This window comes from Saccopteryx bilineata, chromosome 6 (assembly GCF_036850765.1).
Source record: "Saccopteryx bilineata isolate mSacBil1 chromosome 6, mSacBil1_pri_phased_curated, whole genome shotgun sequence".
Classification (NCBI taxonomy): domain Eukaryota; kingdom Metazoa; phylum Chordata; class Mammalia; order Chiroptera; family Emballonuridae; genus Saccopteryx; species Saccopteryx bilineata.
This window is the reverse complement of record NC_089495.1, coordinates 134,088,574-134,159,644: the sequence shown is the minus strand read 5'-3', so window position 1 is coordinate 134,159,644 and position 71,071 is coordinate 134,088,574. Positions and strand designations below refer to the sequence as shown.

Sequence of the window (71,071 nt, the reverse complement as noted above, 5' to 3'; positions counted from 1 at the left end):
AGAAAACGCATATTGCTGAAACTGGCCAGAGTCCTGGGATTGCAATTTCCCCAACTTAAATCAGCCCTTTGTGTGGCTTGGTCTTCAAATCCTCTTCCTTTATACACACATGGTTTCCCTTATGCATTAAAGAAATCTGTTGGGGAAATCGCAATGATTCTAATAAATCAGCAGTTTCCCAAGTGATAGCTTTGCTCCATTGACAATCCCCAAACACACATTAACCATCCACACAGGTTTTCTCTTTAAGATCAGCGGTCAATTCACCGGTTGGCATAACCGCTATGAGTCCTGGCACTTGTGCTGAGTTATGTTTGGGATAATAAAAGCCCCTGAAACCTTGTGAAGACTGACTCTGCACAATACCTGTGCACCTCCCATGCATGCGCCACCAGCGAACAGTGCCAAGTCAGCACAGGGACTGAAGCAGCCAGAGCAGGATGCATCCCCTCTGGGGCTGTGCATGGTCAGGACCCGGCAGCTGGGCTCACATGGGTCTGGCAGTGTGCGGTGTCTAACAACAGCAGCCCCTGTGGCTTGTGCAAGTTACACTCCCCAGACTCTTTGTGGTCAGAGGGGCACTGCCTACATCCATGTGCACCCAGCAGGACCTCCTCTCGAAGCTGTCAGCTCACACCACTGTCACCCCTGCACTGCACACCCACCAGCACCTTCTCTTCCTCCTCATGTCAAAGACAGTGCACTGGATCAGGGTGAGGCAGCCCAGTACACAGGAAATAATGGCTACTTTAAGAGTTTGAAAGGCTTCTGCTTATTTTAGCCACAATTAGAAGCCCTTTGGAAGAATCATGTAACATTTCAGAGGCTTAGCTGTTACAGTAAACCAACCCCAACTTGACAGGTATTTGCTTATTTGTTTGTTTGTTTTGCAGAAGGTTGCTTTGTTTATAAACCCAGCTGACCTTGTTTTAAGGTCTCCTCTGATCTTGCCCCCATTTACTGTTCTGAACTATTTATTCCCGCCTTCTGGCCCCTGACAACCACATCAGAATAGTTTCTGTGCTGGTGTTCTTAGCTCTCCACCTTCATTAGACTGCACAGCAGCCTGGAATGCCTCTCATCTTCTCAAAGAAAAAGACCCTTCTTAAAAATCTGACTAAAATCCTACCGTCTTCCCAATTATCCATTCATTAGTTCATCTATCTATTCATTAACTTATTCAATTATTCACGAAATATTTATTGAGTGTTTAGTACAAGCCTGGATTTGTACTCCAATGTTATTTTTTTTCATTCTCTGGATCACATGTTTATCTACACTGAATATTAAGAACTTTAAAGAGAAATGTCCATTAAATCTAAGTTCCTATTTCTTAAATGTATCAAAAAGATCTGATGTTAAACTGCACGTGAAATAACATCAAGAAAAATATTTTATATCTAGTTATCATTAAGGAAATATAAGATATTATTATTTTATTATTTTTATGACTCAGGTCTTGTGGGAGTTGTTGCAAAGTTATCTTTTTACACTGTTGTCAGTTGCTACGACTCATACTGGTGTGCATGGTTGTCATTAGGTGTCATTAAATGAAATCCCCCAAAGACCAAGACAGGTCATATAATGTGTAAGTTGGCCAAGAATATAAGAGGAAAGGATCTCTGGCAAAGGATATAGGATAGTGCACACCATGTTTAAAAAGATTCCAAATTCTAAAGTTGCATATGCATGGTATGTTGGCCATAACAAGCACATCAGCTTTCAGGCTTCTAGTTTGTACCCTTGATCAATATCATTCAAATTTCTTCCACTTCTCAAAACCAACATTCTGAATCAAGACAAATATGTTTGGTCAACCCTCCGGTTTTAGGCCAGGCTGATTCCAACTCTTGCCTATCAGCCCAGAGAGCGTTCCCTTCTGCTTTCTGGTCTAAATGCTGCACGTGGTCAAAGTGTAGCCTAATCCTCCTCTGTGGAGTCCTGATGAACCAATGTACTCCCATCTTGTCTGCTGCCTCAGAATAAAATGTCATTGATTCTTACATTACCACCCATTATTTAACATTTTGAGCGTGTTTATCTATGTCCTTCCAAGGTATTTAAGACTTCACAAGGGAGAACACTGTGTCACATATTGTTTGTGTCTCTGGCCTTAACAGTCTTGGGAGTCAGACAGTCTGGAAAGGCATCCCGACACCAACTGCTACATGGCCTTGAGAAAAGCCTGGCAATCGTCGAAGCCTCAATTTCCCCAATAACAAAATGGAAATAAGTAGTATACTGATGTCTTAGTATTATTGTGAAATATACACAAGGTAATAAAGATAAAAGTACCTAACACGTTATTTGACATATATTAAATTTTCAACTACTGGTAGCTATTGGTATAGCAGAATAAATTAGTGAAAGTTAGACTTAACAATTCAGTTCCACCGAATCAAGATTATGAGGATCTTTTGCAGACACAATTGAAATTTAAATCTCACTGATAGCCCTAGCCAGGTAGCTCAGGGGGTTGCAGCATCATCCCAATGCACCAAACTTGTGGGTTTGATCCCTGGTCAGGGTATATGCAAGAATCAACCAATGAATGCATAAAGTAGAACAACAACAACAACAGAATTTTTCAGAGACAGTGAGAGACAGGATGGGAGAGAGAGAAGGAGAAAGATAAGAAGCATCAACTCATAGTTGCTTTACTTTAATTGTTCATTGATTTCTTCTCATACATGCCTTGATCGAGAGGCTCCAGCCGAGCCAGTGACCCCTTACTCAAGCCAGTGACTTGGGCTCAAGCTGGCTAGCCCATGCTCAAACCAGCAACCTAGGGGTTTTGAGCCCAGGATCTCAGCATCCCAGTGACACCCTATCCACTGCGTGACCACTGGTCAGGCCTAAATTTTTTTTAATATTTTAAACATTGTATCAAGATTTCTTTTTAAAATCTGTTACAAAGTAATGTTTTAAATGTGAGAACTTACACACACAAACATGCACATAAAGTAAATGAAGTTGTCAAGGACTTTTGGTGCAAAATTCTAAACATTGAATTTATAAGCCGCACTATTTTATATGCTTTCCTTCTGTACTTCAGTCTATTTACTATGAACAAAAATGGAATAACAATGTTTCAGGAAATCTAGTAGAGGCAGTTATGGAGTAAGCTTGCTGTGCAGTGAGTATAAAATGGTGTTTGTCTTTAAGAAAGATTTCTCCCTGGATGATAAGGACACCCCTGCTTTTGGATTTATGTCCAACAACAGAAATGATATAAGAACTGGATAGCACTAAAAATGCAGCTCACATGACTATGTACATAATATTAAAATTCTGGTTATATTCAGAAGAGGAATTCTGTAAAATCAGAAAGCCATAAAAAAAACAAAACTTTTTATTCAACATCGTGCAGAAGAAGCAAGTCCACAGAAAAGCACAGGACACCTTGTGTTTCAGAACTGCTGACTCAGTTGCCCGATGTTCCAACACCGAGGTCAACATTCTTTTCAAAGCCTTCTGACCCATTTTAGTAGGTATTCCTTGAAAATCATCAGCCAAATAATTCTAAAAAATCTAAGTAGGAAGAAATTGTGAAGAAAATCTGATTCAACTTTCTCTAATGGATGAGAGCCAAAGGATTTTCCAAAATCCTTAGATTATTTAGAGACTAAACTTCCTCTAGAATCCAGGTGAGTGTGCCCCTTGCCAACTGTTTTTTGAGAGGCAATGTCTCTTGCACACACTCCATAACAGAGATCTCTTTACTCCTCACTTTCTAAGTTCTAGGCTACTAACAAAAGTCAGGTAGAAGGAACCTTTTATTGACATGAAGAGTGAAGCATAAGTAAATACTTTCCTCTCTTGCTAGAAGAGGCTATCGCTAGGAACTTGGCACAGCTGTTTTTCAATTAATAAATCTTTTATAAGTAGCAATAAAGTCATCGATGTAAAGTACAGCCTTCCAGTTACATTCCGTTGACAGCCGAGGCACAGCAGCCTGTGGTTGCTGAGGTCTTCCTGCCCTCACTGACCGTGGGCACAGGCTAAGTGAACAGGTCTATGGCTGGGAAGCCCTCCCAGGGCAATGTCAGTTTTCCTATCTATGTCCCATAACACCTGCCTCAACGCCCAACACATGATAAGCTACAATTCATCACCTCTCTGTGCCTGATTCTCTGGTGAGTTTTCAGGTCACAAACACAAAGCAGACATAGTCCCTGACCTCAGAAAGTTTAGAGTCTAATGCATTCAATGAACTATTATTGACTTCAAGTGATTTAATTTCACCTTCTAAAATGTTCGTATAGTAGAGTGGCTGAAGGGGAGTTCTCTGAGGACTGCCTAGGGTTTAAATTTTTGCATTTCTACTTCCTATCCACATTGCCTTGAGCAAGGTCTTCAGTGGTTTCAGCTTCAGTTTTCCCAATAGCTAATGGACATTTTCCAAGTATTTTACTTCTTTCACTCACTTATTCTGTGAGGTCAAAATGGTTATTAGCCCTACCTTACTGAGGCTCTAAGACTTTAAGTGGAAGACACATTGAACGCTCTGTGCTTCTATGCTAGTAACCACAACTGTCCTGACTCGAGCTGGGTCTACTCAGAAAGCAAAAAGTGGAACTAAATAACTTTTATCAGATGCTGAGCAGGGTGCCTAGTCTTTAGTAAGCACTCGATAATATGCATATAATGACAATGATCATTATGGAAGGCTTTGGTTTTAATCGAATATTTTAGAAATAAGAGGATCTTCCTCATTCTAGAAACCCAGAACTGGGTATAAAATTTGAATTTTTAAAATGTGCTTGGCTGAACTTATTTTTTGTTGTAATTGACAACTGCCAATTGCCAATGCACATTATGCTTCTCAGTCACTAGAATTTTTCTATAAAATCTAATGTTTTCTATCATGCAGGAAACTTAGGTCCAAAGAGTTCATCCTTGCTTTTGACTCATCAGAATACCTCCTCCTCTCTTGTTGCCTAATCACCTGGGGCCTATTTCAGTCATGGTGCAAAACGGCATAAAAAGTTCCAGGACATTCTTCAAAGGGAAGTGTCAAATTTGACACTTGCTAAATTATATCTGCTCAAAACAAAATAAGGGAGTTGAGATATGGGCTGAACTCCTTACTCACAGTGCATTGCCCAACAGAGGGAGGGAGGGGATCAGGGTGCTCACAAAGGCACATTTCTCTGACTCATTCTAAAATCATACCTCATTTCATACGAAAATTACCTGTTCTCCAAAGGTGCTCACACAGATTTTTTTTCTAACTCCAGGAAACACTTCTTACACTTTCTAGGGCCTGTGGCCAAATCCCTGTGTACTTTGATCACCTGCCCTTGGGCAGCCCTTGAGCTTACACTGTGTCTTCATAGGTGGGTGTAACTCCTCCTGCCCTTTGCCCTAAGTCAAACCTGGAAACTAAAGGCAGAACAAGGCACTGTGCCTGCCCTGCAGCAATTTCTGTTTTTAAGCTGTTTATGAGAATGGGAATAGCAATAAAGTATTTTTGTGGGCTAATGTAGTCATTATGGAACAACTTGTACAGAAGAGGTATTCAAAACTACGAAATATCTTTTTTTTACTTCAGCTCTTCTCATTCTAATGATTGTTGTAACTAATGTGCCCTTTGTAGAAATTTACATGCTCAATTCAATCAACAGTCTATGCATTTTATTCCTCTTCCTGTTCCTGCAGCACAGCTTGTGGCATCAGTGAGGCTCTCAAACATTTGTAGAATTAATAACATATATGCTGCTGATATTCAAGATGCTGCAAACCTTAAGAAATATATTTATTAACTTTAATTAAAGTCTCAGAACATGCCATTAACTCTGAAAGCCTTAGGCCTCACAACTTTGCAACTGAAATAGTGAGGTAAAAGTTTTTGGATTCATCTGTTAAAGAAACAATACACCCAAAATAGAGTCACTTTTCCTAAGTTCCACCAAGAATAATAACTGAACTAATTGCAGCTTCAAACTCTCCCAGGAGTGGAGTTTTAAACCAATGTTGAACTAACTCAAAGAGACTGGAGGCTTTGCTAGAAATAAATGATAACAATTTATTCAAGTGTCTTAGAGTTTGCAAACTGGGGACATAGCTAGGCAAAAACCTGGAAGTGTTCTAAAGAAGACAGAAAAATTAAGAATTCTTACAGTAAAAGGTAGATTCTTGAGAATAATCAGTCCTGCAATGGATGTCAGGGGTCTGGAAGGTGGATGCCAGGATGTCTGGTCACATCCTGTAGCCTGGATGATGGCTATCCGGTGGGGGTCACGTGGTCTGGATATGTGAGTCTTCCAGTGGTCAGCAGATGGTTATCTGGAGGTCTGACACACATCCAGATATATATCCAGGCATTGACACAGGACTGGAAAGTTCAAAAAGTTACATACCCCAGGCTGGTTACAATAGGAATAGAGTCTGTCTCATGGCAGTCCTTACAATGTTAATAGTTTTAGCAGCTTGGTTAAAGTGGCTCCTTACACATTCTCTCTTCACTCTTTCTTACCAGTTTGGAATGTGCTGGTCAGCCCCAGGGAGGCAATCCGACTCATAAGACTCCTCACTCACCTAAGTAAAGGCCACATTGTCTGAAAACATTCTCTTTTAACATCCTTGTCTCACTCTCTCTGTGCCTATAAATCCTTCCATTTGTCCCACTCCTTGGAGTGACCACCCAGTTGCCTGATGGGATGCTTACTGACTCATGAGTCGTTTAGTAAAGCCCATTAGATCTTCACATGTACTTGGTTGGATTTTGTTCTTTAACAGACTTCATCTGAGTATTTAAGTTACCATCTTGGTGACAAATGTCTGTAATTTGTATGCGTTTTCTATAACTATGTACAAATTTTAATTCTGAACATAAAAAGTTATTGTGTGAGGATCACTCATTTCTAGAATGACCTGGTTCTTCTCTCCTATCATCACCACATTTTTCTACACAAATGAGGCAGAAAATATCTCAATAAAGCCCATGGGCCAAAAGCTACTGAATTTCCCAGAGCCAATTCATAATTTCTACATTACTAAAAATATGCTAACATTGTTTGTTTTCCACTTAGTTAGTGGGGTTGTTAGTGTAAATTCCCTCCCTGAGAAAACAGATGGGGTTATGTGGTCTTCTGCCGGTGCTCCAGGGTATGACAGCTTTGTTTTAAAACACCCCTAATTATCCTGAGAAAATACTAAGTTTATATTTTCCATATTTATTTATTTGTTTATTTAGCGAGAGACACAGAGAAAGATAGATAGACAGGAAGGGAGATGAGAAGCATCAACTCAGTTGTGTCATTTTAATTGTTCATTAATTGCTTCTCATATGTGCCTTGGCCAAGGGGCTCCCACTGAGCCAGTGACCCCTTGCTCAAGCCAGTGACCTTGGGCTTCAAGCCAGTGACCTTGGGCTCAAGCCAGCGACCTTGGCATCATGTCTATGAGCACATGCTCAAGCTGGCAAACTCAGGGTTTCGAACCTGAGACCTCAGCATCCCAGGTCAACGCTCTATCCACTGCACCACCACCTGGTCAGGCAACATATTTTCAATATTTAAATTCATTCAACACTTAGATTTATTTTGAATGTATTGGAATTAAGTCAGAGGGTCAAGATACTGCTGATGCTTCTCCATTAAAGAAAGTGGGGGCAGAAAGGAGAAAGTAAAGAAATGTAAATGCCTTCTTCCCCAAACAGCAACTATACAGATAAATCACTGACGCACAGTCAAACTCTCAGAGAGTTAAGACAGCAAGTTGCTGAAGAGAGACTGAGGACCAGGACCACTGTCAGGTATTCTGTCTCTGAAATAATGCAATAAAAACAAAAACGTTGAGAGCAGAGTTTATACTTACTGACAGTTAAAGCTAAAAAAAATCCCTCCTATGTGCACTGAGCAGTTTTCATCCCAGACCTTATTAAATCTGAACAGGAATCCAAACTGTCATTTTACCAGCGAGAACTACAGGCTGAGAGAGAATTAAGAACTCGCCCAGGTTCCCACAGTGAGGGATTGAATCATGTGCAAAGTCCCCATTGCCCACTCCTGGACTTGGGAAGGCCAATGCAGAGCCAGGAGGAAGCCTGTGAGGTTTTAGGAGTGCAGAATGTGGAGGAAAAAAATATTTCTCTCTCCTCATTCTGGAATTCTGTATCACCAGGTATTTTAGAGGAGTTTTGATAAAACTGGCAGAGGTCTGGAGGAATAATTTTAAAAAACGCAACCTCACTCCAACAGGCTGCTGACCCTGCAGATTCTTCTGAGTTATTTTTCCTGGCCTACGTTTTATTTCGTTGTTGTTGTTTTTAACTTTATGCCTTTCACTTTTAGAGGCTCATGAACTCAAAGTCTGAACACTAGTTCTTTTGTGTGTGTGTGTGTGTGTGTGTGTGTGTGTGTGTGTGTGTGTGTCAGAGACAGAGAGAGACAGAGAGAGGGACAGACATACAGGAAGAGAGAGATGAGAAGCATCAATTCTTCGTTGAGGCACCTTAGTTGTTCATTGACTGCTTTCTCATATGTGCCTTGACCAGGGGGCTCAAGCTAAGTCGGTGACCCCTTGTTCAAGCCAGCGACCTTAGGTTCAAGCTGGTAAGCTTTGCTCAAACCAGATGAGCCCCTGCTCAAGCAGGTGACCTTGGGGTTTCAAACCTGGGTCCTTTGCATCGAGTCCAATGCTCTATCCACTGTGCTACTGCCTGGTCAGGCTGAACACTAGGTCTGACACAGTATTCAATTATGCATTATATTATTCGTGAAATGCTAGCATGCGTGTGGCTGTCACCACCACAGGCATGCCTTATACCCCCTCCTGCGTGTCCCCGTCTGCTGTACCTGCCGGTCCTGCACAGCCTGCCACCAGCAACCCCCAACATTCCTGGTCCTCTGATGTCTCTAGACTTTGGTGGTCCTTTTTTCTGTTGCTTTCTTCCTCCTTCTGCTGGATAATTTCTACTTAACGATTCTCCTGCCCAGATGGGGATTGCCTTGAGAACCGCCTGTGCTGATTCTCACTGCCACTTCAGCACACGTGTGTCCTTCCCTGATGCTCACTGTCACCCCAGCAACCCCCCAAACAGGCTGCAAACTGAACCCAAGAACCCAGCAGAGCTTCCATAATGTAGAGGAAGCCAACCAAGTACATGTTCACTAATAAATGTTGAGATTCCCTTCTATGCCTTGATTACTGTCCTTCATAAAGCTGCTTGTTCCTCTCTAATTTCTGTGAGCTATCCAATTTCCCTCCAATCAATCTCTTGCTGTCTCTCTCGCTCTCTCCAAACCCTGACTTTACCCTTTGCTAGCTCTGTAACATCAGGCAGGCTGCTTCTCTGGGCCTCACCTTCTCATATGCGAGGTGGGAATTGCAAAGGCACCGCCCTCACAGCCTGGTCAGTGTTAAATACGGTCATAACGTGGAGCGCTCAACCAGCAGCCAAGAACAACGTTGTGGAGCCTTAGCTCCTGAGGCCAGGCCATTTCCTCAAGGAGACACAGCTCAGGAACTTCCTGGGAGTCTCGCTGGGAAATGTTGTTCTAGTGAACTACATTCATTTTCCTACTGAAAAGCAGTCCTGCCCATGTAAGAAACTGTCTTTTCCCCCCAAGCACAATAGTCCAGGGGAATTTCATGAGCGGGCAGCACAGCGCAGCCCTCACCCCACACAGTCCAGTTGTGGGGATGAATCTCGGGGTCAGCCAGGCTCACCGCGTTTCTGTTACCCCGCATCTGAGCCTTTACAGCCAGGCTTGTCAAGGGCCCCGAATCCTTTGCAATATACAAAATATCCTAAAAATAGTGTGATCAAATGCTTTATTCTTTGGAGAGTGAAAGGGGGCTACTGATACTTGCGCTTTGACCACAGATGTAAACTGGGATTGCTGATCAACCAGGACATGCGGGCATCTTACCTCCAGCTACCGGGTCTCTGGATTGCCCAGGACTGATTTCTCCTCAAGTGAACTACAGTTTAGATGTTCAAGACTTCCTCTGATGTCCCTAGCCTTCCAGCTTATAAGTCTCACCACTAGGACTACCGAATTTAATTATGGGGATTCATAAAGGGGCGGTACTGTTCATCTTTTCAAACACGTTAATGATCTATTCAAGGAGCCTGAACAAGACTAATTCTTGTCATGAGGTAGCAAACAAGCAACGGAACTCTTTGTGGAAAGTGGAAACTCTATATGGAAAGGAAGGTCTGGCTGCTAGTTCAGTTCTGCTACTGCTTAGCTGCAAAATGTGAGTGTGTTTGAAATTTTTAATGACCCTGGGAAGTAATCATAAGGAGAAGAGGTGCTATCCGTAAGGAGTGGGAGAGCATGCTGGAACTGTGGCCGGAAGCAGTACGTGGCTGTCACAGGGAGCTGTCTGATGGAGAATTATTCAAAGGGAAAGTCTGGTGGGTCATTCACTTTCAAGTAGTGCCATGCATGGCTGGGCTAACTTAAGGATTAAGAACAAAAAGTAGGATAATATCTAACTGATGAACCTGTAGCCAGCTGAGCAGTCTGGGGAAAGCCGAGAGGATGCCACAGAATTCCTTCATGCTTGTGACACGAGACAAGTGAGCCAGAGAGATAAAGAGAAGATAGTTCTAGAGGTTCTGATGGGAAAGTCCTCAGCATATGTGTTTTGAACTAGTGTCACATGTAGCTGCAGAGCAGACATTTATCCTCTGAAGTTTGGGAGAAGTCACTGGCAGGTAGATGGACAATATCTTGCCTTATGTGCCCGAGTGTTTGACTTAAAGTTCCCCAGAGTGTTGACCTGACGCTGACCTCACTCAGTATTTGGAAACCACATTGTTACATGTTGTCTGACCAATAGAATCCCTTCAAAGAAAAATACCAGTTAGAAATTATTTTCATGAAAATTACACTTTCTGGCTTATAAGTGCAAATATCTTAAATGATAGGTCTTATGACTGACTGCAAATTGTAGGTCTTATGTATACTCATGGGGGAAATGTGCTCTAGGAATTGAAAACTTTACAAGCTGATTTTAAAAAGGTTGGCATCTGACATATAATTTTAAACTATGTACTAACAAATTGTCAGGGAAACTTAAAGTGAATAAATGATCAGACATGACAGTCTGACCACAGGCCTTCAGCTCCTGTTGGTGGAGCTCTGAAGGCCAACTGTTCGAAAACTTAGCTCCTCTGAAAGGAACAAGCATCAGCTTCCAGGGAGTCAATCCGACCGTCTGCCGGACTAGGAGGTGGCGCCGTTCATGACGCCTCATTAGTTTGGCTTTCCCAACACACCCACCTGGTGATCTGAAGCCTTTCTATGCACTGTTTTGTGTTTAGTGGAATGGAAATTTCCTATGGTTTTGTACCATGTTTTTGTTTACATATCACATTTTTAAGGAGGGCCCATCATATCTCTGACTCAAGAGTTACTGGCCCAGAGACTCCACCTACCTGGAAATGAGTTCACCCTTCTGGGAACTCCATACTTCCCAGAGCTGCAATTACACAGCTGAGAGGCGTGCTCAGTCTCGGGTCTGCAGGGATGATCTGTGGGCTCTGGCTCACTGCAGCTTGTCACAGATGCAGAAGGTGAGGCCCCAGAGAAGTTCAGCGTGTGCTCAGAGTTCCAAAGCCAAATCAGTAGAAGAGGGAAGTCTGGGACACAGTGTCATCAGCTGGCAGTTTTGTTTGTTGTTCTTGTCCTTGTTAGAGCTTGTTTTGAGGGTTTTTGTTTCTTCCTTTCACCCAGTGCAGAAAGATACTGTTTAAAACAGACCCGTATTGCCTGACCAGGTGGTGACTCAGCGAATAGAGCGTCGGACTGGGATGCAGAGGACCCAGGTTCAAGACTCCGAGGTTGCCAGCTTGAGGGCGGGCTCATCTGGTTTGAGCAAAGCTCACCAGCTTGGACCAAGGTCGCTGGCTCAAGCAAGGGGTACTTGGTCTGCTGAAGGCCCATGGTCAAGGCACATATGAGAAAGTAATCAATGAACAACTAAGGTGATGCAACGAAAAACTAATGATTGATGCTTCTCATCTCTCTCTGTTCCTGTCTGTCTGTCCCTATCTATTACTCTCTCTGTCTCTGTAGAAAAAACAACAACAACAAAAAAAAAAAAACAGACCCATATTAAAGGGCAGAAAAACAATGTCACGTGAGTTGTGAGAGCTAATGTAGAATTATGGAGACACGTGTGCACCTCATTAAAGTGTCAGGTCAAGAAACCTTCTCCTATAATGACATTTGAAGTATTACTCTTTGCTTTTCCTCTCTATTTCTATCCACCTTATTTGTCCATCAGAGACGTAGTCATGGGCCCAACAGTCCCAGCTGCGTTTGCACCAGCTCTGTGCTCACACCGACCATGGGTCAGTGTGCAGAAAGATGCATGTGTTGCATGTCTGTGTTTACTCCTCCGAGTTGACAACCACATGACGACAACCCTTCACACCAGATGGTTTATAGCCATTGCCATCAGCAGACCCAAGTGAAGATTGGAGGACCAGACTCTAATTTTAAACTCAGTTGGTAGTAAATAGCCCATTTCTCTGTCCAAAAAGATGTATTTTAATAATGAGAGTAAAGGTGCAAATAATTTCAGATACCTTTCAGTGACTAAATCACACTGGCCTCTGTTAAAATGAATATGAGCATTCTTTTGTCTGTGAATAAGCCCCTATGCTTGTGCGTTAGGTGTAGAGCCAGGAAAATTAAAAGCAGTGAAAAGGTATAACTACTCTAATACTGGAAAGTGGCTCATAGTTCAAATCCTGGAAGTATTTTCTTCAACTCAGGGTTGGTCACCCTCAGAAACAAAACACTGAGCTCAGAGTGTATCTGTCTCTGACTGACTCACCCTCAGCCGTGTACAGGAGGCTGGGTGTTCTTGTGGCCACTTTTAAACCTTCCAATGGTGTACAGTCCTACAGTCTCCACATCCAACTCTCCAGTAACATGAGAGGACAACAAAGTCTGTGAGTTTAAGGCAGTGGTTCTCAAAGTGTGCGCCAGGGCGTCCTAGAAGATTTCCAGGTGTGCCCTGTGGTATTCCAGAGAAATATGTGCCTGTTGGGGACCAAAAAACCAACAGGGGTTTTGGAGTTTAGATTCTTGGGGGACAGAGGTGTGGGGAATTGGCTGTAAACTGACAGTCTGCCCAACCCCCCACTTCACTTGCCTGATTAGGTTGCAAAAGGCTGTTAAGCTGAGGTGCTGGATTATTTACACTACCCCCATGTTCCCCGGAAAGACTGGAGACAAGTTTCTTCTATCCTTTGTTTGGTGTCAAGTTAAGATGATATGTATGGTGGGGTTTTCTACACTTGGTAAAATTCTTGGGTTGCCTTGGAAACAGGATCAAAGATCTTATTGATTTGCTAATGGCCCACTTTGCCCTATAAATAAAGCAAGATGGGGTTTGGGGGCACGCTTTGTTCTTGCCAGCAGCAATTACAGGGCCCTCCCGACCCATATTTTCTTAATTCCACACTGTTCCCACTAGGGGCCTGGAATTACGAGCTGTGCTGGTTCACGGCATGTGCCCAGATATAAAAATAAATATAGTTACTCTATTATACCATTTCATTATGGAAATATTGCCCTTTTTCTTAACACATCATTATTATATTTATTATTAACACACCTTTATATTATTTTTAGATAAGTACACCCAAATAAAATGGATAGATTTTCTCAAAAAGAAGCATGATATTGAAGAATCCGATTCTGGAAGTGAGCAAAAATTAAGTGTAAATAAAATAGTACTTGAAGGCTGACGGGCAGAATTTAATTTATAGCATTTTCCATCACTTAACACTGAACAATATGATTGGATTAGAAACCCATTCATGAAGCTTCAAGTGATTTTGGTTTAACATTAACAGAGAAGAAGAACTGGCAGCTATATCCACTGATCATGGATTGATGATTAAACATAAGGAATTGTCTCTTGAAGACTTTTGGATTTCTATAAAAGAAGAATATGTGGCAATATCTGTAAAAGCTTTGAACATTTTACTACAATTTTCAACATCTTATTTATGTGAATTAGGATTTTCTACCCTCAACACAATTAAGAGTAAAAAGAGAGGAATTCTTCAATGTATTGACGAGGAAATGAGTTTGCCTTTCAAATACATGCCCAAACATTGAAGAAATCGCTAAGACACATCAGGCTTATGTTTCTCATAAACACAAAAATGAAAAAACTTAACACATTTGCACTAGGACCTGCCAAATTTACTAAATCTTACTAACAATATATCTATATATATAAAAAGATAAATTTTTTGGTTTTTTAATATTTTTAACCCTCTTTTTTTAAGAATTCTAAAAAGCATACCTCAAAAAGTGTAACATAAAAATGTTTTTTAGCCTGACCTGTGGTGGCGCAGTGGATAAAGCGTAGACCTGGAACGCTGAGGTCGCCGGTTCAAAACCCTGGGCTTGCCTGGTCAAGGCACATATGGGAGTTGATGCTTCCTGCTCCTCCCTCCCCCTTCTCTCTCTCTCTCTCCTAAAAATTAATAAAAGAAAAATTAAAAAAAAAAAAAAGAAACAAAAAATGTTTTTTAATGTCAGAATAAATTTAATTTTGTTGTGTTTATTTTGTTTAATTACCATAAAAACACGCTTGGACTTTATATTTTTTCTTTAATATTTGACTTAATTATTATAACATATTTCTCAGAAACTTGTATATAGTGCACCTACAATTATTTGTAAGATTTTAAGTGCGCCCCGACTTCAAAAAGTTTGAGAACCACTGGTTTATGGGCTCATTAAGGTCCTTCTCCCTAAAGAAGTTGGATCATAACTCCCCGCTCCTTAGATGTGGGTACATGTGATGACTATCTGCAGATAATATTATGGGAAAGGGGCCTGGCAGCTCAATGGGTTAGAGCATCATCCCAATACACCAAGGTTGCAGGCTCAATCCCCGGTCAGGGCACATACAAGAATCAACCAATGAATGCATAAATAAGTGGAAAACAAATTAATGATTCTCTCTCTCTCTGTCCCTTCAGCTCTCTCTAAAATCAATCAATCAATCAATAAAAAATTAAAAAGAAAAAGAAAGAAAGGGGGGGAAAGCTGAACTCTACAATGAAGAAACCTGATAACTGTGAACCTCAGCCAGGTCCTGCAGGTTTACATCAACATATGTGGTGCTCATCACTCCTGATCTGTTATGACAAAAACAGAACTCTACCTCTGGGTCTTCCTCCCAAAACCATAGAAGTCCAGCCTCATCATGAAGAAAAAAAGATATAAAGATTCTTATTGAGGCCCTGGCCGGTTGGCTCAGCGGTAGAGTGTCAGCCTGGCGTGCGGGGGACCCGGGTTCGATTCCCGGCCAGGGCACATAGGAGAGGCGCCCATTTGCTTTTCCACCCCCACCCCCTCCTTCCTCTCTGTCTCTTTCTTCCCCTCCCACAGCCGAGGCTCCATTGGAGCAAAGATGGCCCGGGCGCTGGGCATGGCTCCTTGGCCTCTGCCCCAGGCGCTAGAGTGGCTCTGGTCGCAGCAGAGCGTCGCCCCCGGTGGGCAGAGCATTGCCCCTGGTGGGCGTGCCAGGTGGATCCCGGTCGGGCGCATGCGGGAGTCTGTCTGACTGTCTCTCCCCGTTTCCAGCTTCAGAAAAAGAAAAAAAAAAAAAAAGATTCTTATTGAGGGACATTATGCAAAATACTTGACTGTTGCTCCCCAGAGCTCTTTAAGATCAAGAAAAGGCCTTGCCCGATGGCTACGTTGGTTAGAGCAGTGGTCCTCAACCTTTTTTGGGCCACGGACCGGTTTAACGGTTTAACGTCAGTAAATATTTTCACAGACCGGCCTTTAGGGTGGGACGGATAAATGTATCACGTGACTGAGACAAGCATCAAGAGTGAGTCTTAGACAGATGTAACAGAGGGAATCTGGTCATTTTTTAAAAATAAAACATCGTTCAGACTTAAATATAAATAAAATGAAAATAATGTAAGTTATTTCTTCTTTCTCTGTGGACCGGTATCAAATGGCCTACGGACTGGTACCAGTCTGCAGCCTGGGGGTTGGGGACCACTGGGTTAGAGCATTGTCCTCATATGCAAAGGTTGTAGGTTCAATCCTTGGTCAGGGCACATACCGGAACAGATTAATGTCTCTCTCTCACTCTATCTCCCTCCCTTCCTCTCTCTAGAAATTCAATAAATAAATTTAAGAAAATAAATAAAAACAAGAAAAGTCTGAGACACTGTCACAGCCAAGAAGATCCTAACAAGACAAGATGAAACATGGTATTGTGGTGAGATCTTCTAAGCAAACTCATTCCCAATGAACACAGTGGTTTTACTAAGGAATGCAATGGGGACTTTGTTTTAGAAGAGGAAATAACCGAACATACATGCATGTTTCACGGTTACTGTGAAGTCAGACTCTGTAAACATGTTTAAATTCTTCTTTTTCATACATGTGGGAAATGATCTGAAGAATTTGTTTCCTTCTCTATAATTAAGAAAAGTATAAAATAAATCAGTTGGCTTCCTGAAGAAGCTGTTATTAACACTAATAAAGGGGATATGCCTTTTCTAAGAAGTAGCAGGTGTCAACAGTATCGAACAACATGAGAACTTTTGAATTGTTTTGATATCAGATAAAGAATGTTAATTGCTATTTTCTGGTTTCAGGTTCCCTGGGTTCCATCATATTTGATTGCAATTATGTTTAGTTTTTGCTTTGCTATTCCCTCCTAACTAGCATCCTGCCCAGATGACCACATCCTTGCCACACCCTCTGATTGGGCATGCTCATGACCCCAACATGGCCCCCAGCCCTGCTTCCTGCACACACAACTTTTGACCAGGTGGCTGACAGTAAACAATGTGTGGCTGCAAATTGCCAATAAGCTTTCTTGGAGCTGGACTCCCTGAACCTCAATATTATATTTCACCTCACATATCTGCTTCTTTGGGACTTGTTCTTGTTGACTTGGGTTTTCCCACAATTTCATTCTGCTTACCTCTGGCTTTGGCAACCCAGCACAGTTCTGGCTTGATTCTTCACCAGTGACTGTCCCAGCTGCACTTTGCATGTGCACTGCCCTGTACCTCAAGCGGAGCTCTTCATGAGCTTCATCATTCGCCTCAACGGCATGTCTGCTCCAATCACCCAGGCTCTTCCTTGTGCATCCAAACCCTCAAGGCTATGTATAGCAAGAACCCTGCAACATTTTTTCTCTGCTGCTCACTGAACAATCTTTCTTGCCTCAAGTCATAACTTCAAGTTCAACTTTAGTTCATCAGTGCTTGAAATGCCTTCTATCACTGTGATCAATAACTGTATTTGAAGAGTATTGCATTTTGCAAAACACTTCCACATGCCTTTTTAAGGCAAGCATGCAGTGGTTCATGTCTGTTTTGAAGACAGAACCAAAATTCCAAGAAGTTAAATGATTTTTTTCAATGGCAAACATCTAGCAATGAATAGTACTGCTTACGGCCCTGATTTTTTACTTCAGAAGGAAGGGTCAGAGAAGAAAAAAGACACTATTCTGTGGCTTTAATGATAGAGGAAGGGATCAAAAGCCAAGGACTGTGGGCAACTTTTAGAATATAGAAAAGGCCCAAGAGCCTTCAAAATGAACACAGCTCTATAGACTCATTTTAGACTTCTAACCACCATAAGTGTGAGATCATTCATTTGTGTTGTCTCTTTTTTTTTCTCTCTCTATCTCTTTATTTTTATTTATTTACTGATTTTATTTTATTTTTTTGAGAGAGGCAGGGAGAGAGAGACAGGAACATTGAGCTGCTCCTGTATGTGCCCTGACCAGAAAATTTATCGGCCAGGGTTTAATTTTTTTATTTTTTTATTTTTTTATTTTTTTAGAGACAGAGAGAAGAAGTGAGAGAGAGGGGAGGAGGAAAGGAAGCATTCATTTGTTGTTCCACTCAGTCCTGCATTCATTGGTTGCTTCCCATGTGTTCCCTGACCGGGTATCAAACCCACAACCTTATTGTTTCCCCATGATGCTCTTAATCAATGGAGCTAACTGGCCAGGGCCTTAGGTGGTTTCAAGTCAGAAAGTTTGTGGTAATTTGTTATAGCAACAATAAGAAACCAATACAACCACACATACCTATTTACTGGTGTTTGTAATATGAACTTTGAACTCATACATGGCACAGAGGACATGCCCCAACACTGAGTTAGGAGACGTGGTCGCACTTCAGCCTAGACCCCCAAACTAGGCCAATCCTTGAGTACAACCTCCTGGTTTCCCCACCTGAGCTGATCATCAGAACCTGTTGTGGGGCCAGAAACTGGAGCCAACAAGTTCACGCTCCTGTAGTCTATCAGTAGCTAGGTCTATCTGGCCTGACCTGTGGTGGTGCAGTGGATAAAGCGCTGACCTGAAAGCGCTGAGGTCGCAGGCTGTAACTCCAGGCTTGCCTGCTCAAGGCACATACGAGAATCAACTACAAGTTGATGCTTCCTGTTCCTTCCCCCATCTCTCTCTCTATCTCTGTATCTCTTTCTCTCTCTAAAAATCAATCAATAAATAACAGAATCTAAAAAAAAAACCTATCTCAAAATCAATGAACTTCCTCTTAAAGTACAAAATAAATTATTAAACTTTGCAATTATCTCTAAATGTGTATCTTTGTACAAGTAATTTATCATTTGCCTTCTTGTATAATTAATACCCAGTTCTTAGTAATTGGTTTTAGGAACTTCCTCGTCCCTTTGATTCAGAGAGTGACATAATGTCACTTAACTGTGACACTATTAAACATCCACTATATCACAGACGGTTGCCTATCATTTGGCCACCAGGGTATGTGTGCCAATCATTGTCTGTCCTCAGTCACTCCTTCATTTATTGGCACACCCACAGACAAAATAATCATGTTTCATTAGGTTCTATAAACCTCGTCTGCCTTCTCAGAACAAGTTCAGTAACGTGTAAAATGCCAATAAGTGACGTAAAACTATGTTTATTGAAGATTAACATGGGCACGATGCCTGTGAAACTTTATGGAGAAACTGTAAACATGTGACTGCAATTTGACCGTTTTCTTTCATTCAGGTTAAAATATCAGTATCTGAAGTGTTACGCTCAAGGTTAATCAGGCTGAGTTCTTGTTAAGAACAATTGTGTCACTCGGTCATTTAACTGGCTTCCCCATAATATTCCTGAGGAGTCTTGTGTTGGCTTTAGTGCCCATCAGGTTGTGTGATGTCTTATTGCAGCTCGGGAACTTCAAGGGGTGAGGGGGATAAGGGGGTTGGCTTCACTAAGGGCCTTGCTCCCTGGCTGTTCAGGTTGGCATTTTCCTGGCCCTTCCCTCTGGCCGCAAACACCCTGAGTCCTCACTCCCAACCACCTGGCTGTATCTGCTCCAGGAACACTGACTCAGCGCCCCTTGAACCAGGAAGGCTCTATTCATTTTGTTTCTTGTTTTCTGAGGTTCAAAGCTGCCTTACTGTGATCATAAGACGAGAATGAAAAACTGGTGAAAGTTCAAAGAAAGGTGACCAAAGTGATTAAAAGTAATGATTGAATAGTAAGAGAAAACTTGAAAGGAAGTAAATACTCAAAACACTTTCTTATCATTATTGAAATGGGTTTTTATAAAGAGATAGTGATCAGTTTTTCCAAAAGTTTATAAAAATCAGCAAGAAGAAATAGGTTTATATTAAAACAGAGGCACTTTGGTAGGCTAGAGAAAAGAATGATGATTTTTCAATAATAATATGAGTTACAATGGGGTCTCACTCTGGTGAGTGAGGAGATGACACAGGAAAATACATATACTAGGAATCAAACACATACATTGTGTCTCTTCCACTTTCTTCAATATTGAAAAGGCATTTATATGAATTATCTTGTTCTTTCTAAGCAAGGCCTGGCACCAGGTGCTAACTGGAACTCTGTGACACACTCACTCAAGCATATTTTGTTCTCCAGTGAGTGTGAGAAGTTATGAAGCAAACAAACTACATGGATTTCTTTAGTGCTGAAATTCTCAGATACCTTAAAATGCTGTTGTGCAAACTTAGTTACAGAAAGGACAATTTAAGAGGCAATTTCCCAGATTTTTCTCATGATAGGACCAGTATCGCAAGGCATTCTCATAAATATCTCCTACAACAGTTCTGTAGGTCAGTGGTTTTCAACATTTTTACACTTAGGAACCAGTGAAAGAAGAAGAATTATTCTGGGGACCACTAAGGCAGAAATAAAAACCATTAGTACTTTGTGCATTATCTTTTAACCATAATACTATAAAATGAAAAGTATCCAAAATGACCAAACAGTAAAACAAATACAGTATTTTTTTATAAAATACAACTGAAATTTTTAGAGAACACTATTTCATTCAAGTACAGCTAATGCAAAATCTGCTGTTGCTTCTTTGCAAGAACACTTGATACCCAAGCTGTAGTTTAGTTTCCAAGAAGAAGCGCTGCATTGACATTCATTTGGTTTCTCTGTTTGTTTATTATTAGTGATGGGTAGGGCTGGAAAAGTCTTTTCACACACGCAGGTAGTAGAAAATGCGATTAAAAATTTAATAACTCTGTAACTAAGAGATGGATATTCTTCCAATGACATCCAACATTGTGACACACACACACAGGGGCCATGGTGATAACTCAGTGCCAGGTGCTGCAGTAAAACCAAGTTTTTTTTTGTTTGTTTGTTTGTTTTTTTTTTTCAACTGGGATTTTTTTTAATTCATTTTAGAGAGGAGAGGGAGAAACAGAGAGAGAGAGAGAGAGAGAGGAGAAACAGAGAGAGAGAAGGGAGGGAGGAGCTGGAAGCATCAACTCCCATATGTGCCTTGACCAGGCAAGCCTGACCTGTGGTGGCGCAGTGGATAAAGCGTCTACCTGGAAATGCTGAGGTTGCCGGTTCGAAAACCAAGTTTTTTTGTTTGTTTGTTTTTCTTTTCTGAAGCTGGAAACGGGGAGAGACAGTCAGACAGATTCCCACATGCGCCCAACCGGGATCCACCCGGCACGCCCACCTGGGGGTGACGCTCTGCCCCTCCCGGGCGTCGCTCTGTTGTGATCAGAGCCACTCTAGCGCCTGGGGCAGAGGTCAAGGAGCCATCCCCAGCGCCCGGGCCATCTTCGATCCAATGGAGCCTCGGCTGTGGGAGGGGAAGAGAGGGACAGAGAGGAAGGAGAGGGGGAGGGGTGGAGAAGCAGATAGGCGCTTCTCCTGTGTGCCCTGGCCGGGAATCGAACCTGGTACTTCCGCACGCCAGGCCGACGCTCTACCACTGAGCCAACTGGCCAGGGCAAAATCAAGTTTTAAAGTCTTATCATACCATCTAACAAAGTTTCCTTTTCTTTTTCTGGCTTCTGTTTTACCTTCCAAATTATCAGCACTTTTCTTTTTCACTGTTTCTTTTAAACTTGAAGCTCTAGTACCTGGTTCACTGTTGGTGTCCTCGCGACTGTTCTTTTGACCATTGTTTTTGATTTTGAAGAAAACTACAATGTTTTGTTGCTCTTTTCTTTCCATTTTTTAGGGTTTAAAATTTACAGCACAGGCCCTGGCTGGTTGGCTCAGTGGCCGAGCACCGGCCCGGCATGTGGAAGTTCTGGGATTGATTCCCTGCCAGGGCACACAGGAGAAGTGCCCATCTGCTTCTCCACCCTTCCCCATTCCTTTCTCTCTATCTCTCTCTTCATCTCCTGCACCCAAGGCTCCACTGGAGCAAAAGTTGGCCCGGGCGCTGAGGATGGCTCCATGGCCTCCGCCTCAGGCGCTAGAATGGCTCCAGTTGCAGTGGAGCAACACCCCAGAGGGGCCGAGCATTGCCCCCTGGTGGGCATGTCTAGTAGATCCCAGTTGGGCACATGTGAGAGTCTGACTTTCTGCCTCTCTGCTTCTCACTTGAGAAAAATTTAAAAAATAAAAATAAATTTACAGCACAACACTACAACACGTAATCTTTTATTTCCAAACAATATGGACATGTTCTGAACAGGTGAGTATATACACGACTATTTGAGCAAGCATTAAAAATATATATACTACTAAGAGAAAGAGGGAGCCAGAAATGGTAACATGTAACAGATAAAGTGTTACCATACTGCATTACAGTACAAGCTGGTGTTTGATTACCGAACTCCACACGTACAATGCATTGAATACTACATAAGTTTGTCCAAATGCTTTTTTGTCTATTGTGCATGACTTATAAATGCTCTGCACATTACAGAAGTTTGTACAAATAAGAGTACAAGTTACAAAGATCTCTAAGACAACCTCAATAGTACTTTCATCAATGATACGGGCTGATAAGTGGCAATCACCCTGAGCATTACTGAATTCAACTAAGAACATCAGGTCTCTCATCTTCATACTTCAGTATGGTTAACTCTTTCACAGTGGGGGGAGGTGTTGAAAAACAATGCTGGGGACCACTTGGAAAACCACTCCCCTTCCTGGAGTTAGGGGGTTAAAAAAAGACTCTTTCTAAACATGACTTTAACTTAGGGCACAAGAAAATCGGAGTAGTCTTACTTATTTAGGACCTACTTATTTTGTCTCCTAACCTAAAACATTGATAAATGCTCTCTGGCTTTGCCTCCAGGGCTCTCTCTAATCTCTCTAAACTGATCCGGCCATAGGTAGCCCTCATTCTTTCCCCCAGTCTTCGCAGGGCCTCCTTCTGCTCAGTCAGGTTGAACCTGAGAGGACTCTTGTACCCAGAAGAACAGAAGAGCAGAGCTTGTGAATGGCAGACCCAGGCTCAGACACATTCCACAGCTTAGCAGTTCTCTCCACCAAAACGGTTGCAATTGTACACACTTGGGGTTAAACAATTAAAAAGAGGTTTTTGTGGGGTTTTTTGTTTATTTTGTTTTTAATTTTAATTCATTCACACCAGATGTAGTGATTTTAGAGACAGAGGAAGGGGACAGATAGAGAGAGAGAGAGACGGAAAGAAAGAGAGAGACAGAGTCAGGAACAATGACCTGTTCCTGTATGTGCCCTGACCAGTAATTGAACTGGCAACTTTTATGCATGGGCCCACACTCTTAACAATCGAGTTATCCAGCCAGAGCAGGAAAAGAGTTTTTATTCCCCTCTGACTGACAGGAGACCAGGCTGGGTGAGCAGAGACAAGGTTGGACTTTGGGACCCATCAGGCCTCTCCAGGAGAAGTACCCTATTATGGGAAACAATCAGTCCAACTCAGAAGTGTTTCCTTCCTTCCCCCCTCCCTGTCTCTCTCTCTCTCCCTCCTTGTGTGTATATATAGGTGTGTGTAAGTTTACAGTTGTGACTACACACAGCACAGTTTCTTCTTGTATTATTTTCCATACAAACAACTGTAAACCTACTTTTGCCCACCTCTATGTGTATATGTCCTTCGTCATTTACCTAAAGACCACAGTCTTCTTTCCGGTGAGCCCCAGTAAGAGGACATGGCCAGTCTGGTTCTCAGGAGACCTGGCTTCTTGTACTTCTCTCCCTGACTACGGGATTTGGCCTCACAGGGACTAACGTCTCAAGGCCCACTTAGCACAACCCTGCTGCTGTTTGATAGCCAGTGGTTGGTGGTGGATTGGTACAGATGTGCCAAACCTTGGCTGAGTTCATTCAGCTGCTGCACCTGCTGACTCACCACCACCTTTTGGTACCCACTGGCACTCAGATGTTTTTCTGTAAACAATCAGCACCGGACCCAAGGCACCCTCCTGCCTGCTCCCCACAAACACACACACACTGCCTTATTGTGGCAGGAGTTAACAGCAGCCACAACTATGAAAGGTCAGCGGGTCTTGGACTGGCCGTAGGTAACACAAGAGATAAGGTAGACGTTGCATCCTGGCAATATTTTTAGTCCCGTGTCCGGCTTTTGGAAATTATGGAATTTTGGAAATACTTTATCTTATACTTTTAGCATTCCTAGGCTGATCCACTGCCTTGTGAACCTTGGTTTCCTCATTGTCTTGGTTACATGAAAACAGCAATTACTCTGGGCATTTGGTCAGGCTTTATCCAAATCACCGAGCCTCGGCCCTTCCTGTCCTCACAGTCCCTGGACCTTGCTCAGGTCTGGGTCAGGGACATGGCTGGCCAGTAACTGAGTCTGGACCTGTAGGTTCCTGGGTCCTTTCCACTTAGCACATAGATTGAGTCTCTCCTACCATGTTTCCTTTATTTGATATCGGTTTCCGTTACAATAATAAGATCTGTGCTCAGGTAGAGACTTTGGAAACTGAAGTTAGGTTTTCAAACACGCTGAGGTCCCTTTAACAAGTCAAAGAACGTGAGACACCTGCCTCGGGTGGGGGTGAGGGTGAGGAGCCCTTCCTCCTTTCCTTCCCTACTCCGGAAGTGGCAGCCTCCAGCGGTGACCGATGGCTCTACCCGGGCAGGGCTGAATGAACGGGGTCCCTTCCCCTCTGGGGGCGGGGTTGAACGGGGACGCGGCAGCCTGGCTCTCCCAGCCCCCGGAACACAGGGCGGGCCGAAGGTGAGGTGAGGGGCGGGGCGCTGAGCCAGTCTAGAAGCGGGCGGTCCTGGGGCGACTCTCCAATCGGTGCGGACCCGTGCTCCCTAGAGTTCGGACCTGAGCAGGCCAGCACGGGGCGCCGGTCCCCGCCCTACGCGGACTTCGGAATTGGTCCCGGACAGACAGGCGCCGCAGCCAGAGCGTTTCAGAGGGATCAGAGCCCCAGCGTCTCTGCCAGTGAGGATGCGCGCGCTGCCAGGCCTGGACGCGCCCACGATGGAGCGGTTCCTGACCCGGGACCCGGACAGTGCGCGGCCGGCACGCAAGAGCGCTGTGGAGAGGCTGGCGGCTGACCGCGCCAAGTACGTGCGAGGCCGGCCAGGGGCAGCCCGGGGTCCACCTTCCGAGGGCAGCAGCTCCGAGGCGGGCGATGGGCAGGCGGGTGACGCTCAGCCCCCGGCCTGCGCCACCGGGGTCGTGGTGCGCAGGGCAATCGTGCGGAAGCCGCTGAGGCCGGACTCGCTGATCATGTACCGGCAGAAGTGCGAGTTCGTGCGCGGGCCGGGCGCCCACAGCACCAGGGGCAGCCTGGTGAGGAAGCTATTCCCGGGGCCCGGCAAAGACAAGATGCCGGCGCCCTCCGAGACGTCCCCGACGGGAGAGGAGGAAAGGACCAGAAACGAGGAGGCGGCACCAACCAAGCCTGGCCTTGGAGCGGCCTCCGCGCCCCCCACGCCTGTCGTTGTCCCCACTGCACCCCTCGCGCGCTCCAGCGTCCTGGCCGCGACCCCCTGCGTCCTGGCCGCGCCCCCCGCGCGCCCCATCGTCCGGGCTGCGACATCCAGAGTTCCGGCCGCGCCCCCCGCGCGCCCTAGCGTCCCGGCCGCGACGCCCAGAGTTCTGGCCGCGCCCCCCATGTGCCCCAGCATCCCGGCCGCACCCCCCGCGCGCCCAGGCGTCCCGGCCGCACCCCGGAGCCCGGAGCGGCGAGCGGCCAGGCGCGGGGGACTGCAGCGCTCTCAGTCAGACCTCAGTTCCCGCTACTCCATGTCCGCGGCCGAATTCGACACCTTTTTCCAGTTCTGCGGCCTGGAGCCCGAGGTGGTGGAGGCGCTCGGGAGGCAGAACTTCTCCGCGGGCTCGGACTGCCTCGCCCTGAAGGTCCGCAGCGTGAGCGTCGCCACCTCCGGTAGCGGCTTCTCCAGGCACAGCGGTGGCGACGAGGGGCTGCAGGAGGAGGAGCTGACGGAGCAGGTGCCTAGCACTACCTCGGTCATCGAAAGGAACGCCCGCATCATCAAGTGGCTGTACACCTGTAAGAAGGCCAAGGAGACCCCAGGGCCGCGGCTGCAAGATCCGGCGTGACCGCTGCGCCCGGAGGCAGGGACCCGAGGGTGAGCGCAGTGTCTGTGCGCATGTCTGTGAGGGCTCCGTGAGTGTGACCGAGCTGGATGGTCAGGCCTGTAGAATAGGAAGGGAACCTAGAGATTGAGACGCAGAGTCCCGTGCGTGACAGTGCAGGTCCCCGCGGGTCTAGGGCGCTTTCTTTTGAATGCGTCGCTTCTGACTGCCTGGAAACGTCATTCTGTATACCTCAGCACCATCCCAGCAGGCTTCTGACTATGGCAAGAAGAAATGTTGGAATTACAAAATGCTGTCAGAAAGCAGTTTTACACCTCTGCTAGTTTCCTGCTCTGAAAACAGCTTGGGAGCCCTAGTTCCTGCATGAATTCAACTATGGGCCTCCCGAGGTTAGGTCAGAACTGTCTGCTCCCTGCAGTCCAGGGCGCTGCCATTTCCCTCCAGGAGGACAGTGAGCTATGCCCACTTCCCGGAGGCCTTTGCCAGCGTGCTGGAGCAGGGGCCTCTATGGGTTTGTCAGCAGTCGAGCATTCCTTTATCTGGAAAGGTCTCTGTTGGGCTAAATTTATTTGAATTGTTTTGCGAGTTCTAAGGACGTCACTGGAGCAGCGCGTAGTTCACAAGCTGAATTGGGCGCAGGAGTAGATTCTCTAGTGTCCTTGGTCCCGAATGGCTGTGGCTCTAGCCAATTGCCTCTGATGACGGGGCAGGAGGTAGGTTTCCTGCCCTTGAACACCAGTAGCACAGGGTTGACCTCCAGTTCTTACTCACTGGAGAGCTAAGTCCTCACTGTCACCTATGTGCCTCCTTCCAGGCACACTTGGGGAGGACATTGAGGGGGATGGAGAAGAAAGAGGAGGCCATGATTTCAAGGTTCTTTTAAGAAAACCAAGAATTTAAACATTACATAATCTTTTCTTCTCTTATCCTTCAGTGACAACTTGTAGATTTTTTTAAATCATGTGATGGAAGTATTTTGTCTGCCTTTGAGATAAACTAATTGAAGAGTCAGTGTCAGTGGTGGGGGAGGAGCCACAAGACGAGTGTATACAGAGTTCACTGTATCTCAGGACTGAAGAGGTGACGATGCTAACTAAGTTCTCCAAGCGGCCATGACCTTAGTACAAACATGAAAACTAACCAGGAGAGAGGAGATCATTGTTTGTTTAGGACTTGGAAGGATCGTGACTTAAGTTCTTCCTTATAATTTATTGAAGATTATTTTCCACTAGCATAAACCCCCAAAGAATGTAAATAGGCAGTCAAAATTAAAAAAAAAAATTTACTTGTATTTTTCACAGACTGTGTTTTTGAACTGGGATGAGATTGGATATGAGATGAACATCTTGTGGTGGAAGAGGAAGGTTTTAGGGGTCCAGCTTGGTCCCAGAGTGGGCCCTGAGCTGGGAGGTGGAAACCGTCTCCTGGCAGTTGCACCGCTGCTCTTAGGGCCTCCGCTATCCATAAATCACTCCCCCCAGGTTTTCAGAGCACCTGTGTGCTGTGCACAGAGGGAAGGCAGAATTGGAGGTTGAACAGTGCTGAGTGACAAGATGACACACAACTGAAATGAAGCCTGACAACATTGACATAGAATCCGCCCCCAGGTCCTTCCAAACCCAGACCCACCGCAGGGTTCCAGGGTCAAAGCAGTATCCTAGAAGATTTAAGTGCAGTCCACGCAGCAACCATTCCAAGGCCTGTTTCGGTTTGAACCTAAGAAAAATGTGAGAAGTTTTGTTAGCCCGTGAGAACTTTCCCTTCTGACAGAGAGGGGCATTTGAGGCTGAGAGAGAGGGGCAGACTTAAGAACTGGTGAATCCATGCAGAACAGAGGTAAGGCCTCCCTCTCTCCTAATCCTGTGTATTCCAGTAGGGGGCAGTGCCACCTGCCTTCTGAGCTGCTTTTGCTCAAAGAAGGGAGACAGACTTCACAAAGAGCCTACCCAGGATTTGTGGGCCTCAGTAGTCACCGGCACTGTAAATATTTGCTTCACAAATTTACTCCCTGAGACCCAAAACAGAGCTTGTGTTCCTGGATACTTCAACCCAGGAAACCAAATGTCTGGGTAGCTGGAGGGTGGAGAGGGAGGTGAGAGTTCCAGGCCTTATCCAGCTCCCCAGGACGAGGCAACAGCTGCTTCTGACTGACACTTGGAGACCTTCTGTCCCTTGAAGAAGGGCCTGTGGAGAGAGCCAGGACCCAAAGTCTGAGCAGGCACCTTCCCCTTCATAGGTGAGGGCCACCAGCAGCCAACCTGTCCTCACGGGGTCGTAACTTCTGGAAGCAGTGGGAGCAGGAAGGCAAGCTCTAATTTTTCTCTGATTTATCAGGACGTTGTGTGGGAATTCTCACAGATTCATTTTATGTTTTCATAAAAAGTTCAGAAAATCCAAGCCTGACAAAGCTATACTTTCTAAGTGAAAAAGAAAGCAAATATAGTTCATATGGAGGCTTTTGTCCCATTGGTAGGCAGAGATATTATCAATTAAAATGAAAATATACTATCCAGAATTAAATAACAAACTCATAAGTTTATTACCCACATGGAGTAAAATGTTTGCTTTGAAAATGGAGAGTTCAGAGCTGGAGAATGACTCACTGAATGTGCACCGGACCCCACTGGGGATCGTGAGTAATAGACAGTTACACGTGGGTGAGTTTTGTGTTCCGTTTCCCAGCATATAATTCATGAAAGTTGCTCCTCTGTCTGCTGGTATTTAGTCATCTTCCCGTTCTTCATACCACTCAGATGCAGGCCTGCTGCAGTGCAGTCTGTCAGGACTCCTGGCTCTTGGAGAGAATATATGTCAATGATTTTAATATTTTTATAAAAGAATGATAACTTGTCCTTTGGGTTACTTAGGGACGAACATTTAATTTTAAGGCAAAAATCTCAGATAATCCACAGTACTCTTCACAGTACTCTTTGATTAAAAAGGAAGACCTGTGGGCCTCTCGGCTGATGGGACAGCGATGTTCTCCTCTCGTGCAGAAATGCCCTGGCAGAGGGCAAACAACCCTCCTGCCTCCTGGCTCCCTTCTTCCCTGACCAGGCAGAGGCTCTGGGTCCCCAGCTCAGCCCTTTGGTGAACAGTGGCTGAGTGGTCTTGAGGCCACTGCTTTCTGTCTACAGGCCAGCCCTGGGCCTTTTTAGAGAGACTTGTGTTTGAAAAGGGTTGGGTTTGTTTGCCTGCAAATATATATTTGGACTGCCTGCCTTGTTTTCCTTTTGTTGTTCAAATGTGTAATCGTGAGCACTGGCTTTACCAGCATTCATATAGATTTTCTTTACTGTCTTGTGAGTAGTTGGAGGGAAACAGAAATTTCAAAAATTCAGAGAAAGGCCTTCAGGGAGGTGGACATTTGTTCTGCAGAGAAATTGGGTGGTAGCAGGTCTTTACTAAGGCTGCCAGCTTCTTTTCAAAATTTAAAATGCACAAAGGCAATGTTTTAAAAGGCAGCACATATTGCAAAGCCAAAGACTGCAGGGAGCAGACTTGGAAGTGTAATGTTTGACATTAAAACTTTTGCCTAGTTGATTCACGGCTTTTTCTTACTCCTCAGGACACAAGCCTTCGCAACGGTGGTGGTTCCTTGAAGTACATCCTGGAAGATTGGGGACCCCAGGGTCATGCTCACTGCCACAGGTGTTGTCCAGTGCACTCCGGTGACCACATGATTACTTTTTTCCCAGGAAGAAAGAACCCCACTTAAGAAGCTTAAGTAACTTAGAAGGTTTGCAATGCTACGGAAAAGATGGGTGGTAGAACTTAGCACTCAGGAAGCAAGCAGCAGCTATGACAAGGATGCTTCCTTGTTTGAGGTGGTCCCAGCCTGGCCTCCAGGGGGCAGCAGACGAGGGGAAATGTTTTCAGGGGCATATCTGACTGGTTTGCTAAGAGGCACCATGATGCATTTTTACAATGTCTAAATTGACTTTAAAAAGGAAAAAAAAAATAGGCAAAGAATATGACAACCAAGCATGCCATGGTATTTACTGCTGTCAATCATCTTGGGCTGATTGGCACCATTGAATCAAACTTGTGGAACCACGAGAAGGTGTGGTACTGGCCCCGTGGCTCACACTCCACATGCACAGACTGCAGTGTACACCAGGCTAGGGTGGCTTTCTGTGGTAGCCCAGGCAGCACTTTTAAAATCACCAGCAGGCTCCACAGTCATTCCACTAGTGCCACTCCCATCGAGCAGTAGACGTGCAGAATCATGAAAGGAGAAGTAAGAGTTGAAATACTGCTAAAAATAATTTTTTTATACTGGGACAGTTTTTTGAGAGTTGGCAGAAGAATCAAGAATTGTCAGACCCATCAGTAGCATTCCTTTGTCAGCTGATTCAGATCTCTGATTGAGAGCGGGAGCCTCGGTTCCCCTCCCGCTGCGCTGGCCCTGCCCCTCCAGGTGTCAGCAGGCACCCAGGGGCTGCACCAGCTCACCCTTCCTGCAAAGGGCGTGTTTGAGGGGAGGGGAGTCCTCTGGGCAGCTGGGAGACGAGGGTCAGATCCTGGTTGATCAGGAGTTACTGTGACCAGATTCTGAACCAGCTCACAACACCCAGAGTAAAATAAGGAGCCCTCAGATCCAGAACCATCTGAGAGATTCTGAGTCAGTGATGACAACCCACAGAAAATGCCAGCCAGGCAAGTTTCCAAATGTATCTCTTCAAGGACAAAGTTATTAGAAAGAGAAGAATATGGACAGGAGAGAAATGCATTTCACAATGATGAAATATTTTTAAACCAATTTATTTTCCTATATTTGTGTATTTGTTTAATATTGTATTTTTAACTTTTACTGTGAGAGTAGGTTTTTTAGTTACTAAAATATTTATTTCACACAGTTAATAGTCTTCAAATAGTTTTATTCACTTTAAATAATTTTTGTTTTATCAGAATAATTTTAAATCATTTTCTCCTTTCTCGCTTTCTGCACTTTCTTGGTTATCTTTTTGTATCTGTTGTTTAATTGCATTCCAACTTTTGGCTGTGCTTGCTCTCTGCTCCATGATTGGTGTGAAACACGTCCCCAACCAGCACAGGTGGAGGCTCTGTGGGCTGACAGATGACCTTTCTCAATGTAGACTGGGTGGAAAGACAAGAGGTTCCCTCTCTAAGAATTTCTCCCAGTTCCTTTAAAAATGCTGCTGTTCACTGGGCTGTATTTAGTTAAAAATTATAATGTCACAGATGAGAGGAATGTTTAAATGACCTTTTCCAATACCTGGTTTGCTATTAATTTTGTATGTGAATGCTTTAAATAAACTTGTTTTGTGCCTTCCTACACTCAGAGTAGGATGAACTGAAACTTAGGTCAAGTTTATCTTAGATCAAAATGGTGCAGACTCACCATCCATATAACAGATGGGGAAATAATGTTTTTAATTGGTTTCTGTTTAAAACCACCAAGATCTCCCAGAAGCTCTTGCACTTAAGCAGGAGAGCAGGGGAAGGGAAGAACCATGTGGAGTAACTTCTGCTGTCGAGGTCAAAGCTGCGTGAAGCTCATCCTGAGCCTGTTCTTTCCTAACCCTGAGTCACCCTCGTCTGCAGAGTGACTTTGAGAAAGTCAAATATTGCAGTGTAGTCTGAATGAAAAGCTTGTAATTGTTTTTTAAGGAACGAACAGTAGTTATTGTGGCAAAATAGTTTCATTTGCTCGTGAGAGAATAGCATGTAAGATAACATGGTTCAACTCAATAGGAAGAGAAAGGGGTGAAAAGCTGGACCGTGTCCTGTTTTGCTAACATGGCTGCAGTTTAGCAACGCCGCAGATTGGAGGTGCCTGTGTGACTGGAAAGTGTGTACGTACGGAGATAGTCTTTAAACTACAGTCACTGACACGGGAAGAGAAAGGACTGTTTATGAAACTCTGCCCTTTTTCTACAGGTTATGATTCAGTGTGGCTGCAATCGGGTGGTGGTGCCCGAAAACGTCAGGCCCAGACAATTGTTAAAGTTTCTGAACAGTTTTCCCCACACGCTCCTTGCAAACAAGAGTGCAATATTATATATATACTGTATTAAAGAAATAAAGTGTTTTTTATATCATTTATTAGTGTTAATTTATGAACTCGAACAGTGTGAAAACAATCAAAGCAAGTGTCTGCCTATGATAATTTCTCTTATCTTTGTTTCCTTCCTTTCTTCCTGATGTTATCTCGTTAGATTATCAGTAGAGATGAGGAAAAAATTGACATCCGTCAGTCATGTGGCATCTAAGGTCTTTAGATCAGCGATATTCAACCATTGTGCCGCAAGAATTTTTTAAAACATGCAATACCTGACTATTTAGTTGGGGCACTGACGTCTTTTCCCTTAGGTTGTCAAGTTAAAATGACAACAGCCAACACAACAATAGTTGTTTGGGGTGAATGGATCAAAATTATACCTATTTTTTTTTTTGGTCAGATAGGCAAGAATATATATTTTGGTGTGCTGCAGAATTTTATTACTTTATGTGTACCATGAGATGAAAAAGATTGAAAATCATGACTCTAGGTCTGTTTGGAGCTGGAATGATGTAAAAAGAGTTTGGAATATTTAGGCCATTGTTTTTCTTCTATTGCTTCCTCAATCTTTAGCTTGAAATATTTTTTCTGTGTTTTATTAATATCATCATTGGAAACTGAACACAAAGATAAAAGAGCGAGCACGGTTTGTAACCTTTTGTGTTACTTGACTCATTAGTGAAGTTCTCTGTCAGTGTCTGCATGGCTTGGAGCAGGTGGGACTGCAGCAGGGCCTCTGCCCTGTCAGTCAGGTGCTGACAGGCAGACAGTTTGCTTTTGAGCCTGGCAGTAGCGTATGCCCAAGCCCACACAAACATCCAAAGACCGGCATTCTTGGGGAGAATACGCAAATCCCTCCTTAATTCCATGAAGACAATGTTGAAGTCCCGGGGCGCCATGGAAACTCTTGTTTAACTGAGTGGAACTCAGGGGATATGCTGTGGGGCCCAGGCACAGAGTGTGATAGCAGCTGTCTGTTCTGCCTTCAGGGGAGGAAGTCCTTACCTTTCAGTTACCGTTTTTGAAAAATCAATAAAACAAGAAACCATCAGGTGGTACACAATGGTTTGGTGTTTGAATTTTGCTTGTATTTTCAGTGATCAAATAAATAGATCTACGAATATTTCAATGTTCCAGGTTAGAAATATCAAATACAAAGAAATTGAGTCCTGCTTGACCAGGCACAGTGGATAGAGTGTCAGACTGGGATGCCAAGGACCCAGGTTCGAAACCCCAAGGTTGCTGTCTTGAGCATGGGCTCATCTGGTTTGAGCAAGGCTCACCAGCTTGAGCCCAAGGTCACTGGCTTGAGCAAGGGGTCACTCAGTCTGCTGTAGCCCTCCAGTTAAGGCACATGTGAGAAAGCAATCAATGAGAACAACTAAGGTGCCACAACAAAGAATTGATGCTTCTTATCTCCCTTCCTGTTTGTCTGTCCCTATCTGTCCCTCTCTCTGTCTTTCACTCTGTCAAAAGAAAAAACGAACAGCCTGGCCTGGCCTGTGGTGGTGCAGTGGATAAAGCATTGACCTGGAACACTGAGATAGCCAGTTCAGAGCCCCAGGCTTTCCTGGTCAAGGCACATGTGAGAAGAAACGAGAAGTTGATGCTTCCAGCTCTTCCTGTCTTCCTCTTTTTCTCTATCTACTCTCTAAAAAATCAATGTATAAAATATTTTTTAAAAAAGAGTTAATAAAAATGGCTTTTTTTCACTGGAAGGTTTATTTTAATCACTGGAAGCCCTTCACTCCGTCAGCTTAAAGCTTTGAAGTATAAACAGAATAAAAAGCAGAGCACATCACCAGTGGGGCCTCCAGACTTGGTCTCTGTCTGCTCAGAGGCCATTGTGAGGGGCAGTGTGGCACAGTGCTTCCAGTTGTCACACACAGAGAAAAACTTAAAAGTCAATATGGCAAATATGCAGTGACTCACAGCCCAGAGCAGGCTCTGAGTGACCCCGGAAGCTGTCTCCAGGACACACCCTTGGAGGTGAACAGCGGGGCTCAGGCTGGGACAAGTCAGGCTGACATCAGGACTTGAGAACCGTGTTTCTCTAAGCTGCTTGGCTAGTCAGGACGGCAGCATCCAGAGTTCAGGAAAGGACGGTGCCTGGGTGCCAGGGGAGTGTTGTCAGCAGTTTTCTGCACGTGTGCATGCGTAGCCCAAGAGGGAATGTCCACGTGGCCTCTACTGACACGGGCAGAGGTCCGCTCCGCTAGGACCACAGACTGTTATGGCTGAAGTCACATTAGAAATCATGTGGTTCACCTACAGAAGCCCCCGAGCAGCCACAGCCATCTTGAGAAAGGACAGCCAAGCTGGAGGTCTCACACATCTGATTTCAGACTACACCAAAGAGCTTCATAATGTAAACAGTGAGATACTGGCACCAAAACACATAGGATCAGGGGAACAGAGCGGAGAGGCCGGAAATAATCTCACATCTACCTGGTCACTTAACTTATGACAAAAATGCAGGGATGTACAATGGGGTACAGAAACTCTTCAGTAAATGATGTTGGAGACACTGGACTGATATATTGATATGTAAAATATGAAGCTGGTCACTTTTTTTTTTTTTTTTTAAGTTGGAAACAGGAAGGCAGTCAGACTCCCGCATGCACCCGACCGGGATCCACCTGGCATGCCCACCAGGGGGCGATGCTCTGCCCATCTGGGGCGTTGCTCTGTTGCAACCAGAGCCATTCTAGCACCTGAGGCAGAGGCCACAGAGCCATCTTCAGCGCCCGGGCAAACTTGGCTCCAGTGCAGCCTTGGCTGCGGGAGGGGAAGAGAGAGACAGAGAGGAAGGAGAGGGGAAGGGGTGGAGAAGCAGATGGGTGCTTTTCCTGTGTGCCCTGGCTGGGAATCGAACCGGGACTCCTGCACGCCAGGCCAACGCTCTACCACTGAGCTAACCGGCCAGGGCCTGGTCACTTTTTTATACCATATACAAAGATAACTCAAAACAGATTAAAGACTTAAACATAAAACATGAAACCATAAAACTCCTAGAAGAAAATATGGGCAGAAAACTCTTTGACATTGATCTAAGTGAGGGGTCCCCAAACTACGGCTCGCGGGCCACATGCGGCCCCCTGAGGCCATTTATCTGGCCCCCACCGCACTTCCGGAAGGGGCACCTCTTTCATTGGTGGTCAGTGAGAGGAGCATAGTTCCCATTGAAATACTGGTCAGTTTGTTGATTTAAATTTACTTGTTCTTTATTTAAAATATTGTATTTGTTCCTGTTCTTTTTTTTTTTTACTTTAAAATAAGATATGTGCAGTGTGCATAGGGATTTGTTCATAGTTTTCTTTATAGTCCGGCCCTCCAACGGTCTGAGGGACAGTGAACTGGCCCCCTGTGTAAAAAGTTTGGGGACCCCTGATCTAAGTAATATTTTGATGGAGATGTCTCCTCAGGTGAGAGAAACAAAAGAAAAAAATACACAAATGGGACTATGTCAAAGAGCTTTTCACAGAGAAGAAAATCATCAACAAAATCAAACACAACCCACTGATTGGGAGAAGATATTCACCAATAATACATTCAAGAAGGAGTTAATACCAAATATATATAAATACCTAATAAAACTCAACATCAAAAATTTAAACCAAACAATCCAGTAAAAAGCAATGAGCAGAGGACCTGAGTAGACATTTTCCCAAAGAAGACACACAAATGACCACAGATATATGAAAAGATGAAAATAAAAACACTAATTTGAAAAGATATGTGCATCCCTGTGTTCATTGCACCATTATGTACAATGGCCAAGACATAGAAGTAAGCTAGATGTCATGTCCATTGCTACCTTTAAGAGAAAATGTGGTACATATATACAATGGAATATTACTCAGCCGGAGTGAAATCTTGCCATTTATATCAACATGAATGGACCTAGAGGGTGTTATATCAGTTGGAGAAAGACAAATACCATCTGATTTCACTTGTATGTGGAATCTAAAACAAACAAACAAGAACAGAAACAGACACTCAGAGAACAGATTGGTGGCTGCCAGAGGTGAAGGGGATCGAAAGGCACAGGATTCCAGGCACACAGGTCTGGGGACGTAATGTATAGCATAGCAAGTCGATCAATCATAACTCTGTGTGGTGACAGGTGATTATTAGACTTCTTGTGGTGATCACATCATAAGGGATGTAAGTGTCAAATCACTGTGTTGTACATCTGAAACTAATATTGAATGTCAACTATACTTTAATTTGAAAATTTTTTAAATCACATGGTTTTACCCTCCCATCTTCCAGCAGGGACTCAAGTCCCAAGACCACACAACTCTGGTGTACCTAGAAGGCAAGCCATGCTCACATGTCCAGGGCTCGTGCAGATGAACATTATAGGGCCGTCAACTGTCCCTGTTTGTCCCAAACCTTCCAGTGTTAGCACTTAGTCCCCTGTCCTGGGAAAACCGCCAGTCCCCTGCACACAGGGAAGGGAGGCTGGAAACCCTAAAAGCCAGCAGAGTTCAGCCCTGCACCCGGTGAGCTGCCCCAGGGAGGAAGCTCGTCCCCGCAGATGGGCAGGAAGGCACTTCCCGGGCACCTCAGCGGCAGGATCAGTACCGAGTGCTTTACCTTGGTTATTCCCACTGACCCTCATGACAGACAGTCTGTGAGGACCAGCACTTTGTGGATGAGGGATTAAGGACCTGCCTGGGTCAGAACTCATCCATCAGAGAAAGAGGAGTTTGAACCCCAACCTGCCTGGTTCCCAGGCTGCGTGCTCTTCGCACCAGGCTGGTTTCCACCAGACTGTGGAGGGGATTCACTAACTTATCGAGGGCACATACTGACCCTACAGTTCCGAACCTATGCAGGACCCGGATGAAGGTGCCTTCAGGTGGCTCAGTGCCCGTCACCACCTGCGGAGTGACATCCCGGGTTGGGCTCCTGGAAAAGGGGGTGATGCTGCTCCCACACCTCACACAGCGACAGAGCTCAGAGCAGCACATGCTCACACGGCAGGAAAGGCTCTTATGGTTCAGTGTGTTGATAATTGTATGTAAGATGACATGTGTTTCAAAAATAGGAATAAAGAGAAAATGAGACTGACAGCAAACCAGCTGGGTCAGAGGTGGGCGGACCCCGCCAACCAGCAACCCCTTTGCAGGCCGGCTGCCGCACTGGCCGCGGGACTCAGGTGAGCGTGTCCCTTGAGCGACCTGAGTCGCCTGGGGAAGTCTGGCAGGATGTGACCCTTTCAGTGGTCGCCATTCACCTTCAAGTAAATGGGAAATGACCACAGTCATGGAACGAGAGGACTTTTTTAGAAAGTTTGACACACCTTTGGATTTGTAATTTTATTTTATTTTATTTGGCAACAGTTAAAAAAAAATCCAGGATATGTGCATTCCAAATACCTGCTTGCAGCCCCCATGTGCATGTCAAGGCTACACACCTATTACTCTTTTACAGGTGAGAAGACAAACTGAGCCAATGTCAACACTTTCAGCGGGAAGGGAGGCGTAGAGGAAGATGACTCACCTGTGTGGGCTCCAGGGAGAGGACAGTCCTGCCCTGGAGGTCGCCGCAAGTCCAGCACCACCCCGAGGCTCGCCTCCCCGCTGCCTGGCCACGGGGTGTTTTCATGAGGCCCACGCAGTAAACGCACATGGTCTGCAATGTCAGGAACTGTCACACAGCCTTTTCCAAGCAAGAACGTTTCTAACAGAAACTCATCTGCAACAGAGATTAAACTGTAACGTCTGGAAAGAGACGTTACAGCATGGGTGTCTGTCCGCACAGCGCGAGTGCTCACCCGAAAGGGGGCCGCTCTCAGCAGCAGTGGGGCCTGGACCAGCCGAGGCTCAGTGCCCCTCGCTGAGGGCTGACTGCAGACCAAAGGGTGCAGAACGCATTTGAAGATGCTTATTGCAGAGGAAGTGCCCAACTGATGGTCTCTTAGTATTCTAATTGTGTCAGTCCCCTAATGTTCAACGTGTGTCTTTCACTAAATTGTCTGAAGTGTCTGTGAACCAGGGGACATTTTCAAGCTTTCATCGCTCTGGGACACTCCCTTCTTTTCTGTACGGCTGCAGCTGTCACAGGCCGGACAGGGCACTGGCTAATCTGCTCCATGGGGGTAACTCCTCATTCCCGACACAGACACAGACGACATCCAGCAGATGGAGCATCAGTGGAGGCCACTCCAGAGGGTCTGGAAGGTCCCCTCACACCATGGTTTAGTGATGTGAGGGTGGCCTAAGAGGTCAACATGGAGAACAAGGAGAGAAACCCATTGTTCTGATCATAGCTGCTCCCAAGAATTCTTTTATTTTTTATAGAGAGAGAGAGAGAGGAAAAACAGAGAGAGAGAGAGAGAGAGAGAGAGAGAGAGAGAGAGAAGAGGGAAGGAGCAGGAAGCATCAGCTCCCATATGTGCCTTGACTGGGCAAGTCCAGGGTTTCCAACCGGCGACCTCAGTGTTCCAGGGCAATGCTTTATTCACTGCGCCACCACAGGTCAGGCTAACTCCCAGGAATTCTGAAGCCCTGTGGGTGCTGGTCACAGCCCTGAACTATCTGGTAGCTCTGAATGGACATTGATGGCACAGTGACAACACTTATACTTATCTAGAAGTGTGCAGTTTACACAGCTCACTGTGTCCAGTTTCTCACTTACCTGTACACACATCTGTGAGGCAGTCAGGGCGAGTCTGACCGCAGGTTCTGTTTCATTGAGGAGGGAGTCGGGGTCAGTCACTTGTGCAGTCACCTGCTGGTCAGAGACAGGAGGGGGTCCACCCCTCAATTTACAGATGACAAAATTGAGGCACAGAGAGGGAAGTGACTTTCTCAGAGTGACCCAATGACAGGCAGTGACACCACAACTCTAAGTCCATACCCAGAGCACTTTTATGTAGAGACTCCTTCTCTGCTGTTCTTCATGTTGGAACCATCTCAGAAGCTCTTATGTAGAACTCTTTCAGTAACTTCATGAAAACTTTAAATTTCAGAACAAAAATGACTTATCTCCAGGGCAACAAAGTGCTGTGACTAATTGTAAAACAACGCCACAGAAGGAATTGTACCAAAGAAAAATGCAGGCACTGTTTTGAGAAACCTAATTCCTGGTTAACTTGTAGCTCTCGGGTCCCTGGAGCACTCCTGAGACCGTGTGGCAGGGTTGGTTGTGAACTGTCTCACACTTGCGTTCTTGGGACAGTCCTTCCCACACCCATTTGTTCCCTCTTCCCTTTGTCAAACTTATTTCATGCCCTGGTTCTCATGCATGGTGAAGCGCTCCACCTGGGCCCTCATCCAACCTCTTGCCTCGTCAAGTGCCTCAGTCCCTCATCCCCATCAGTGTTAACATCGGCAGCCTTTTTCTAGGCCAGCAACATTGTACAATACCCCCCCAACCACGTCCCTCTTTCTCAATATAATAATGATGGAGAGAGTGAAATTGTCAAGTGAAGGCATCAGGCAAGGAGAACGGCACATATGAAAACCCCGTGATGAAAATAACCTGATGTTTAAAACCACAAACAACAAAACTGTAAGCAAAACACAGGGAGTGACAGAGATGAGAGAAAAACCTGGTTGCAGAAAAAATAGGGCAGAGTCAATTGTGTGTTATGGAGTCTTAGGACCCAATAAAGAGTATGGATATTATTCCCGGCCAGGGCACATAGGAGAAGCGCCCATTTGCTTCTCCACCCCCACCCTCCTTCCTCTCTGTCTCTCTCTTCCCCTCCCGCAGCCAAGGCTCCATTGGAGCAAAGATGGCCCGGGCGCTGGGGATGGCTCCTTGGCCTCTGCCCCAGGCGCTAGAGTGGCTCTGGTCGCAGCAGAGCGACGCCCCGGAGGGGCAGAGCATCGCCCCCTGGTGGGCAGAGCGTGGGCCCTGGTGGGCGTGCCGGGTGGATCCCGGTCGGGCGCATGCGGGAGTCTGTCTGACTGTCTCTCCTCGTTTCCAGCTTCAGAAAAATACAAAAAAAAAAAAAAAAAAAAAAAGAGTATGGATATTTTCTTTTTTTAATCTTAAATCCAATGGGAAAATATTTAAAATTTTAAGGAATTAGATGACATCATCAAATTACATTTATGTTCTCAAAAGATCAGTCTAGTTGTTGGATGAAGAATGGATTGGAGAAAAGTGACAAGGAGTCCATGTTAGAGTGAAAGTGTGTGGCCTACAGCTCCTCCCGGCCCGGGGGCAGCAGCACCCCAGCAGTCTGGCTGGGGGAGGAGAGGACTGGGGACAGGTGAGCCCCCTCAAGGGAGAGGCCCAGCGGGAAGGGGCACAGGCCCAAGACCCACAGTGCAGGGGAGTTCTGCACCTGGCTGGAAGGGACTAGCGAGGAGACACGGGCGGGTCCAAGGCAGACAGAAAGCCAGGAGGGCAGGTGTTTTGTCTTCACTTTTTTCCTTGATGAGGAGGGTTGTGTGTGTTCTTTCCAATGTGCTTAGTAAAATTAGAACTGAAAATGTCAAAATCACAAGGTTGTGCCCATTTTTAGACATTTCTAGAATCTATGGCTTTGCTGGATGTGGGTTCAGGAAATAGGGAAGCCGAACTGGAGTGGTTGAGAATGAACAGGAGATGGAGACTCGGGACAAGGTGTGCTTGGAGGAGGCGAGGTGGTGGCTGGTAAGAGGTGAGGTCCAGGAAAAGTGTCCGTGAAGGTGGAAGAAACGAGCCCTGGTCACTGCTGATGGAGGAGGAGGACTGGGAGGTGTCTGGACAGATGGAGTGGGCACCTCGCAGGGCGTGGAGGACGGGCCCAGAGCACAGGGAAAACGCAGAGTCTGCTGGTCCCTGCCCGTCACTTTCTGTGACCAGCTGCGGTTACTGAGGTCACCAGCTGGTAGGGAGTAATCGGACGCTTGCTGAATGGAAGGGCCAGCCTGTGCTCATATGACAATGATCTATAGACCATGTTTGGAGCCAGGCCCTCTCTCTCCAGTCCGAGGGACCCACCACAACTGCCCTGAAGTCCACAGGAATACGTGGGAATTACTTTACAGGAAAGAGCAAAGTAGCTTTTGAGGCAAAGAGAGTAATATTTCCAGAGGCTGAAAAATGACAAATAAGCTTGTATAATTAGAAGCCAATGTGTGATGCGGCCTGAGATCAAACAATGATCTGAACGGGAATGGCCAGTCAGGAAAAGGCTGAGGCCTGCTCCGGAGCAGTGTATGTACGTGTGTGTGCAACATGTGTGTGAGAGCATGTGTGTGTGTGCACATGTGTGTGAGCACTGTGTATATGTGTGCATGTGCAGTGAACAGAGAGATGGAATGAGCTGTGGTTGCCAAGGGGGTGACTTTAGAAAGAATGTCCCAAAAGGAAGACCCCAGCTGCTGAGCAGCTCCACTGCTCCCCCAGCCAGGAGCTGGGTCGTCAGCATCTCAGGAGTGAGTGTTTTGTGATGGGTCCCTTCCAGCAGATGCTCAGTCAGTACTGGACACAGACCTCTCCTTGCCTTCCCTCCTCCCCATCCACATCCTCGTCCCCACCTTGTCCTCACAGTCAGTTAAGGAAAGGTGATGGAAGAGTTAAAATAAACTCGCAGAAGGAGGCAGCACCCTGAGAAGCCGCTGGAGCCACCTCGTGCCTGAGTGAAACTGCTGGGTCGTGGGAAGAAGCACTGTCCCTCCTGCTCGCCTGGTGCAATCAGCATACGGGGCACGCCTGCTCCTTGATGCCAAGGTTTCCAGCAGCCTCAGCTTTCTTGTCTCTATCAGTGTTGGAGAAAAATTTATCTTCCATCAGGAGAGCCATGTTCAGGTCTATGCAAATCACCCACTTTCAACAGGGCTGTAACAAGCCCAGACTAAACCCAAGCCATTATGGGAGCAGGTGGAAGAAAATACAATTGGTCGGGAGGCCTCCAGCGCTGTATGTAAAGGTCGCCAATCAGGAAATAAAGGGTTTTCAGACCTCAGGGTGTTTAGGTAAACTCATTACACCTAATCTAATAGCATCCAAGTAAAATCATGGGTCATTGTCTCACGCATCCGTGGAGAGAGCACAGTGGGCACAAACAGGGTCCACACTGAGGCCGAGTCTCACGGAGACTCTGTTGTGTGGCTACAGGCACCCTGATAAACAAAATAATGAGTGTAGCACTTACAGGACCCAGTACGAGAACATGGAAAGCACTCGAGCCGGAAAATCTCATTGGTGATGGAAGCTTCTGTTGCAATAGGTGAATAACTGCTAGGTTCGTCCAGAACAGTCCCAGATATTTGGTTGGATGGTTTTTTACCCAGAAGGACACAGCCATTCTCAGAGCACAGAGAACCCTGGCCTGAAGTCTATAGAATTACCAAGTTGTGTAATCTATTAAAGAGGCCGTGTGTATTGCTGATTCATCTTCACATATTATAGCAGAATTACAGAAAAAGGAAAATGAAAGAAAATTACTTTTTTTTTAATAATCACTGGGATTTAAAATGGTACCATTTCTGTGGACACTAGTCTGGCAGGTTCTCTAAAAGTCAAACATGGAATTACCACTTGACCCATCAATTCAACTTCTAAGTCTATACCCAAGAGAACTGAAAACACACATCCACACAAAAACACGCGCACAGATATTCATGGCAGTATTTCTCACAATAGCCACAGTGGAAACGACCCAAACGTCCATCAGTTGTTGGAGAAACATGACATGCTGTACCACACTGTGGGACCGTGTTCGGCCACAAACAGGAAGGAAGCACCAATCCGCACAGTGACACAGGTGACTCTGAGAACAGGATGCCACGTGAAGGAAGTCGAGCGTGAGGGCACAGCATGCATGCTTGCGTTGTAGAGATGTCTGGAACAGGCAGGTCTGCACAGACAGACAGAAGGCCAGTGGTTGCCAGGGGCTGGGGGGAGAGGAGCGGAGTGACTGCTGAGGAGTTAATAGTTCCTCTGTGGGTGACAAAAATGTTTGACAGCCTGGCCTGTGGTGGTGCAGAGGATAGAGCGTCCACCTGGAATGCTGAGGTCTGCATTCAAGCCCCAGGTATGCGTGGTCAAGGCACGTATGAGAAGCAAATCGTGTGAGTTGAGGCTCCCGCTCCAACCCCTGCCCTCTCTCTCTTCTCTCTGTAAAATCTATAAATAAATTCCTTTTTAAAAAAGTGTGACAATTAAAGAGTTGTGTTTGTGCAACCTTGTGAATGTAGTAAATGCCACCGAATTATATACCTTAAATGAGTGAATTGTATGGTATGTGAATTCTATCCATATTTAAAAATTAGTAGCCTTCTCCATAAGTGAAGTTGATGAGCTTCCAAAGATTAAAAAGATCGATTGAATTCCCCTTGGAATGTAATCAAAGGAGTCCCGGTGGTCAAGTCCCTCATGGTGATAGTTAGGAGCACATGAATAAAGATCTGAGCACCTTCCAGTGAGGCGGGAGGAAAAGGCCCCTGACGAAGAGCCGAGTCCAAAGTTGCAGGACACCACGGTGGCCGCTCCTGCGAGGGATATTCGCTGGAGGGCTATCAGGCTCTCCCTACCCCCTTGCTGTTGGTCTCAGGTCCCCGCAGGGACATCTGTCCTTTGAAGTCTATAAAAAGTCTACTCTAGATGTTTTCCTAAAACTCTGAAGGGAGAATGAAGAGGCGCGGCAGTTGAACTCAGTTGAAAGTGCTCTTTGCTGCCATCTTGTGGACATTTTCGGAAAGACACCTTAGTGGAGGTGACCCAAGAAAGCTCTTTGCTGTCATCTTGTGGGTGTTTTAGGAATAGCTTCTGAGTGGAGGTCAAGGAAAGCTCTCTCTCCTGAGGCATTTGAGCCAATGAAGAATGTGTTGGACCCAGGGCTGTGCCGTAGATGTGGTCATCTGTGCTCTGGGAGTAGCTCACTGGAATGGAAAGCCCTGCCAGGTTCCCTGGCACAGGGCTCAGCACAACCTAATCAACTTCTCGCCCAACTCTTACCTATGCATGCCTTATGTAACCTTCCCCTCTTAGCTTCCCATGCGCTCTGGGGCAAGTTTTGGACTAGCTGTGCACTTAGAGAGCCTGTGTAGGTCAGCACATCCAGGGCCAGTGGAGTACAAACCAAATATTTATTTTGCATGTAAAGGAAGCAGCTGAGGAGGACCAGGTCTGGGAGCAGAAAGACAGGGCACAGACAGTCCACAGAGCAGCTGACCAAGCCAGACGTAACCCTGGGGGAACTCAGGAGGCCTGGCCTGGGGCCTGGGGTTGGAGGACCTGGGACTCAACTCCAGGTGCAGCATTTGCAAGAGGAGCTGAACACCAGACCCTGTGGGCAGCTCTGCAGGAACAGCCGCCCCCCCGCACAGGTGTAGTAGCTGGACCGGTCCTGAGGGTTGGGGTAGAGTCCATCAGCTTTGTCCTGGCAGAAGGTGTCCTGTCCAGGGCTGGGGCCTTGCTCAGGCTCAGAGGGCGGGGCTGCCGTGGGAGCCTCCGGCCGTGGGGGCTCTAGAGGTATAGACGGAAGATCTGGAAAAACAGTCAAGAGTCAGGTAAGTCTTCCCCGAGAGACTGTGCAGCCCACAGGCCACAGACAGGTGGCAGCTCCATACCCCACACCCCACACAGAAAGAGCAGACAACAGCCACACCTGTAGCCACAGCACAGCTTAAGAGAAAACACTGGGGCTACCTGTAACAGGTGGCCAGTGGCCATCTACCATCTGCAAAGCCCAACCACACATTGGCGAGGGCCTGTGGGGGTCTCACACTACCAGCTGAATGTAGACTTTCTTCAGAGAGAGAAAGAGGCTGCTACCTTCAGCCCAAGGGCCCCTGGAGGGATACCCTGTAGCCAACACCCTGGGGAGGGGAGGCATTGCTACAACAGAAAGAGGAAGGAGACCATGGAAAGAGACTCATTTCAAGTTTCCTCAGCTCTGGTGGGTGAGATTTTTGAAATCATAGTATTGAGGTAAAGCTGTTTCTTCAGAAGGAGCCAGGACGTGCAGGTTTCATACAGTACCCCCAAATTCTGCTCTTGTCCCTCGCCCTGGACTCACTGAGCTCTGTCTGCAGTGTCTTGATGAGGGGATATCGGCCCTGGTTACAGAAGGAGCCAGCAAAGTCGTCCATGTCCAGTGCCCAGACCATGGCCCCGCCCAGTCCTTTCTGCTTCAGATAGCTGACCTGTGTGCAGAAGGAGATGGGGGTGGAGAAGTCCAGGGAAGATTGGCCAGGGTAGCTCCCAAGCCTAGCTTCCTCTTCTGGATGGGGCTCTTTATGTCTCCAGCACCCCCATACCCATGTGGTTGAGGCTTCTGGACACAGCCCTAGGCTGGGAATCCAATCGCTGAGACCTGATCCCTGCCAGTCATGAGTCATTTTGGAATTTCCCTGTCCAGACATAAGCATGATCTGGGGTTGGGGTGTGGAGTAGATGGGTTGTGAACTTCTTTAGTTTGGAAGCATTAACATCTCAGCCTTTCCTGCACTGTGGTCCACTGTGTTTGAGGTACCGTCTGGTCTTTTTTTTTTTTTTGTACCCCTCTGAAATGAGAAGCAGGGAGGCAGAGAGACTCCCGCATGCGCCCAACTGGGATCCACCCAGCATGCCCACCAGGGGGTGATGCTCTGCCCATCTGGGGCATTGCTCTGTTGCAATTGGAGCCATTCTAGTGCCTGAGGCGGAGGCCATGGAGTCATCCTCAGCACCTGGGCCAAATATGCTCCAATGGAGCCTTGGCTGCGGGAGGGGAAGAGAGAGATAGAGAGGAAGGAGAGGGGGAGGGGTGGAGAAGCAGATGGGCGCTTCTCCTGTGTGCCCTGGCCGGGAATCGAACCCTGGACTTCCACACGCGAGGCTGATGCTCTACCACTGAGCCAACCAGCCAGGGCCTATCTGCTGGTCTTGATGAGTGCAGTTAACATAGGGAGTAACCAAGCTTCCCCAAGGTCTGAATCAGTCCCCTGTCTCCACGGTTCTGCACTTCCCCAGACTCCTGTTTCTGCCCTTCCCTAGATCCCTGAGGCTTCCTCCAGGGATGGCTGTTGTTCCCTCAGAGGGGCTTCCCTGTCCCCTAACCCTGCTGGGCACCACAGATCACCCCTGGAGGAAGGCTGGGGTTGAGGGTGGCTAGTCTGGGAGCCGTGCTGGCTCCACTCTCCCTCTCTAGCCACCTCCCCTTTGCACCTGTACCCCCACAGGGCTCCTGGTGAGCGGGCAGACATTCTCCCCTTTCCTCTCCACCATGCCTTTGATCCTTCAGCATCTGCCCAGAATGCCCACCTGCTCTGCTTTAAAGACTTTCTCAGAGACCTCGTAACCATGACCCCCTCTCCCACCTCTCCAGCCAGGACCACACTCCTTTCTCATGTTCCCCAGAGCACTGGGTCCAGGGTCCTGCCAGCCTCTGCCCTCATGGTGACTGATGCGACAGAGGGCTGACACAGTCCCTTCTGCAGGAGCTGGGCTCCCACGGGGAGACGGGCATGGAAACAGCAATCACACTACACAGTCGAGCCACCAACACTGGGCAGCAGCCATAGAAGTAAATCATAGATCTAAAATTTGAAAATGCATTTGGTATTGTCAATAGACTGAATAAAGTGATATGCCTCAGTGTTTGTGTTTCTCTTCTTCATGTGTCGGTAGAATTTGTTTGTTTGTTTTTTCCTTTTTGAAGGGAGAGGAGGGAAGATGGAGAGACAGGGGTTCCCACATGTGCCCTGACTGGGATCCACCTAGCAGTGTGGCAGACGGGTTGTAAACTGACAAAATCCTTACAGCCTAGGGCTTAGTTTAAGACTAAACTCTTCTCCACACCCTTTTAAGACTAAGCTCTCTCCCACACCCTTGCTGTTTCATGGTGTGTGGGGGTGGTGCACTCTTATGAGGATTCCCGTTTATACCTTAGATATGTGACTTTGTATCAGAGACTTCCTTGTTTTATAAATGGATTTGTTCTCTGAACTATATAATAAAGCTGGCTAGGGGGTTTGCCTTTTTTTCCTGTATGCCATCTGCCTACAGGAGGCATCCGGATCCCATCCTTTTTCTTTCTGTACTTAGCTCTTAATCTCCCACCATTCTCCCTCAGGACCTGGACAATTACGAGTCATGCTGGTTCTCAGTAGAGCAACCCCCATCTGAGGCTGATGCTACGCCCATCTGGGGCCGTGCTCGCAACAACCAAGCTATTTTTAGTGTCTGAGGCAGAGGCTTCACAGAACCTTCCTCAGCACCTGGGGCTGATGCGCTCAATCCAATTGAGCCATGGCTGTGGGAGGAGAAGAAAGAGAGAGAAGGGGGAAGGGGAGGAGTTGAGAAGCAGATGGTCTCTTCTCCTGTGTTCCCTGGCCTGGAATCAAACCCGGGACATCCACACTCTGGACCAACACTCTACCACTGAGCCAATCAACCAGGTCCAGAATTTGTATTTAATACATACCAATTCTTTCAAGAATGCTACTCAGTGTGGAGCAATTTTTTTTAATCATTGCATCTTTTCTTATCAAATGCTGTTGCATGGATACCTGTGAAATGCTGGGATATTTTTTAAAAGACTCCTCCTCAAAGAGGTTCTGAGTGCTGTCAGTGGGTATTACTGAGAGCCCCTTCCCCCAGATCACCCCTCCCAGCAGAGCTGGGCCTCACCTTGGTTTTGAAGCTCTCCACATCATCAAAGCCCACCCACTGGTTACCCAGGAAGGCATAGGGCACCTTCTGATCTTTGATTCTGCGCTCAGCAGCCCCCTTCCAGGCGCAGACCTGTGGAAACAGAGGGCAGAGCTGGGGAGGAGGCAGGGACACAGCAGGCATCAGTGCCTTCCTGCCAAGAGCAGACCAGAGATTAGAAAAATTATCTGAGGAAGCCTGGAGAACCAAGGGAGTTCTAGATAGAGTGACCTAGAACCCTGAAGTCAATCAGACACCTGGGTTTAAGAATAAATCCAAGATGGCAGGCATGGGATGGAATGCACCTGGCCAGCATTCACCGTGCCAGCATCCTCACTCAGAAACTCAGGACTCAGGTAGCTGTGGGTTTCCTACCTCATAGTAAGCCAGCAGCCCTGCCTCTCTGGTGAAGGGGCCAGAGGTTCCAGGCCCTGTGGCTGGGGCCCCCACTCCGGTGTCTGATGAGGAGGCCAGGGTGAAGGATCGTCCATAGGTGGGCATGCCGAGGATCAGTTTGTTGGCAGGGGTCCCCTTCTGCAGCCACAGTTGCACGGCATAGTCCTGGTGGCAGGAGGGGACAGGCTTGATTTTCTTTGCTCTCATCCTGCATGTAGTCACCCAATGTGGGGGTGCATGGGGCTCCGTGAGAGCTTCATGGGCCTTACTTAGTGCCCCAACCCTGCCCTGTCTGGAACTCTCATCTAGGGAGATACACTGCATGGTGCTATCATCAAGAACGTGGGCTTTGGCATCCAACAGCCGTTCCCTGTAGCACATAGTTATTGACGACCCACCATATGCCAGGCACTGAGCCAGATGCTTGGGACACCTCAGAGAGCCACACAGTCAGAGTCCCTGCCTCATCCAGCAACTTATTTTTATCTTTCTGAGCCCCAGGCTTCCTGTCTGTAGAGTGGAAACAGTAAAAACATCTATCTCCAAGGGCATTGCGAGAATTGAAGGTGGTAAAGCACGCGTGAGGTCTAACATGCAATAATGGGCAGCTACAATCAAGAACAGCTTTCACTGTATTTACTTATATTGTGTTCTTTTTGCTAATCTGCAGGATTCATCTGTTATCAGACTGGAGCCGGGTGAGGGCAGAGCCCCTGCTGAACTCGATGTCCCTCTTATGCACGTTTGGAAAAGTCACCTCTCTGGCCAGAAGCACCCCGGGACACAGCACGGAGAGAAGGAGGGACCTCCGTGAGGGAGAGGGGTCTACCTAACTGCATGCATGCAGAGCCCATGCCCAGAGCACAGTTCCCACAGGGCTCCAGCCCCTGGCCTCCCAGCCACGCGTGCTCGTGTTGCTTCTCCAGGACCCACTGTTGTCCGCATGGGGTCAGCGTGGCTCAGTGTGGCACGTGAATGCCAACTTCAGTGCCCAAAGAGGGTCCCTTGACCGTGGAAGAGCCACAGAAGCCCAGGATGTCCCTCTCGCTGATCAGAGACATGGACTCGCCAAAGTGAACGGCATCATGATGCAGGGTGACGACGTTTGAAATACAGAGTGGGTCGTAAGAAGTGTCTGGCCTGCTCAGTGGGGAGCAAGGAAGACGCTAGGCAAGAAACCCCTCCCCCCCAGTCTAAACCCAAACCTGCCCTTTCCTGGGCTTTGTGGGTACGGGATTCTGCCCTAAGAGACACCCCCACCTCTGAAAGCTCTTTCCAGGAGGTCAATCAGTGACCAGGAACAAAAGCTCGGCCGCTGTCCTGAAGGAAATGGGGTGTGTGTGAGGGAAGCTGAGAGCCTCCAACCAGGGTCTGGGGCGCTGAGGCCCCTGAATAGGTCTGCTGCGTCTGACCACAGCCAAGACCCCGCCCAGCGGTGAAGCTTGTGCTCAGCGTGGTGCAGGAAAACTGAACAAACAAGCACCCAAGGTACAACACGCTGGCTTCTCGGCGCCCTGCTTGGTTATCCAGGGTTGGTTTGTTTGTTTGTCTGTCTGTCTGTCTTCTATTAGGTTCCTCGGGACTCAGAAGAGGCCCTTGACAAGGACCATGGAGGGCGTCGGACCTGGTTCCTCCCGCCGCTTACCACGTTGAGTTCTGCGGCAGCCCCGCTTTCCCCCTGCCGCTTGTAGAGGGGGCTGTTATGGCCGGTGGTCCTCTCCCACGAGCCGTGGAGGTCATAGGCCATCAGGCTGATGAAATCTAGGTTCCTGCAGGAGGCATGGTGAGAGGTGGGAGGCCAATGTGCAGGGGAGCCCTCTCCGCCCTTCCCCCCACACAGGGGTCCCAGAAAGGAACCTCATGGTGAGAGGTGGGGTGCAGGCTCTCAAAGGTGCTGCGGACAGTGCCCCCCAGTGAAGCCACTCCCATCCACGTGGGGGGGGGGGGCGGTTGGCAGCCCATGTCTGTAGCATCCTCCCCCAAGCTGTCTCCCCAGCACCCTCAGAACCAATTCCTTTTGGAGATGTGAAGGGTTTCGGTATTCCCCTCCAGGATATTTAACGTTAAGATGGCATTCCCAAGGAGAAGGGCAAAAGAGCACAGAGGGTAGCTGGAAGGCTGGAGCAGCAGCAGCGTGGTGAGCAACAGCCCTGGATGTGCCAGGGGGCCGGGGTTTCCCCAAACCATCCCGGGGAGCTCAGCCTGCCCTTGGCCCCTTCCAGCCAGAGAACACAGGGTGTATGTCTTCTCTGGAGACTCACCGTGCGATTTTGTCCACCTCGTATCCGGCTTCTACGTACTGCCGGCCGGCCGGGACTGCTGCGCTCAGGAGCAGGCGTTCCTTCCCTGAGGTCCGGGCTTCCTGCTGGAAGGCGCTGGCCAGGTCCTGCAGGGACAGCTCAGAGTGAGCACAGGGCCACGGACCAAGCTGGCCCTGTGATCCCCAAGCACGGTTCATGCTCAGGAATCTGAAAAACGACAAGCTCATCTGTGCCAGGTAAATGTATAGGACAGCTGGCCCTGGGGGCAGAGCACCCCATGTCATGTGGGCACATATTTGGGTTCCTGGGCACCCTGACCCCACCCAGCCAGACCTGCACAAGGGCAGTGAAGTGTTGCTTGTCAGAGGGAGGGCTCCCCCGGCTTCCTGGGTACTCCCAGTCAAGGTCAAGGCCGTCGAAGTCGTATTTGCGCAGAAACTTGATGGCTGAGTTGACAAAGGTCTGACGGTTTTGGGCTGTGGCGACCATATCTGTGAACCTGGGGGGTGATGACAGGCAGTAGGCACCCCTCCCTTTTCAGAGGCAGTGAGAACGCACTCAGAACACTGGCGCTGGGCCGTTTGCTTGTGAGTTATGGGCCTGGCTGAGGACACAGGACAACCTGGAAATGTGTCCTGTCCCCCAGGATTGACATTGCTGGGCTCATGACTGGTGAGGAGCCCACCTCACCCAGCAGGGAGGCTGACAAACAAGAACCCACGTCTCCTAAGATCAGAGGTGAAGGTCTGGGGTGTGAAGGCGACTGTTCCCATCACTGTCTGCTGACTCCTGTTTGTGAGTGCTTTGTGACCTCACTGTTTCCAGTGTGGCCTCGCCCAGAGCCCCAGGTCTCCGGGGCCACCTCCCCACACCTTCCTTCCTCAGTAACCCCCTTTAAAACCCTGAACTTTTTGAGGGTCTTAATTTTTTTACAGACTGATCTTATTTTAATTTTTTAAATTAATTTATTAATTTAATGTAATTTAAAACAGCCATTCTTACATGGGGTTGATGTGCCTGGCACCCCAGGCTAAGACCCCTGTTGTGTATGAGCCGTATTTTGGGATAGTGAGTAATGAATTTTATCAGGTTGTCTGAGTCAAAAACATTTTATGAAGACCATTTTAGAACTTTGAAAACCATATATTCTGGACTTTCTAGGAAACGTCTAGTTCCAAATATCCCATTCCATTATCTCCGTAAATCATCAAAAATGTTCTAGAAATGCCAATATTTTGGCAGTTAAGCTCAATATCACAGGCTGTGTTTGACACTCATAAAGGAACAAACATTCTCAGAGAAGATACCCTGTTACAGAACTCAGAAAGCATTAGACACTGCATGTTGCCTGTGTTTATCCGGGACTCTCTTTTGATCCATGGAGGAAGATACTGAGGCTGAGAAGGGGTCGGAATCTCTGTGCTGCTGGCAGGACCGGCCGTGTGCCAGCTCGCAGCCTCGCCCACTCTGCTGTCCTCCAGACGCGACCGGACCTCAAGCCCTGCTCCCGTGCCCTCACCCTGGCCACAGCACAGCCTGGCCTGACTCCCTGACCACAGCTCTGTCTGGCCGGCCAGCCAGTTCCCCGCACCAGTGCTCACAGTCAACTCACTTCTGCGTGCCGAAGTTCCAGCCTCCCACGGCCAGCAGCGTCTTCAGCTTGGGATTCCTGGAAATGACAAGGGAAGTGACAGAAGTGACCCCGCCCACCCCCAGAGCCCACCTCACTGACCATGAGAGCCTGCCGGAGTTGATGGGGGGGAGGGCATGTGAGCCCCTGTGCACAGCCCTTGCTGGGGAAGCTGTGGATTGGGAGAGAAAGGACACAATCCTGCCTTGTCGGACCTGCGAGCGGCTGAAGGACGTACACACGAGGAATTCAGGAAACGAGATTTGGAAAGATGTAGAGAGAGGCTTTGCCAACGCTGCGCTAACACTTGAGCTGATGGGTGGATGGATGGAGGTGAGGGGGAAGGGAGTTCATTCCAGCTATGGGAAAGCATTCCAGCGTCCTGATCCCACTCAGACCTGAACTTGGGGCTACATGTCCTCCCTGTCTCCGCTTACCTCCCCCACATAAGCTCAGGAAAGCCCAGAGAGGTGGGTATGCACCACACCGCAGTGCTGGGGAGGTGTTGGCTCTGGGAGGAGGTAGCACCGTCACCCCTCAGAGCCCCCCAGAGGGGTGGCTCTGCTTCCCTGTAGCACTTACGTCTGCTTCAGGCCGTTGAACTCCCTGTAGAGCTGCTCGTCATTCCACTCGATGGAGCTGAGCTGGTGACCGTTCATGCCAGCAAAGGCGTAAATGAGGTGGGTGCACAGCCCAGGGCTCACGTCCTTGGGCAGGAAACGAGCGGCCCCCTGTCGGTACTGGGCCCAGTTGGTGAAGTAGCAGACCAGTATCTCAGCAGAACCTGTCCAGTTGGGGCCAAGAAAAGAAATGCCAATCAGAGGGCTTCCTGGGGTCTAGCGCCCTCCGGCCAGGGCAGAGTCTAGGTAATGCCAGAGGGTGTTAAACAGGCAGAACTTTCTAAACACAGCTAGGAATGTTCCAAGATGTGAGATAAAATGCAGATACTCAGAGTAACAGAAAGGAGGCTCGGGTTTGTGTGTTCTGTGGTCCAGCTTTAAAGAGGTTTGCGTTTGCTCGTTTTCTCTTAGAGAAGTTGTTGATATTACTGATAAGGTTGTAATCAAGGGCTCATTTTATCTAGGAAAAGGCTGCTAGTTTCTGTCATCCCTGGTAGTGTGTGTGAAGACATTCTGGCAAGGGCCTCTGCTCCAGGGGCTTGGTCCTGCTGTGAGGACCCCACCGAGGTGAATGCCACGCTGGTGATTAGAACACCAGAAAGCAAGAGAGCGAGTCCTCACTCCCAGCCTGCAGGGTGGTCTCTCTCCATTCCTGGCTCAGGGGTCCCCACATGAACATTGCTCTTCCAGCCTCGCAGTCAACCACAGTGGGGTTTCATGGGAAGCAACCTGAGATGCCAAGAACTCAGTAGAATGGTGAGTTTGTACTGTAGGACATTTGTAGTCAGTGTCTAGACCTTGGGACTTCCATTCACCCTGCCAGGGTCTCTCTTCCCCCTCTGGCCCCCATGTGGCCACTGAGAGGGCAGGGGAGTCAGGGGTGCAAGGCGGTGGCCACAGGAGGCTGTGTGGGAACCCAGAGCATGTAGGACCAGCGGAGCCAACCCTGGAACACAGAGGCTCTTGCAGGAGTTGGAGCAAGAGGTCACCCAGGAATGGAGCTTGCAGGTGGGGCCTGGGTGTGTAGCCCACAGAGATCTATATAGAAGGAGCGATTGGTGACTCCCCAGAGCTAATGTAATGGAGGAGGGAGGAAATTATCCCAGAGAACACACCCCTGGGGCCGTGGGGGAAGGAGACAGCAGCTCTTTTCCTATCACCTCCTGTAGTCCCATCTAATCTTGACCTTGTATCCCTCTCCACCAGAGCGGTCAAGTTTGGTGGTTAAGAGCTGGGACTCTGAAACTTCAATGCCTGGGTTGAAATCCTAGCTCCGCAACTTCCTCTGTAAATGGGAACAGCTGTGACTCTTCCTGGCCAGCCGTTTAGTGGACAAAGAGCTCATGTGAGCAGACCGCCAGAGCAGAGCTGGTATACACTCACCATGCCCCATGCCCAGAAGTAACATCAGACTAAAGCTTTTTGGGAAACCTACAGCCTCTGTCATTGCATGTACATTATTTCTGGGCCCTGGCCAGTCTCTCCTGTAAGACCAAGAGGGGAACTGTGTGTCCAGTGCCACAGCCCAGCCTCGTGACGAGGGTCTGAGAGGCAGGCACCTTTGGGCCACGAAGTATAGGGAGTGGAGGGGGGTGAGAAGGGAACCCATAGATCCCAGTTGCTGAGTTGCTGCAGATCCCCCAAAAGCTCTGCTATGCCCAACGCTGGAGGAGCCCTGTGGCCTCTTCCAAGCCCACATTCAATCAGCTCCACAGACACTGCAGAAAGTGTGTTCTCCTTGCTGAGCGACATGGCTGGGACGTGGATTGGGACAAGACAGGTTTCTGAGCCCCATAGGCTCATTCTGTCGGGGGAGGACATCTTTGTCCATAATTAGAAACATGAATACATTCTGTAAATGTGTGCAGGTTCTCTGACCTCAGGAAAGACCTCAGAGCTGCCCCTTAGACATGCGGGAATTCAGCTGACAAGCAAGGAGTCAGGAACCTTCCTGGGGGTGAAAAGTTCAGGACTATTCTGGGCGGAGGGCACTTCTTGGGATTGAGCTTTGGTAGAATCCCCACTGAAAACTGGTGGGAGCTCCTGGTGTGGTGAGGGGCGGGAGCAGAGACAGGGAGGAGCTGTAGGAACCCGGAGCCTTCAGAAAGGCAACACTTACCCCACGGGACCATCAGCAGAGCCATCAGACCTGCAGAAACACCAGAGAGAAGGTGGAGGTTAAGCGTTGGAAAATCACTGACTTGTGAAATATTCAGAGAAGATAAACAGCTGTCCTGGGGCTGGACAGGAGATGACTTCTCTGGGTGACACCTGTGTGCCTCCACTCAGAGCCACTGTTCAGACTTCCTGTGGCTTTGCCAGCCCATACCCCCCCCCCACACACACACACAGAGTGGGGCTGACATGTTGAGTCCTTGGAGACCTGGTGCTCTGTAGGACTCTCTAGAAAGCATTTATGTCACCTTTCTGGGGTCTTTGGGTCTCCCTCTTTACCTAATTAAATGTGCATAAACATCTTCAAGGACACTCAGGGTCATGGCCCTGGGTATACCTCTTTCAGGAAAACTGTTGTGAGGTTGGGGGAAAACCCTGGCAAAGAGAAAAATACTTCCTTGTAACAAACAGTCTTGAGCTGAAAGAATCCAAGGGAAACCCACAGGAACTGCAATCCAGGAGGCAGAGAGAGAAACGATCTCACCTGCAGGTTGTCCCAAACACCCTGCTTCACACATGCACGTCCCCCAGCTCCTGACAGCTCCCACTCACCTGTCCAGCCCACAGACCACGCCATGGTGTTGATGTGGAAATAGACTGCCGCCTGGAGAGCAGCTCTCAGGTCTTGCCCTCCTTTTATGAGCCGGGGGCCTCACCACCTGTCCTGAAAAGGGAGGGGCAGGGGGAGAGAGGGTCTGGGGCGTGGTGTGGAGCAGCATGAATTGGGCAAACACCACAGCAGGACTTGAGCAATTCTTGGCTTCTGGAATAGTCACTGGGTGTAAACTGGGTATCTGGCATTGCCAAACGGGAGGCAGAGCAAGAGAAGCAGGAAGTGTTTCCAAACCTCCTGCTGGACAAGCATGATTCTGATGTCCTTTGAGTGGGTTGGTGAGGACCACATGTGGCCCCAGAAGTCATGGGCTTTTGGAGAAGAGAAGTGACTCACAAGTCAGGGGAGCTGGTCCGTGACCCTCCTGCTTGCTTGTCCATGACCCATGCTGGAGCCCAGCTGCCTCCTCTCTAAGCCGATGAGTGTGCAAAGTAATATTTCATGATAGTAATATTTTTATTACTGTGAAACTGAAAGTAATATTTTCCTCCATTGATTGAGAAAAACACATAATGATAAAAAGCCACTATGAGCTTAGTAATAGTTTAAAAGTCTGTGTTTGTGTCCTGGGCCCACAGTAACAAATTATCACAACCTGCAAGGCGGCAAACAATGGAATTTTCTTCTATCCTAGCTCTGAGCCCAGAAGTCTGAATCAAGGTGGGGCCACGCTTTCCCCAAAGGCTCAGGGGAAGGATGTGTCCTGCCTCTGCAGCTGCTGTGGCTCCTGGGGTTCCTTGGCTTGTGGCCTCTGTCTCCCTTGTAAAGTGGCCTTTCCCCAAGTGTCTGTGTGAATTTGCCTTTCTGCCTCTTATAAAGACACTTGTGATTGGATTTGAGGCTCACCCAAATCCAGGACAATTTTATTCTGAGATCCTTACATTAATTACATTTGCCAAGACCCTTATTCCAAGCAGATCACATTCTGAGGTTCTGGGTGAAGGCATCTTTTTTGGAGGGGTTGGTTACCATTCAACCCACTCAGGAAAAGTAAAACTGTGGCTTCAAGAGGATCCAATATTTGGTCCATGGCTTAACATTAATGGCCTGGCTGAGTGCGTAACAATGTCCTGTGGCAGCAGGTTCCAGAGTCAGGTTGCCTGGGTTCAAATCCCAACTCTGGATTTACTCCCTGTGTAACCTCGAGTAAGTTCCCTAACTTCTGTGAGCTCATTTCTTCATCTATAAAGACCACCACAGAGGCTGCTGTGAAAGGCCGCATGCTGGCTGCTGTCCCTCCTGGTTCTTACTGGCCATGACTCTCCTGCCATCTCTGTGGATGTCAGAGTCAGGTTAGTGACATTTTGCGAGGTCTCTGAGTTGGTGGCAGGTCTTTTTGTCTTTGCTCTTCCTGGAGCAATCACAGTCTTTGCTTTACTCATTTCTGTCCCCTTCAGTTGGAGACCCTACTCGTATGGCAGAGGTGCCACACCTCCCAACAGAAAGGGTGGGTGTAGGAGTACCTCCTGCTACAGAACTGACTTGCCAGCCACATGCTCTCCCGACTCAGCTTTGTGTAACCGGGAGGACCTGCGCGGCGGTGCCCAGGCTCTGTGCTGCCCCCCGACTCAGCTTTGTGTAACCGGGAGGACCTGTGTGGCAGTGCCCAGGCTCTGTGCTGCCCCCCGACTCAGCTTTGTGTAACCGGGAGGACCTGCGCGGCGGTGCCCAGGCTCTGTGCTGCCCCCCGACTCAGCTTTGTGTAACCGGGAGGACCTGTGTGGCAGTGCCCAGGCTCTGTGCTGCCCCCGACTCAGCTTTGTGTAACCGGGAGGACCTGTGTGGCAGTGCCCAGGCTCTGTGCTGCCCCCGACTCAGCTTTGTGTAACCGGGAGGACCTGTGTGGCAGTGCCCAGGCTCTGTGCTGCCCCGTCTCCCCAGCGCCAGTGTGCGCCGCAGTCCACAGATGGCATCATGACCTAGGGTAATGGCAGTGGTTTCTTCTCATCTTCCTTAGTTATTATTTTATTCAAAAAAATGTAATAGAAACTTACTAAATGAAATGAGCTCTGGTGAAAATATTGTGAGGGTGAGGGGCTGAATATTGCCCCTTGATACAAAAATTACCATCTCCTCACAGGCTCCTGAATGGTAACATGGAGCACCCTGTGCGAGAGCAGGTGTATGCCATGTTTCCTAAAAGACAACAGGAAACTATCAATTTGGAAGTGGTAATGGAATTCCAGTTAAAATAAAGAATAAAACAAGATTGAAGCCTTTCACCACTATTGCTAAGGAAATCAATGTATATATGAACGGTTCAAGTGCCAATAGTTGTAGATATGTTTGTATATCTAGAATAGGTTTTCTAGATTCTATAGGTTTCTAGATTCTATAGAAAAAAATCATAATAAAAGAGTTTGGTAAAATGGCTGGATTTAAGGTACACATTAAAAAATAACTCTTCTCTAGTTTAGCAATAGCCAGTTCAAAATAGAAACGAAGGAAATAAATGTCTAAAGCTTTACAATACTCAGGAACAGATTTAATTGTAAAATCTAAAAAATCTGGGCACCTAAGGAAGGGAATGATTCCCAGGTGAGGTGGAGACACAGCTGCTGGCTGATGTGGCCTTCGGTCATGCTGAAACCCGCATCCGGGAGCCCCACTGTCCTCTGTGAACAAAGACCACATTGAGTCCTCTCTAGCCATGCAGGTTGTAGCCATGACATTTGTGACTGTCCAAATGTCAGCTTGTTTCCTGGTCCTGATGGACCATGTCGCCGAGGTAGCTACTCTGTCACCAGTAGCAGCTTAGAGCCGGAGGCAGCTGGCACACTCGGGGACCAGGGCCGAGAAGGGAGGGCCGGGTCTCCCTAGTCAGCAGAGACCAGAAACAGTGTGTACCCCTGCCCAGCCTCTCCCTGCTCCCCACCCCAGGGCCATCCTCAGACTCTGATGCTCCACAGGGGACCCTTTCTTCCTCTCCTCCCTCCTTTATTATTTATACACATAATTATTGAGGTTCCACATGTTCATTGTATTCATTACAGCATTTGAAAAAAATAAGACAAACTTAAGACAGGCTATGTGTTGCCTTTTGGAGCCTGAAATTCTGTATTTCCCTAAAAAGAAATAAATATTTCCTCAAAACATTACTGAATAAAAAAGCAAGGTGTGCCTGGGGCACAGGGCAGATTGCACATGGGCGTCTACCCCGTCTCCAGCAGCACCCAAGAATAACAGTCACAGGAGCAAAACAGTGGAAACCCACTGAGAGTGGTCAAACACAGAGACCACACAGAGCACACAAGGGCAGGTAATCCACAGACCAACAGGTCCTGAGACTCAGGTGGCAGGTGGGAGCCCACAGGAAGCAGGGGTTCCAGGCAAGCACCCAGAGAGAGCCACGGTGAGCAGACAATTGTGAACAGGGTGAATCTGAGAACAGGAAGTGGGTGAACCACCAGATCCCCACATCCTTTTCTTCCCATAAAACACAGAGAAGAACCAGAGTGGCTGTGGACTGGGAACAAACACTCTGCCCAGCAGAGAGTGGTCCTGGCTGGCTGAGGTGCCAGCTGGAGACACAGACGACTAGGGCACTGCTCTGACACCCCCACCCCAGCCCCCGACGGGAGACTCAGCAGGGCTTCAGAAGTGTCTTCCGAAGAAAAACTGACCAGCCTGAGAGAAATGGCATTGGTTCTGTAACGACATCTGGGGGCCCCAACAGAATAGCCTTGGTCCTGGTGTCCCCAAAGTGGGTCCCTCAGAGAAGAAGACACTCGGCCCAGAGCTCCCAGTCAGCTGTGGGTGAGTCAGCACCATGATCACCTGACACTGGGGGACCAGTGCCCACGTGAGAGGGGGGCAGCAGACAGAAGGACAGCTGGGAGGACCGCTGTGGGCGGTGCGAGGGCTGCTGGCTTCCCGAACTGTAAAGGTCATGGTCGGCATGGTGACCATGAGCACAGGTCACTTTTATTATGTAACAATGTTTTTTGGGTTTTTTTTTTTACAGAGACAGAGAGTGAGTCAGAGAGAGGGACAGACAGGGACACACAGACAGACAGGAATGGAGAGAGATGAGAAGCATCAATCATTAGCTTTTCATTGCGCGTTGCAACACTTTAGTTGTTCATTGATTGCTTTCTCATATGTGCCTTGACTTCGGGCCTTCAGCAGACCGAGTAACCCCTTGTTGGACTCAGCGACCTTGGGTTCAAGCTGGTAGGCTTTTGCTCAAACCAGTTGAGCCCACGCTCAAGCTGGCGACCTTGGGGGTCTCAAACCTGGGTCCTCTGCATCCCAGTCTGACGCTCTATCCAATGCGCCACCGCCTGGTCAGGCTATTATGTAACAATGTTGAATGCACTTGCTTGCTGTACACCTGTTAGAATCGCGCTGAGCCAGCTGCTGGGACCTCTGAGACGAAGCCTCACACCAGCCCTGTGGGATCACAGCCTGTGGGCTGTTTGCTGACATCATTTCTCAAAATGTACATGCCCGACAGGCGCAGCCCTGAGTCACTCACATTTTGGCTTCATCTCATCAGTAAAAAAAATGTTTTGTTTCCACATGGACTTGAGGCTTTTCTCATCTTCCTCCAAACTTGTTAAAGTTGAAATTTCTCACCAAAGTTTTAAACATGATTTTTTTAACATAAACACCTAAACATGATTTTAAATAATAACAACTGTGCTATTTTTAAAAAAATATTTTATTTATTTCAGAGAGAGGAGAGAGAGAGAAGAGAGAGAAAATGGGGGGGGGGGGCAAGAAGAATCAACTCCCATACATGCCTTGATCAGGCAAGCCCAGGGCTTTGAATCAGCAACTTCAGTGTTCCAGGTTGACATTTTAACCTCTGCGCCACCACAGGCCAAACTACAACTGTGCTATTTTTAAAATTCCATACCTTATAATTATTTCTGAAAGTCTAGATATTTAGCATTAAGCGTGATTGTAAATGGTTGTATAATACATCATCCCCTAGGCATGTCATACATTAATTATCCTTCCTCCTGTTTTAAAATGTAGCTTGACTTTAACTGACTTTCTGCAATGACTATTCTCTTACTGTGCACGCATTTCTTCTCAGTTTCTTAGGATAAACTCCTAGAAGTAGAGTTTCTGAATCTCTGGGCCTATAAGCATTTTTTTCCTGCTCTAGATATCAGTGGTTTTTGTTTGTTTTGTTTTGTTTTCTCCTAACAGGAGGTGGGGTTGGAGAACAGACAGGAAGGGAGATGAGAAGCATCAACTCATAGTTACGGCACTTTAGTTGTTCATCAATTATTTTCTCATATGTGCCTTGACTAGAGGACTACAGCCAAGCCAGTGACCCCTTGCTGCAGGCAGAGACAGTGGGCTGAAGGCAGCGACCATGGGGTCATGTCTCAAGCCGGGAACCCAGTGCTCAAGCTGGTGAGCATGTACTGTAGCCCGATGAGCCCACGCTGAAGCTGATGACTTCAAAGTTTCAAACCTGGGTCCTCAATGTTCCAGGCGGATGCTCTATCTACTGCACCACCATCTGATCAAGCTAGATATCAGTTCTGAAGCTGGTTTTGGTGGGGTTCACGTATGGTGTCATATAGAAAGCTTAGGTGAACTTGTACTTGGAGAAGCTTAGGTGTTTACAGTGAGATTTATCCAAAGTTGAAAATAGATTTTTCACCAGTTCCCAATGTCTTATTCCCCTTCTGTCCGCTAAGGGAAAAGTCCACTGCTATCTTCACTAAGTCCATCATAAAAACCAAAGTCCAGATATTCTGCACCATGTTCTAGGCCTTGGCAAACCTCAGTCCAGTCCAGTCACAGCTGCAAGCCTGCCCTTGGGGGAGGGTCTGGCTGGCAGCCAGGGCAGCGCGGCTGCTCCTTACAGGGCACGTGCTTCCCAAGCAGAAAAGCAAAAGAGTAAAAAGGGCCAAATCTCACTGATAACTGTGTTATATTTTTGGTATAGGAAGGATTAGGTTTCCTTTAAAATGTCCTGGGCTTGTTCTGATTTCTCCCAGGAGCCAATCAGATCCTTCTTCTAGGCTAGACTGACAGGCCTCTAGGGTTGGTGCCATTCTGGTGTCCACTGAGCATGCCTCCAAGTGCAAGCACAGAAACTGCTCTCCGCCCCCAGAGCCTGGGTCCTGATCTCAGTATTTGGGGAGACCACTCCCAAACCTGAGTCCAGGGCGAGGCGTGGTGGACGCTGAGGGCGCAGCAGGGTCTGAATGTGCCCAAGAGCCTGTGAATGTTTCAGCCACCCGGAATGAGCTGCCCAGAGGCGGCTCCCCAGTTTCGTGGCAGAGCATGTCCAGCTCCCTCTGCTCTGTGTGCCCCCATGTCCCGCTACCTGCTGACACTAACAGTCTGACGGGTCTCCGAGATAGGAAATTTGGCTCAAAGTTGAAACTAGCAGTTGAGCAATGAGAACAATTTATTCAGATGATTTTGCTCAGTATCTTACTACTATAGTTTCTTTATTCCAGTTCCTTGTCTGTGTGACCATGGAAAATTGAGAATATTCATATAATTAGTTTTGTCTATTAGCAATAAGGTTCTAATACAACTGTATAGAAGTTTCACTTTTATTTTTAATGTTTGTTCATACATGAATTCACTAATCAAATATTTTTAATGTATTATTTTTATCAAAAAATTATTTTCTTCAGCCCCAAATGTTTTTTTAAATTTATTAAATTTTCCGGGTGTAGGGATGACTGGTTCACAAAACCATCCAGGTTTCAAGTGTATAAACAGCTGGCTAATGCGTGAATGTGATCAGTAAAACAATAAATTTAACATTTATTGAAAATTTTGTCTGTACCATAAAACTAAACCCTTTATGTACGTGATCTCATTAACTAAACAAAAACCCCAGCAGGTGAATATAATAAGTTCTAATTTACAGAGAAACAAGCAGAGGAATTGCGAGGTCCATCTCTTAACCTTACAGGTGTCTGGGGTCACGCTCTCCATGCGGAAAGGAAGGGACAGTACCATGTGGAAAGGAAGGGAAAATAGAATCAAGCAGCATTAGTTGCAGCCAATTCTAATTGCCAGGCCTTCAGCTTCTAAAAAATATATATTTATTGTTAGGGGGAGAGAGAGAGACACACACACATACAGTAGGTGTTCCATTTATGTAAGCATTTATTGGCCACCACACTACAAGGACTCAGAGCTGACATGACAGGACCCCCTAGTCTCTCAGGTGGGACCTCTGGCCAGTCACAGGGCCAGATGGGAAATGTCAGGGCTCCCTTCTGTGTCAGGGGAGGTGGCTGGCAACACTCAGAGGAGGCAGAGCTGAAGTGACAGGACCCTTTATGATGTCTGAGTGGACCCTACACACACACACTCAGCCAGGAAATGCTCTTCTCTGCTGCCATCTAGTGTACACTTTGGGAATGCCATTCATTTACTAAGTATCTGTAAACAGTGAATGTCCAAAGCACTTTCCATTACCTGTAGTTCAGGATGTCTGAGATAGCACACTATGGTAGGAACCAAAGTGCATGTGAGGAAACTTACTACTCTGTCAGATGGGACTCCTCTCCATGGAGACAAAATTCAAAATGTGATCCCTCTTACGTAGGACCCCTAAACGGTCAGAAGACATAGCCCTGGTATGGCATGACTCCTTACTGTCCTTGGGAGAATCCACTTCCTTTTTTTTTTCTTTCTAGTGAGAGAAACTGACAGAGAGACAGAGAGAGCGGCAGACAGGAAGGGAGAGACGAGAAGCATCAATTCTCCATTGTAGCACATAAGTTGTTCATTGATTGCTTTCTCGTATGTGCCTTGACCAGGGGGCTACAGCAGAGCAAGCGATCCCTTGCTCAAGCCAGTGACCATGGGGTCATGTCTATGATCCCATGTTCAAGCCAGCGACCCCACACTCAACTAGTGAGCCTATGCTCAAGCTGAGTGAGCCAGTGCTCAAGCCAGAGACCTTGGGGTTTCGAACCTGGGTCCTCTGCATCCCAGATTGACAGTCTATCCATTGCACCACTGCCTAGTCAGGCTAAAAGGACCCACTTCTTACATCACAGGACCCAAAGTTGATGTTATTGGACCTGTATTCTCTCAATGATGACCCTCTACACTGTCACAAGACCCAGAGCAGATGTGACAGGATGCCCTACACTGTGAGGGAAAGAACTTTGCCATGAACTCACAAGAAGCAAAAATTATGACACCCTCCCTACTCAGGGAGGGACTTCTCCTCACACAGGTCCCATAGTGGTGGGACAGGAGCTCCTGTTCTCTCTGGTGAGACTGTTTGCCACACTCACAGGAAAGAGAACTGATGTGACAGCACTCCCTACTGTGTCAAATGGAACCCCTTTCCACAATGACAGGACCCCTTACTTTCACAAGGCAGACCCTTCTTCCTGTGAGAGGACCCCATTACTTCACTGTCTTGTATGAATATGAATTCACCTTGAGCATGTATTATATGTTCAGTATCTCTTGTTCATCCGATTAAGTTCATGTATTAAATCCATTCATTTCCTACTGCTCATGTTCACAGCTGGGGGTGGCTAGAGCCAATCACAGCTGTCCTCCTGGACAACACCAAATTTTTATTGGATAATGCATAATGTACACAGGTTGTTGTATGGTTCTCATGGAATTACATTTTAAAATATGTGGCATTTATGGCTCTCTCAGCCAAAAAGGTTCCCCACCACTGTGTTATAAAGTACTGTACTTAAATCTGCAGGTTACATAGAGACACTAAGTCCAAATGAATTTTTGAGGAATTTATTAATTAGCCGACTAGCTACACGGGGCACAATCCTGAATCATGTAGGCCCTCTTAACCATTCTAGACCTCTTTTATACAAAATCAAGTACTGGTTGGGATGGGTAAGGAGGGAGCATGGTACCAAGAGGAGTGGTCTCGTGATCCCTTTGTCTAGAGGTAAAGGTCACTCTCAGGACTCCAGGAGGGGAGGAAGAGTTAGAATCAGTGTAGGAATTTTTAATTAAGATATGTATACATTGTTGTCTAAAGCATCTTAAGGAAGGGGAAGAGGGAGTTTCCAGATAAGTTTTATCCTTCCAGAGAACTATGATTAGTTACTAACCAACTTTTTCCCCTTTAATCTCTTTCTCTGGTTTTTTTTTTTTTTCTTTTCAGAGAGCAGGGGTAAGGAGGCCTCACTCTTCCTTTTAATTGTTAACTAATGTTAACAATTTTTACAATTCCTTGGCACCTTATCACATTCCCCACTGGTTTTATATCCTGAGTCAAATCCTTGACTCATTTTAATGAGGTGTATAAGGCTGTTGAGTAGGCAGGGGCCTAAAGTTAAGGCTAGTATTAGTGATCTGCAGACACTGTTAAGTAGAAACATCAGCCTATAACATGCAACAGAAAGGGTGATGCCTTTTGTTCTCATTTAACAGGTAGAGCTTGATTGATATTTTCATTAGCAGTAATACAGTCTACTGAAGAAACAAATGCTACTGATTAATTTCTTACAACCTGTACAAACCTGCAACTTACATAAACCTTTAATTTTTATAAACTTTCTTAACTATTCAGAAATAACTGGCTTTCATAACAACCTACTTTCTTCCTTTTTCTTTCAAAAGTATTTCTATACCTTATATCTTTATCATCAAAACCATACAATTCCTTTCTAGTCAGAACTCTTAATTTTAAAAATCTTAACCTTTAGTAACAACCAAACTGGCAATAAGTAATTTTTCTTTAAAGAGTACTTCCTTTTGGAGGTGTCCTCCCTCTAAGTAGCTAGCATTCATAGGTTAAGTATAAGCACATATATATTTTTCATTCATCTTGTAGCTTTCCTTCTAGCAAAGGGACTTACATCTTCCTTCTGTATGACTCATAGCAGTACATGCACCAACCCTTAAGATAACTTGTTCTGACTTTCCTTTGACCTCAGTTACCCTCCCTTCCCAAAGTCCAATTAAAAGGATGTCCTCAGTGAGTTTCCTCGGGCATTAGCTGTGCGTAGACCAGCCAGCTTCCAGTTTGTGGCTGGAGCAAAGCATGCTGTCCTTCTCAGGGTCAACTACAACGGTTGGCAGAATCAGTCTCTGCTGTTCACGAGGGTGTCTCTGCTGGGACTGAAGGCTTCAGCCGGCTGTGGTGGGTCCAGGCAGGTATGCCTTCTATCTCGGCAACAGTGGGAGTGGTCAGGATCACGATGTGTGGACCCATCCACGTGGAAGTCAGTCCTTGGATGGCGTACTTCTTTACCCAGACTGAGTCCCCAGGCTGGAAGGGATGTACCAGATCTCCTGGCAGTGCTGGAATCACCTCTCGGACAGTCTTTTGGACAGCCTGCTGAGTAATCTGTAGACCCTGTAAGTACTTAAGGAAGGAGTGGTAACTTAAGTCAGCTTTTATTTCTTCTCTGAGTTTTGATAGTAAGGGAGGGGGTCTCCCAAATATTATTTCAAAAGGAGTGAATCTTTCCTTGTAGGGGTGCACCTCACCCTAAGGAGGGCCAGAAGGAGTAAGGTGGGCCACTTTTCACCAGTTTCAAAAACAAATTTGGTTAAAATTTCCTTTTCAGATCCGACTCATGTGTTTTACCTGCCCTGAACTTTGGGGCCTGTAGGCACAATATAATTTCCAATTAATATTGAGTGATTTTCCTACTAGCTGTGAGATCTTGGATACCAATGCAGGCCCATCATTAAAATAGGCAAGATAGAATTTCATATCATAATTTCTTTTTTTTAATTTTTTTTATTCATTTTTAGAGAGGAGAGAGAGAGGGAGAGAGAGACAGAGAGGGAGAGAGAGGAGAGAGAGACAGAGAGAGAGAAGGGGGGAAGAGCTGGAAGCATCAACTCCTATATGTGCCTTGATCAGGCAAGCCTAGGGTTTCGAACCAGCAACCCCAGCATTTCCAGGTCGATGCTTTATCCACTGCGCCACCGCAGGTCAGGCATATCGCAATTTCTTAACAACTGTTACTGCAGTCTCATTTCTAGTAGGAAAAGCTTCTACCTATCTATTACTTTAGTAAAATCTATTTCTAAATATTCACCTGGGAAAGTTTCTCTCTCTGTTTCTCTTTATAATTTCTTTACTTTGCTTAGTATTTATCTGGGCACAGACTAAACACTAGGACATTATGCCTTCTGCAATAGATTCTAAGTCTGGCTTTTCTAATTATTTCTTCTTATTCTTATCCATCCCTTTCCTGCTGGCAAAACTTTTTCTAATTGGTTGCAAAAAAGCCTTTGGCAATAAGGGTTCTAGTAAAGTCACTAAAATTTCCTAAAAACCCCACTGGTTTTAGGGCTACCTTATTGGTAGTGTCATCAGCTGCTTGGTTTTTCTTGAGTTTTTAGGGAGTCCCCCTCTTTTGGTGCTCTGGACAGTGGATGATGGCCACTATTTCAGGGGAGCAGTCTCCTGCATTGTTGGGGTGAGGGTTTGAGCCTCACCTTTGTTAGTTCCTAAGCCTTCTCCTGATGGCCCCTCTTTGACTGTGCCTGTCTTAGATTGTTCCTGCATTCAGGAATCTTACCCATCTTTGGCTAACCAGCCATCTTAGGGGCCAAACAGAGTTATGTGAGTGAGGGAGGAGCAATGTCCCTTCCGAAATGCTTAGTTTTTTGTTGTTGTTGTTGTTGTTGTTTTTAATTTATTCATTTTAGAGAGGAGAGGGAGAGACAGAGGAGAGACAGAAGGGGGGAGGAGCTGGAAGCATCAACTCCCATATGTGCCTTGATCAGGCAAGCCTAGGGTTTCGAACCAGCAACCCCAGCATTTCCAGGTCGATGCTTTATCCACTGCGCCACCACAGGTCAGGCATGTTGTTGTTGTTTTTTAAAACTTATAATACATTTTCTTTCTTTCTAATTTCTAGAGCTGAATGCTATGTAAAGGCTAACTGACTGCCTTAGTATCTTCTGGCTCCTAGGTGCATAGACTCTGTAAGTTTTCCATAGTCTAAGAAAGTTTCAGGGGTCTTCTGAGGATCCTGAATAACTTCTGACACCTTAGACAACTTTATGGTTCTTTTTCTTAGTATCTTCCCTGATCCTGGATAACAGAAACTGGCGGGAAGTGTCCAAACTTTCCTCACTTGCTTGAGTGCTAGGGTCCCGCTTAGGCCAGGCAACCAGAAACATTTTCTTGAGGTGGTCTTGGTTGTCCTAAGTGGGGCAGCGTATGTACAGTACAGATTCTAACAGTCCTGTTAGGGCTTGAGACTTCCCCGAGAAAGGGGATTCTAAGCTTTCTAATTCTATAGGTCACTTGGGGAAAAAAGGATTTAAACTATTTCCTATTACACCTATGCCTCAAATTCTAAAGATCTAGTTAAAAGCACCAACTGAAATGACCAATATTTCATAAAATAAATCTTATACTAGCCTGACCTGTGGTGGCGCAGTGGATAAAGCGTCGACCTGGAAATGCTGAGGTTGCCAGTTCGAAACCCTGGGTTTGCCTGGTCAAGGCACATATGGGAGTTGATGCTTCCAGCTCCTCCCCCCTTCTCTCTCTCTCTGTCTCTCTCTCTCTCTCCTCTCTAAAAATGAATAAAGAAAAAAAAGATTCTATTATATGAAATTCTAGAAAAGGCAAAATTATAATAAATAAATAAATAAATAAATCTTACACTCTACTTAATCATAAATACCTTTTACATTCTAAGAAAACATACCTTATTTATGCTGTAGCTTTATGGACCTTAACAGATAATGTCTAAAAAGCTCAAGAGAAATAGATTTCTGTTCACATCCTTTAGCTCTTTTAATCTGGGCTCAAAACTTAAATGTTTCCTACCGCCACAATTAGTAATCTATTTTCTCCTTTCCACCTATTATGTTGAGAATTCTACTGTTAAACCAATCAATAGTAATATTTGTTACTCTGGGTTTGGTAACATAACATTGAACAATACTGCTTCTACGGTCCCCAGCTCATGAGCAGACTGGACCTTACCACTTTAACAGCTTCAAAAATGATAATCTGAACATTTATACACTGTATAAAAAGATATCATTAATTATTATTGATAGATACGTGAATTCCAAACTGCCCTTCTGATGTTCTGCTTATCTGTCAGACGTCACCTTTACTGGACTATCGCCCCTGAGACAGAGGAATTCCAAGAATCTGACAAGCCGCCCGCCCGTAGGAGAAGCATTCCAGACATACCAGGACTTTTGATTCAACACCCACATACTCGAAATTCTTCCTTACCCTATAACATTCGTCCCCCTAGCTTGTGCTGGTGCTCTTCTCCCCCAGAAAAGTGCCCGGCAGGGTTCCTTTCTTCCTTTCAATAAAGCCTGTTACTCTGGTCTTTTCGGACTCCCATGGATTCCAACATTTGGTGCCGAAACCCGGGACAGAGTATTAACTGCCTGGACGATCCCTCTTTGCTGTCCAAACTTACAACCAGGGAAGCAATGGGCAGCAGCAGCTCATCCTGGGCTTACTCCCTGATTCTGTTTGGACATGTAATTTTAGGTTGATTGGCTGGTAGTCTAACCTTGTCCTGAACCCCTGCCGTATCAGAAAGGTAAGGAGTTTCTCCCTTCCCTCTCCCCGTTGGCTTTAATTCAACCCATTAGTCTCTAATCCATTGTCAGACGGTTTTCTCCGGTCAGCCCCATGTTTTGAGGGGTTTGCCATTTTTCTGTCCAGGACAGCACATTCCAAAAGTCTAAGTGCTTAGCCAAATCCCTCCACATTCTCTTTGAGCTCCTTCTTAGATGGTGACGACCCCTAAGCAGGACGACTCCACATCCCAGGAGAGCTTTCTCCTTTGAAATTGTGGTTGGAGGTGGGGGCACCCTCTCTAGATCACTAATCTCCACATTGGGCTCTTTAGAGTCGAAGCCGTCTGACCAAACCCTGTTGGGCTGTCTTCTTCTCATTTTTTTTGCCATACTGCCTGGCCACAATATAAACTAGACAATGACTCCCACTGGCCTAAAAATGGGACATTCGATTACAATATTCTTTTTTTTTTTTTTTTTTTTTTTTTTTACAGAGACTGAGAGTCAGAGAGAGGGATAGATAGGGACAGACAGGAACGGAAAGAGATGAGAAGCATCGATCATCAGTTTTTCGTTGTGACACCTTAGTTGTTCATTGATTGCTTTCTCATATGTGCCTTGACTGTGGGCCTTCAGCAGACTGAGTAACCCCTTGCTCGAGCCAGCGACCTTGGGTCCAAGCTGGTGAGCTTCTGCTCAAACCAGATGAGCCCGCACTCAAGCTGGTGACCTTGGGGTCTCGAACCTGGGTCTTCCGCATCTGAGTCCGATGCTCTATCCACTGCGCCACCACCTGGTCAGGCTCAATTACAATATTCTGAGAGACCTTGACAACTTTTGCCACCGGACTGGGAAAGCTTCTGAAATTCCTTACATGCAGGCTTCCTTCTACCTTCTCTCCTGTCCTTAATTTCTGTGCCGCTTGTTCTACATGCAGGCCGTTTCTGGCCAAAGAAACCTCACCTAAAACCTTGCTCCTAATCTTTCCTTCTCCGTGGATTCTCAACTCTCTCTCCCTCCTGCCTGACCCCTGGGACACCCCTCTCTGGTCCCTCTGCAAATCTCTTTCACTTGGGTCTCTTCCTTCCAGAAAGACCCCTCCCTTCGCAAAATCCTGTTTCTCATTCATCTGCAAATACCAGTTCTCTCTTTCTCCTCCCCTGCTGGCCAGGGGCCCCTCCCTTCTCCACTGTGTTCTTAAACCCCTCCTCACTCCTTACAAAACTGCAGGCTCTGCCTTTCTTCTCCTCGCCCCAACCCCCCTCCTCACAGGCTACAGCTATGCCCTTCTCCCCCTCGTCCTCTCCCCTCTCTTCAGAGCTCCAAATCTTTTTGACTCTTCTAACCACGTGGCACCACCACTAATACCTCAACCTCCTCCTCTTCCTGAAGATTCTGACCCTCCTTCTTTTCCATCCAGCTGCTCACACTGTCCATCCATCTGCTTTCTCTCTTCCTCCCCTCTATGCTGACAACTCCCTGCCATCTCAAAAAGCTTAAAAAAGCAAAGTTGTCTATTCAGCTGTGTAATCTTTTTTGTCTCTTTGTCAGAAAATATCTCTAGTATAATTTTAATTGAAACAAGTAAAGCACACTCATTTAAATTCCTCAATTTATAATTTATATGTGAAGTCTGTTTAATGTGTAATTGTATCTGTTTCTAAGGCCTTAAACCAATAATTACCCACCTCTTAAACTAGGCTTATTCATCCCCACAGACTCTCCCTGCAATACCCCCATCTTTCCTGTTCAAAAACCTTCAGGGGCTTATCACCTTGTACAAGCCTTACACCTAATCAGTGAGGCAGTAATTCTCCTCCATCCAGCAGTCCCTAATCTCTACAGGTTACTGTCACACATTCCCTCAAACACCACTCACTTCACAGTCCTAGACCTTAAGAATGCCTTCTTTACCATTCCTCTACACCCTGACTCTTACTTTCTGTTTGCCTTTACCTGGACACTAAAGCAGCCCAGCAATTTATGTGGCTTGTCTTACCCCAGGGGATCAAAAAAGCCCACACATGTTTGGGCAGGCACTAGCTCAGGATTTAGCAGCATGCAATCTCAAAACTAATACTCTCTTACAATATGTAGATGATGTCTTTTGCAGCCCCTCCCTGCCTGCCTCAAGGAGATACACCTCCACCCTTCTTAACTTCCTCGCTGTGAAGGAATATTGTGTCTTCTCTGCTAAGGCTCAACTTCACTCTTAGTCCATAGCCTATCTGAGCATTGCCTTAACCCCCACCACCTGAGGTCTCACCCTAGACCAAACTCAGACCCTCCGCAGTTTCCAACCACCTACCACTGCAAATCAAATCCTTTTTTTCCTTGGTCTAATAGACTTCTTTAAACACTGAATTCCCAATTTTGCTCTCTTAGTCAAGCCTGTTGGGCAGATAAAATGTATTATGCTCACTTTGTTAAAGATAACAGGAGGATGCCGTCGCCCAGGTGATATTAATGTGTGTTGGGGTGGGCTAAAGGCAGGCAGAATCCTTTAGCCTGGGGCTTGGTTTTGGGATTAAGCC

At 46.7% G+C, this 71,071-nt stretch overlaps 2 protein-coding genes and 1 non-coding gene across 3 annotated transcripts; 1 reads left to right on the top strand and 2 right to left on the bottom strand.

Moving 5' to 3' along the window:
- Positions 1–22,263: 22,263 nt before the first annotated feature.
- FAM110C (family with sequence similarity 110 member C) lies at positions 22,264–32,772 on the top strand. The gene is made up of 2 exons (XM_066235676.1): positions 22,264–25,806; positions 29,343–32,772. Exon 1 carries the CDS (start codon positions 24,656–24,658, stop codon positions 25,775–25,777), a length of 1,122 nt encoding a protein of 373 aa, XP_066091773.1. The 5' UTR covers positions 22,264–24,655; the 3' UTR covers positions 25,778–25,806; positions 29,343–32,772.
- An 11,049-nt stretch (positions 32,773–43,821) lies between these two features.
- CHIT1 (chitinase 1) lies at positions 43,822–55,145 on the bottom strand. The gene is made up of 11 exons (XM_066234942.1): positions 55,022–55,145; positions 54,414–54,443; positions 52,257–52,458; positions 51,657–51,713; positions 50,378–50,543; positions 50,045–50,169; positions 49,429–49,552; positions 47,763–47,948; positions 47,367–47,480; positions 44,773–44,899; positions 43,822–44,240 (listed from the first exon to the last, which is right to left on the bottom strand). Exons 1-11 carry the CDS (start codon positions 55,044–55,046, stop codon positions 43,996–43,998), a joined length of 1,401 nt encoding a protein of 466 aa, XP_066091039.1. The 5' UTR covers positions 55,047–55,145; the 3' UTR covers positions 43,822–43,995.
- Positions 45,532–45,607, bottom strand: TRNAA-CGC (transfer RNA alanine (anticodon CGC)). The gene has a single exon. It is a non-coding gene; the product is annotated as a tRNA-Ala (tRNA).
- Positions 55,146–71,071: the final 15,926 nt, after the last annotated feature.

What these genes read in the sequence shown, in the direction of transcription:
- FAM110C (XM_066235676.1), top strand. Translation starts at nt 24,656, where the DNA reads ATGCGCGCGCTGCCAGGCCTGGACGCGCCCACGATGGAGCGGTTCCTG.
- CHIT1 (XM_066234942.1), bottom strand. Translation starts at nt 55,046, where the DNA reads ATGGCGTGGTCTGTGGGCTGGACAG. An exon ending in TTCAACGGCCTGAAGCAGAC is followed by an intron (nt 51,714 to 52,256) that starts GTAAGTGCTACA and finishes TGTCATTTCCAG; the next exon opens with GAATCCCAAGCTGAAGACGC. An exon ending in TGGAACTTCGGCACGCAGAA is followed by an intron (nt 50,544 to 51,656) that starts GTGAGTTGACTG and finishes ATCACCCCCCAG; the next exon opens with GTTCACAGATATGGTCGCCA.